Below are 72089 nucleotides of genomic sequence, written 5' to 3' on the forward strand. Positions count from 1 at the left end.
AGTGCTTTTAAAAGTGATGAAAATTAAAAATAATCTCCTAATAGTGACAATTCTGTTTAGCCTGTGCATGCTTGTGTACTCACATGCTAACAGAACAGCAGAGCTTTCAGAACTAATTCAGGTGTACTGTTAAGAACAAACTTTTTTCTGGAATCTGTCAGTTCCTAAGAAGTTAATGAGGACACTTGCACACATGCCGCCACCCACCTTAAAGGCAGTTGTCAGTGTTCCCAAAACCTCATTAAAAGAAAAAGAGAGAATCTTAGTAACATGAGCATGGCAAACACGTTTTCCCTTCCAACAAATGTGCAGCACAGTGAATGTAGCATTTTGAGTCACTACATGACAGAGTGAATTAATAGTTGCAAACAGAGAAATTTAATAATAAGTAAGGATAAAAATAAACATTAAAAAAAATGACCAAGAACTACAAAATACAAAATTAAAATACAAGTTATGGGGAAAAAATTGTTTCTGCAAAAGAACTTCCCCTTTGTGTTACAGGATTATATTTTTGTGGGTTTTTTCCAGGGAAGCTCCTCACAAAATTAAACTGTCTGTACCTGATCCAGTGGCAAAAACATTATTGTGTTCTGAGTTATCCTAAGAGACCACAGGGGAATGCTCAGAAAAACATGATTAACAAAGGCTGCTTTCATTCTGAAGACCTGAAGATTTTCTTATCTGTAAAGTTTGCCTAAGCATACACTCACTAAGACAGAGATGTTCCATGACTGGAAACAAAGTTGAGGGATATCAATCTCCAAATATTAACCTAAAATGAAGAAAAGTTGACAATGTAAAAAGAAATTAAAAGAAAGCAAACAGTTTCCTGTAAAAAGTCATTCCTTTTCAAGCCAGCTCATTTGAGTACATTATTGGAGTCACCACATTTTGATGTATTTGCTTCAGCATAACTTTAAGTATGGCTACAACCCATTCCTCAAAAGAGCAGAAGAGGGAAATAAGCAGACATGCTTATTTTTCATAAAACAATAATCCCTGAACTCCCCTCCAAATCCTTTCAGCTCCAAATAAAGTTTCTGTTTAGGAAACTTGATATTAAGCTTCTTCAAATATTACCAGGTAAAAAGTGAACTACTGTTTAGATATCAAAAAGTCTCTATAGAAAACAGGAAGGTTGGTACAGAAGACAAGAAACATCCAGCCTCCTGGGGTTGTCCTGAAAGTGTAATGCAAGGTTTGGTACACAGGCACCAGCCCACATACGAAATAATTTCAACAGTAACAGAGTAAATAAACCAAAAACTGACACATAGAGGAACCTCTGTTCTAAATGTATCTACAGCTCTTTTAAAACAATTCTTTAAAAAAATTAAATATAATTTCTGTAAGAACAATGACAACATGCAAAGAAACAACCTAATACAGTCAAGTGAAAGCTGTACATTAATTTAAAATTACCCTTTATTTTTCACAAGTTTTTCCAACATGTTGTGCATTTTAGCACGGTAGACTTTGAGATAGTTAGCTTCAAGTTTCTTTAAATTACAAACAGTAGATACAGTAGGAATATTTTAAACTGATATCTTTAAAATAAACGGCAAGTTAAGACCCTTAGTTTTAAAAGAGAGACTGCCACCATTTCATTTTCCTGATAAAAGATTCAAGTAATTTATGTAAGAGTAGAAAATTGTCTCTATAAAACATCCTATTATTAAAATTTACCAGCATTCTGAAAATAAACATCAATTTTCCAGTATCAATTGGGTGCAATTACACATTTAGAAAAATAACTCATTTTAAATGAAGGTCACTTGGTGAAGAAAAGTAAATTTTCAACAGGATGAATTCTCAAAACAAATTATAAACCATTTTAAACTAAATTATTTAATCCTTGCTTCATCTCAGCAATTTATTTTTTTATCTAATGGTGTACACTTCAGTATTGAAAATGAATGAAGAAAACAGGCTACTGAGAAGTTTTCCCTTCAGTATATACCAGCATGTGGGATTATGGCTTATCCCCAACAACTGTATACCAGATTCACTTAATTTTGGTTTTATGCTGTGGTTTTTAATTGGTTAATACCAAATACACACCACAAAAACTTCAGCTGTGTCACTTTACTAAATGAAAACCACAATAAATTTTTCAGACAGTATTGTATCTAGGGTTGTTTGGGGTTTTTTTTCAACAAAGAAATAGATTCATCATAAAATGTTTTTCCATTTTCCCTCCTTACCTACTCTTCAAGACAGCAGAATGGAAAAACAAGCAGGACATGTTTACTTTACGACTCAAGGCTCAGAGCAGATATTGAGAAATCTTCAACAATTTTAGAATATTTTCTCTTTTTTCCATTCTTTTAGCCCAAAGTAACTCTGCTGTCTAGGAACAGTAACTTAAAGTTTCTTTTATCACCATCTTCCAGAAGAAATCTATAAATAAATGTTTACATAAAGAATCAAACACTGCTGTTGGAGACGGCAAAAAAAATAATAAAATAAAATTAAGGATCAATAAATGATACTGCAATGTATCTTGTGCCATTCAAGATAGGAAGTCCTTCATGTAAATGAGTAAGTCTTCCTGGGTGCATGAAACTCCATCCTTTCCTGGGAGACTCAATAGAGCAGTTGTACCTAAGAAATTTACATCCACCTCCCTGTAGTAAAAACACAAACAAAACAAAACCCCAAACATTTACCTTGTGTTTTAATAGAGTAAGTTCCTTTTTATTCATTCATATCTGCAAATATTTTGCTATTATTAATAGACTGTTAACTATTCTTCCCACCCCTATTAACAAGGTTGTTTAAATGACACCATCTTCAGAGCAAAACATAACAGACATGCATTTGCAACCAAAGATTTCTCCTTGCTTTGCTTTAGCATTCCCTGGATAACAACTCATTCAAGCAGCAACTCTGACAAACAGGTCTGTAATAACTTTACTGTAGATGACACCAGAGAGAAGCAAATCATGTTCACAGGCCTTGTTCCAGAACTGCATCCCTGCCCAAGACCCATTTAAACAAATCTTAAATTAATTAATCTGGCTGTTGCTTTCAAACTGAAGGTGTATCTTCTACTGCATCCCTGCCCAAGACCCATTTAAACAAATCTTTAATTAATCTGGCTGTTGCTTTCAAACTGAAGGTGTATCTTCTAAAATACTAACTTTGACAAACACAGTTACAGGTGTTAAGTAGGACTGTGAATAATACAGGTTTATAAAGAAAACAGGTTAAGTTTCTCTGCTAGTCAAAGCTGGCTATTACTGCCACTGCCCTGCCTCTGGGAACTTTTCTTTGAATTGATATTGGAGTAGAAAACAGTTTATCTCAGAAAAAAAAAAATCAGGAACAGCTGAAAATTTTCATTCTGTGGCTGCTCTAAATAAAGAATAACTAAAAAAAACTGTTAAGAAGCCATCTGAGTCAACTTTGGACTACTGAATGTATTTTGAAAAACTGTTTTTCACTGTAGAGAAATGAAGCATTTCAGAAATGTTAAAAATGAAATTGCTAACATCTCCAAAGTTTTCTGCCCCACCATTTGAAACCATTTTGACCAACTCAGCCTGACTGCATCAACAGTTCGAGATCGTGCAATCTAGTAAATGCAATACTTGTCAAAAAACACCACAGAATAATACCTCTCAATTTGTGATGCACATCTTTTTTCCTTTTCAGTATGGTCTTTAAGTATAAACATTTGCGTTCTAGTTTGGAAATTCTACTAGACACTCAAAGGACAACATTTTTTAAGACAGTAAGTTGTCAACTTACTTGAAAGTCCTCTCCTACTTTGTTGAGAGCGATGTTGATTGTGAATGTAGAGGAGTCATGGTGAGGTCTGAGTGACCGTTGTCTGTCAGGGCTATATTTTACAACAAAATTCAATAAAGCATAACCCTGAAACAAAATACACAGTCAGACTTCAACCTGTGAACTACTAAGTCATACATAGGGTTCTTGGTTTGGTGTTTTGGGTTTTTTTTTTTGTTAGGGTTCTTGGTTTGGTGGGTTTTTTTGTTTTGGTCATTTGTTTTTTTTGTTTAAAGCCAAGTTACCAACTCAACAACATTCTATAACTACTGTTACATCATGTATAAACTCCCCAACCAAACCAAAGAAGGTATATTCAATAAAATACTTAGAATCAGTCATGCCATGAAATTACGTGCAAAAAATTTAAACCCATACCTTGGTATAATAGCCAGCAAACACTTTCAGCGTAACTGGTGCAATGAACTCTCTTATGAAATGCAGCCATTCATTATCCAGTCCGATTTGCTTCATATGGATATCATCAGTTGGGACGTTTTCATAACCTCCAGAAATACGGCTGTCCTAATGAAAACACCATAAAGAGCCTTGAAATATGGATATGGAATACTTCTGGCACTTCTACAAATGCTTATTTGAAATCTACAGAATCACAAAACTGAAACAAAGCAATGCTTTAGTGGATATATGTGAGCTTCTTGCTGTACAGTAATTTCACAGCTAACTGCTGAGGGGGGAAAGAAAAAAAAAAAGCTGAGGTATCAATGAGGCTACCAGTAAGCAAAATTTGTACATTTTTTAAAAGGTGAGTCAATATTTGGATATGTTGCCTGTAAATAAGGACTTCCTGAGGTAATGGTTTTATTTATTAGAGATGCAGATGCAACTGAAGTTATATCAGATCAAGAGAGTACACTGTGAATTACTACTGTTATAAATAACATAATAAATTAGTCATTAAGGTCATGCTTATATAGTCTGACACTTACTTGGTGTTTTCCACCAGACCATTGTCCAAAATGTTCCATTTCTTCTACCAATTCATCACAGGCAGTGTCAGAAAATATGGGAAACCAAAACACATCTGGACATGGCTACAAAAGAAGAAAAAAAAAAAAAGGGCAAGAACAAAGGACATCTTCACTTTTCTTGGTCACTAAAGAATATCAGCTCTTCTCATCTGAGACATAATTCAGATACATTTAAATAATTAAATTTTGTCTTGATCCACAAGCATCTTCTCACAGAATGAAGCAAAAACTACAAGCTACCTTGTAAGCCATGACCCAGCATTAACCACTGTGGCAGAGTACCCATGTATTCTGTGCCTTGGTTGCTCTAAATAACTACCCTGATCTTCCACGTCACAAGCTATTAGAAAAACAGTTTAAAAGTTAACATTGTTTTGAACACAAACCCAATTTGTCCCAGCTTCTTAAGGAAGTTCATTAAGTCACTGTCCCTAATCGTCACAGTCCAACACTGGTACAGCAATTACCACCTTAGAAGTGTTCTGTACAGAACAGTTGTCTAAAGCAAGTAGCCAGGCAGAAAACAAACAAACAAATCAAAGCAACAAAAAAGCCCAAAAAGACCTCTGTATCCAACGAAAGGTTTTACCTTGGATTCATGGTTGTCAGACCTTAGGAATCCATACAGAAAGGCACACCCCAAGGAAAGTATCTAGATGGGCTTGCCTTCACTAGACACCAGAAAACACAGCAATCTCCTACAGAAATTTTATTAGGCCTTCTGCTAGTCGTACTATGTAGTTCAAATAAATAAGCTAAATACATCTGTATTTTGGAGAAGGCAGTTATTTGCAGAACCACATAATTCTAAGCACTCCAGCAATCATTTTTGGACTCTTCTGATCTAGTTTTCAAAGTGGCAAAAATCCAGTTCTGATCCAAAACATCAAAAAGTTGTTCAGCCGAAGACCAAAACAGCATTTGCATGGAAATAGTTACCATATGTCAATTTATTATTGGTCAGTTCCACAAATTTTAAGACAACTTCTTATACCCACCTGTTCCACTATATTATCAGTGAATATCTTTGAGTAGTTGGGATTTATATAGGTTTCCTTCCAATCCTAAAAAACACAATTTTAAAACATTAAAACAAAAACTAATTTATAAGTGACAAAAAATAATTTATATTCCACTAATTTGCTCTACTGAAAGCATTGGAAACAATTGAACCATTTCTTACACCCATAAATGAACTGGTTCTTAACATGTTAAAAATCATGAAACCTGTTACATTAGGGCCATATCTCCAAATCCTCACACCGGTCATCAGTTGGCTAGTTGATATGATATAGTGCCATTTGCTTAAATGGGTGTCAGAGGACAACTTTTAGTACACACCCAGTATTTAGCGCATAATGAACAATGTTCTCCATGTAAAGTCTTTAAATCCTGAGACCTTTATAATACATAAACTTTACAACTTTTTCAAATAAAATAACCATTTCATCAATAATTAGATGCATACCACAGGATTTTCAAATATCTGCCAGAGGTCATTGTTGTAGTGGGAGGTATTGTAATTGGCTGTAGAAAGAAGTCTTCCAAATTCATGTCTGTTGGTAATATACATAAAAACACCCTATATCAAGCAGAGAAAATGTCATTAGTGAAACTGTCCACCTTAGCAAAAATTATGTTTTTAAAAAGTCTGTTTGTTTATACATTTTATGAAAGTGTAGTCATAATACTTATATATACATATTATACGCATGCTGTTCATTCAGCTTCTTTAATTTTCAGTGGTTGATTCTAATCGCCAACTAGCATTCGTAATTTGTTTGCAAGCATTTTGCTGAACTTATTTTCTAAACACATTAAACAAAACCATACATTGTTCATAATGTAAACCCACACACAGTTATAGAAAGGAAAATACAGAGAAGCGCTCGGCTGATTTATTTTCCAGAAAACCTAAGCAGACACACTGGAAGCACCTGTTCTCAAACTGAAAATACTCATACATGAAAACCAGCATCTAGGGTTTGGTTTCCAATTAAAAACTGAAAGAATAAGCTAACAATAACAGGGCTAATGGAAGTCAGAAGAAACTTATTTCAGAGTATTCACTACATGATCCTTCTGGTGATCTGGCCTGAAATAAAAAGATATTGGCAAATACAGCATATAAAAATATTCAGATCAGGATACAAAACAGCTCAGCAGTTTGAAGTATGTTCACCTGAGTAAACATTGTAAAATATATGCAAGATATCAAGTGTGGTAAGATACAGCTTTATTATCAAGCTATTAACAGAAATCATCAACAAAACTCTTGATTAAAAATAGTAAAAGAAAATAGCCTTTTTTAAAAGAAACAAGTTCTATGGGTTGTTGGGTTTTTTGTTTACTGTTTTTCAGACTAAAACTTAATTTCTTAAGTGTTTGTGACTTTTGGATTTGCAGTAGATGAAGACATTACCATTTGGATGATTTGGTATTTCTATGTTTTTGTCTGAAAAAGAGTTAAACTGTTAGAAAGGTAATGATTATGTTAAACACATGCCCACTTTTGGGCACTTACCAAATCGTAAAATAGCTGCTGCAGGGAGAATAAGGAGGGTCTGGGTACAAGAAAAACAGCTTCAAGTGACAGTGTGGTGCCTGAGGGGGCCTGACAGACCTGCTAGCGATTTGAGCTTTAGTCCTTCCCAGGACTGCTGAATCAATTTTAACTACAGAAGCACATCTTCAGCACACCTTGACCTCAGAAGCCCTGAGAAACCCCGCTAAGGAAACAACAAGCCTCTCTAAGATGCTTTGAACTGGTCACCTGTCCCTGGCAAAAACTTGAACCTCAGAAGACTGAAGAGAAAGCTAGAGCAGTATTTCATTAGAGTAAGTGGACAGAGGAGAAGTATCTTCTGGTGGTAGAGTAATACTGCAGGTAATAATAACTAATGAATAAAAAAAAATAATAAAGCAACACCTTTGGGGGTCTGAGCATATGGAATGTTTCCGAAGAAGGGGAGTCTTTTTCCCTTTGTAAAGTCTAAAATGAAGGAGAATCATCACATCAGTTTTCTGATACATCAGCTCTTTCTCTTTTTCCGACTACTATTAGGTTTCCACAGTCACATCAGGGAAATAGCAGCCTTTGATCTAAAGCTGATATGCCTTTACAGACAACATGCATCTCCAAGCAAAGCTCATAATACACATGTCAAAGCTGTTTCCACCAGCCCCTTCTTATCTGCTGCAATACAAAAACAAGCACGTACCAGACCATCTTACAGCACAGACTGAGAAAAAGGAAGAGAGAAAGCAATTTTCTGATGAGCCAGTCAGATTAGTTAAACGAGCGCACAGGAAGCACAGGTTTGCAATAACTGATGCTGGGAAGGTTTGAGTACAACAGAATTGGATGGGGATGTTCTGAAGAATCAGTACAAACAAAGGAGATCATGCCTTGTTATGAGGGAATAAAAAAATTAATACTTGCCAACTTTTCTTGTTCAATTCAGCAAAATTATTTTTCAGTGCTATAGTGTCTGGAAATAGGTCTGGTTTAGGTCTTATTTGTTTCTGTGCTGAAACTAGTGTAAATATCAGTAGAAATGTGGATTTACATATTCATAATTTTACAGAACAAAGAAGTTTCCTCTCATTACTTACAGCTTAATGCAAGTAACAAATTTCTGATACAGTTTTAATCTATCTGGAAAAATTAATGAGTAATTCATGCTCCTTAAGAAGATTCCTACCATTTCATAAATCACTTAGGCTTTTTATATCAACACTGCCCATCATTCATTTAAATATGTATCTACTTAAATATAAAATTGCAAAATATTCCAACTTAGTCTGCTAGAAGTTTTACATTTAATAAAAACGTGCATTATAGAGATGCTCTAAATGCATTGATAAGTTTGAAGTCATACACAGCAAAATAGTTGAGCCCCTTTTTCATCTCTTGAGGTTGCACCAATAAGGAAGGTATTTTAACCTCAACAGGAATTTTCAGTGAGTTTAAACAAAAAACATCATGCAGTCAGTGCACCAGTGCACTGGCCTTGCAAAAACCTCTGTTCTCAACAATGTCAAAAAATACACCTAAAGTTTCTATGTCACAAAAATTGGCCAGTACTTTGAATTAGAAAATATAATATCCAAGATCAATCAAGTGAAGCAGTCAAGTGTAGCAGGACACAAAGAAGTCTATGTGTATTTAAAGGCAAGCTGTTACAAATACACCTTACCATTTCCCTGGCATTCCTGCAGAAAGCCATATCAGGATCCAACTTATCACGCATAAAGTAGTTCTTTTCTTTCATCTCTGATCTGAGAGTCTGTCCCTTAATTAAGTATATATTAGCCATATAAGGAATGTTCCATACTCCTCTGTAAAAAAAATAAAAATCAAATGCAAATAATTTAAATCCATGAAAACTAATTTGTTGCGTATTCTATCAAATCAGTGCCTCTGTATTTGCTGACAAGACTGATCAAGTTTCAAGGAAATGAAGCTGAAAGGTTCACAAGACATTTGAAAAACTACAGCTGAACACTATGGACATCTCTGACAGTAATTCAACTTTTATGAAGTACTGTTAAGAAATAGAAAGGTCAAATTCTGTAAAGAGTTTTAACTACAAATGTACTTCATGCTTCCATAGTTAAGGCAATCAGTCAATCTTATAATATTATTCTACACTACCAGATGGAGAAAGTAATTCTAAACTCATTTAACAATCTCTTTTAAACTTCACTGAGGTTTTACACAGCTGGTCTGACCTCCTCACACAGAAACACACGGACCACAGCAGGCCATGTATTTATGTGAGCTGGGCCAATATCAACAAAAACTCATTGCTGTTCACAACGCTCACTCTGCAGATTCCCTCCCTCCCAGTGCCACGAGCACATCTTTCAGTGCTTTTGAAAATGAGCCAATCCTATTCAAACAGTTAATCTGTTTCAGACCTCTTTGTTCTTCCAGGGCAATGAAAAGGCATCACCACATGGGAAAGTCAAGCTTAGAACAACTTACATCACATTCATTTAGGGGAAGGATAAACCCAAAAGGTTATGTGAAAAAATGTATTTCTCAAGAGCTCCTTAGGATATATCTGACCTAATATACAGGAAGAAACACATGAAAAAACTATAGCTGTTCAGTTAATTATGCATTTGGCCAAAGAAATTAAGAAGTCATTTGGTGAATGCAACAGTCACTTCTTTTGACCAAGGTTCCTGGGATACAGAGTTTTGGATTTGCTATTTGTCTTGCCATTTTCTATGTTATGCACTGCTAGAGTAACCAGACACAATCAGACAGGTACCAGTAATGACTATGTCCATTGCTAATACCAGCTCATTGTGTTAAACCCTTTGCTTTTTTTATTCAAGCTGTGAATTGGTAAAAAACAAATGGGAAAACAAATGCACTTCTATGAAACAGGAAAATCTAAGCTATATAACTAACCTCTTCAGGAATAATACCATATTACATGAAAATCTACGAATATTTTCCTGATCATCATACTGGGTGCCTTGACATTAAAAATTAGCTCATATTACTTACACTCTGTTTCCTTGGACAATATCAACATAATCTTCCGATCGAGCATAATAGCCATCTGGGCTCAAAGCACCCCAGAAATTGGACCAAAGCTTCCCATGACGAGTTACAAGTGGAGCAATTATCTTTCTGTAAAGTGACATATTGAACAAGAAAATATGAACTGTAATGCATAGACTACATGTCAAAATATACTGGCTTTACTGTTTGAAGTATAGTGTAGTTAAAACATCAATGAGCTGAACTCAAAGCTGGAAGAAACAGCATCCAAGCACCCACTGCCCAGAAGCAACATCAGTGTAACAGAAACAAAATTTCCTATAAATCAGAGGTGGTTTGATTTTCAGTCACACACAAAAAAAAAAACCCTGCCCATAATATAATGGCAAAAAGCATCACAAAGTCAAAGGCATGGAAAAAAAACCCAAAAAACCAAAAAACAAAACAAAACAAACCAAACCAAAAATAAACACCACAAGAAAACCACAGTGAGACTTGGCTTACCCAGAATTTAACAGTCAAAAGGAGAAATATAAGTTGACCAGAATAAAAAGAATAAAATGACACTTTGTTTCAGAGGCTGCCTACTGCTACTGCTAGATATATTTTGCAAAGTTTCTGTTTCTTCCACCTAGTGTACCTGGCTTTTAGCCTGTTTCTACAATAATAAATAGTACAAGTAATATAGTGCAAAGAACTGTCAGCCACATCCTCGCTTAAGCTCCATGCTTCTCACCAGTAGGTCAAAACAGACATTGATAATTTATCTTTCTGTGATACACTTGAGATTCCCCAATTTGTTAGGAACAGGCAAACACCGCCTACCTACTTAACATGGGACTTTACAAACTGGCAGAAATGAAGTGCACAGCATTCCCAGTGGGCCCAGTTTGCTGAAAGCTACTTGCTGGTGAAGTCACAGCTTTGTATAACTGAAGAGATCGTACTAATACAAGGAGAAATTAGTCATTAAACTGCTTCATCTCCAACAACCTTTCACTATTTTATTGTGTCTGTAATTTAAAAAGAAAGCAATAATACTGCAACACCAGAGTAGTAAACTCTGGGGAGTTTCTGTTTGGTTTGAGGGCTTTTTTGTTGTTGAGTGGGGTTGTTTGTGTTGGGTTTTTAAGTGTTTTGTATATGACCAACTTTGACATCATTAGTCAGTGAAATCTTAATGCATTTCATAAAACTTGCTTACACCATACCATTCTCTTCAGAGGAACCTTGAAGCATTTGAAATTCACATCAAGAATTGCTGTTTGCCAGGAACAAAATGCTTTGTGAATCGTTCACCTCCAAGCTCATTATGAACTATGGCAATCAAATACCACAGGTAAACAAAGATAAACAAATAAACAAAGGTAAACAAATACCACAGGTAGCTCTGCAAGAACAGATGGGATCTTATTTTCTCTGGATGTGCCCCAGAAAATCCTTTAAAGCTAGAGGAAATTCTGTAAAATCAAGAGATATACTACACCTGTTCTGTTCTATTAGTAGCCTTAAAGTTTTCGGGTTTGTGAGCACGACATCTGCATCTATGCTGAAGTAATATTCACATGCTTTATGCTGGCGACAAAGGTCCCTAAAAAGAAAAAAGGGAATGATTAACTCACACATAACCAGAAAAGATGAACAAACAACAACAAAAAAACAACTCAACAACCCCAAACCACAACCAAATGCTCTACTCATACATGGCAGTAAAAGCTCTCTGCAGTATAGTATTGTAAAAGAAAGGTGTCTTTAGGCTACAGTATCATGATCATCTACAAGAAGATTTAAAGACATGGATCAGATGCCTTATATTTTTATATTTTAGGTCTCTTTGTTCAAACTTTCTTCTGCTCAAAGGACTTAAGAATGACTTTGTTTGAATCACAGTAGAAAGCAGAGCTTTTTATACCATAAATTTAAGCAATCCCTGCACTTCAAACCTGATCACTGAAGATGTAGTAGTAATTTGAGCCAAATTTTTAAAATACTGAAATGCAAAAATGGTCTTCCCACTACTGCTGAAGTCACGGGGTTTAGACACACACCTATAGTTTAAATCTTTAGCCAGTTTCTGGTTTTGTCTTCACGGACATCTTCACTGACAGTTTATCTTATGTATACATGTTTTTATGCCAGCAATTCCTTAACCAGCACTTCCTCACATAATTGTCCCAATTGAAACCAGCAGATTTTATTTTGGCCATAACACAGTCCAGCAATTAAGTGTTTATGGCACTGTCCATTACCAGCCTATTCAGTCCGAAGTTTTACAACTACTGAACACAATGTAAGTAGCTTTATTTACAATTATTAATAGTAACCCAACTTTTATATTGCACTTGACATTAGATGTTAGATTTCTTCCAAAAACATTCCATTCCTTTATCCCCATTTTACTAATGAGGAAACTAAATCTGAGAGACCAAAGAACTTGATGTCAGTCTGGGGTTCCTGACAACACTGGCCAGCAATTCCCCAAAAGCAGCTAAACCTTTTGCTGCTAACAAAAATATGAATGGAATTAATGTTTTTAATTATGAAAATGTGAAAAAAACCAAATTGTACAGATTTATATACAGTTGTAAGCAAACTTGACTGAAAAATTGATCACATAATTTAAAAATGTACAATCCTTCAACTTTTGCCTTTTTTTCCCCTCACTCTCACCTCCCAACTTTAAATGCAGAGCCAGTGAATTCTATTAAAACTATTAATATATATATATATAACTATTAAAACAATATGTTTAGTGTTGAAAATCCTTCTGTTCTTTATTCACATAATAATCCAAAACACAAAATGCTAAATTAAACGTTTTGGTCTAAGTCACACTAAGTCATGCAATAATCTACTGAGAACTCTCAATTATTGAGACTATTTAAGGCATTACTGCCTTATTTAGCTGTAGTACAAATCACCTACAATGAAGCCTTCAACTTCAACCTCTGAAACCAAGAATATTAAAGATATGTATTGATATTCTATATATTTATTACATGTGCATATACAGATATAAAAAGACCAAAACTCAAGGCTAGTATGCTGACTGTACTTCAACTCATTTTCCCCCTATTTCTAAATAGCAATGAAGACTGCATAACCAAATGGCAAAGCTTAACATTTAAAGCACAATAATTTTCCTTGCATTCCCAGATTCAAGTCACCAAGTCAAATGTGAAGTATTAATTTTGCCCTTGCACTTTAAGGTCATCTCCACAAAACACTTCAGGCTTCAGATATACAGAAAAAGAGTTGTAAAAGTTTGTGTCAAAACTTACAAAGCAAGCCTACTCTCTCAAGAAATTCATTGGCTTTCAATATTGCCAAGTAGCTTTCTCAAGAAAATAAAAGTAATCCTGCATATTCTCATGCTTTAAAATATTACCTTCTCACAGTGTATGCTAACCTCTCCAGATGCAGGAATCCCAGATTGTATGTGAAACTACTATGTCCAGGTTGTACCAAAGAACAAGTGAAAAGTGCTTTCTAGCAATACTCATAAGTTCAGTAATATACTTCCTAACTTAAATTCAATGGCTAAACCGATTTGGCTAAAATCTACTTGCTTTACACTCCACCTGCTTATAAACCAAGAGCAAATGTTAAAAAGAAAGCTATATTTTTGTACGTAACTTAAAGCCATTTCAGCGTAGCAATTAACAGAAATCTAGTAGAAGGCCAAGATTTTTTTGCTGGAAGCATTAAGTGAAGCTCAGCAAATCAGTTTAAAGTATTTTGCAATCAGAGAAATGTTTAACTTTGCTTACAAACCACAAGCCCATCTGGAAGAGTGACCTCATCCAAAAGGGAAAGTGCCACTGCTCTTCATCAAACTTTCCACTGAGACACTCCAAGGAGCTAGCTGCTTTTAGCAGTAAGGTACATGGTCTACCCAATTTCTTTACCATTGAGTCACTTAAATTTTGGGTGGGGTTTGCTGGTTTGTTTGGGGGGTTTTTTTGAGACAGTTTGAATTTGCAATTAATCTATTTATCATTTTTATACCACTCACAGTTTAGAAATAAAAATCCAAATGTGGACTGTTAGTCCAAAGGGAAAGCACTTACAGCATTTGACAGACCTCTGAAAGAAAACGTGTCCCAGATAAAAGGCTGCAGCGCTCACTGAAACACTGGGTGACACTCGCTGCCATTTAGGGTTACATTTTGCATCACTCCAGATAGCCACAACAGTATAAACAAACTCTTATCAATCATCACTAAAACCAAACAAACACAGCCACAAAACAGATAAAGCACTAATGTTTAGTTTTGCATCTCAAGCTTCAGTATTGTTACCACAGTTACCACACCTGGAAGCTACTGGTATGAGATAGGGGTGGGAAAGCTGGTTTTCTTCTGCAATACTCAAATTTCAAGCTGTTTCCACTTCCATCTGAGCCTGAAACCCAAAACTGCCAAAGTGTTCAGAAGAAGCAACTCCAGAAAACCCAAGTCTCCACCAGATATCACTTGACATCTGGGAGACACAGGTTTAATTCCTGCTCTTTCTTCAACCATATCCAAGATACTTGCCCTGCTTGAAGGACTGAAAGGGAGTCCACCTCACGGCTGATCAATGCCAAATGGGAGCTCAGAGACAAGGACTTAATATCCTTTCTCAAGAAACACACAGGAGACTCCAAATTCAGCTCAAAATTCAACAGTGAGGTCAGTGAACTCTCTAACCAATTCTGATCTCTCTACTATTCTTCCTGAAACTTTTGAAAACTTCCAATGTACAATTTCATTAAAATGTGCATGTTCCTACTCAAAGTTGAGTTAAATCGTATTTTTAAAGTTCACAAAAAAGTCCTAGCTAGTTCTATTACTAACATTTTTGAGGGAGGATAAAAAAAAAAAAAACTCAAAGAAAAAGAAACCCTGAAAAACTGTAAGTATTTGGGGAAAAAAAGATTATGGAAAAGCCGCCTTTTATAAATAAAACCTCAGAGATGTGAATGAGGTAAATTCCTGTGTTTCCTCAGTTTCTGTTATTGCTTGAATAAATTTCATATTGTTATTTTACATTATCTGCTATAACGAGTCGTGTAACAGCTGGGTGAAATCTCATCCCCAAACAAGGCGAAACCACAAATGAGCTTTTTCCTAAAGAAAAAAAGAACCAGCTGTAAGAACTCTAATATATTCCTTGTAGACAAAGGCTATAAAAAAAGACATGGGAATGCTATTTTAGGGTTTCAAGTGATGTACATGCAGAGAACAGACTTTGACAACACGCAGCTAAACTCCTCTTTATTTTCCTCCCTTTTTATTGTTTCAGCCCACAATACAGAAAGCTGTGCACTCCTGTTTGCCCGTCTTGTTGGATTGTAACAGGTTTTTGCTGTTTTTAGGTCCTTTTCAACACCTATCCAACTTTCACAAGCACAGAAGAGAGCTTTCCAAGTCAAGAAGCAGCAAGAAAGTAAATGCTTCAATTATTCTTTATTGCGTAAATGAGAAAATTAGACAGAGGTTTGCTGCATGGCTACAGGTGAATTATTTTTTTAAAAAATGTTATTTTCTCATATCTATTTTGTCATAAGAGAGTCTCATTTACCGAGAACCTCATTGTGATTTAGCATCACTTTTTACTGAGCTAAAAAAGGGAAGAAAAGAAAGAGGTAAGGAGAAAACTGACCCAACTGTGTTATATACTTGAAAGTATTCTGCTGAAAACAAACCAGAACTTCAATGCTTGAAGTTCCCTCTATCTCTGTATAATTTGAAGCCTGTTTTACTGCTTCAGATGAATAGATTTTGTGTGGAATGTGCAAGTGAGGAGACAAAATTAATTCTAAATCTACTGGAAAGTAACAGAGACACTAAAATCGGCTAATTTGGAAAAAGAGAAAGCAAGTGTTTAAGGCAGATGGAACAAAACTATCAGTCAACAATGCAGATAAAGGCAGGAGAAAATTAATAAGACCACCAAATATATCAATCTCTGTAAATCAAATCATCAAAAAGGTTTGAAGGATCACTCTTTTCAAGTTATTCCCATTGCAGTATTAGTTAGGAATAAATGAGGTTATTTATGTTGGAAGCCAGCTGAAGGCTGAAAGCAAATATTTTTTTATGGTAACTACCTGCACTTCCAAGGTACTTTTTTTGAGGAAAAGTAAAATGCAGTTGTGCCAGAGGAGTGGCAATGTTCATTAGGGCAGCCAAGCAGAGCAGAAGTACAAAGGAAGCAGCAAATAAACTGAACTTGCTTCAGTCAAATCGAAAGGGGACGTCAAGTTGTATCTATATTGCTCACATGAAAAATCCTACTAATAACACTCATACTTTCAGGATGATTCAGTATTTTGGCATGGTCTCATTCCATATTTTCTCTATATGGTACATATCTCTAAGAGAATCTTTATTAAGGAGGCTTTTCAAGGGAGGAGCAACATGGGTGAAATTCAATCTGGACAATGGATAACACATCACAGTGTAGTGTATCCAGTGGTACTCACCACAAGTATGTATGATTATCTCTCTGCCTTACATAACAGAATTTTGAGTGATTTTCTGCAAATATACATTTAAATCACTATTTTTTACCCACAGATCAAGCAAAGACCATATACCATATCAAAACCTCTGTCACATACGTCAGTAGGTTCTGTCAAAAGATGACAGGTTTAAAGATCTTCAGGTGAGATTTAGTTACAGTACAGAAATTTATTACATTAAAGATTCTGCCTTATGGTGTCTATATAACAAAGAGGAAAAGGCAACTGCAGAAATTCTACCTCAGTTACATGTAGTGTACGCTACTTCAAAAAGTTTGCAAACATGATACATTTGTTTAAAGTTTACTGGAAATAATGATTTGTAAACACGTGAATGGCTGTTTACACTAACATTGGGCAGCCGTAGTGTTTCATAGAAAGGCTACCGGAGAGGCTTGGACCTCAGCCAAATATCAGTTTTTCAGTGGCTTCAGCACAACAAAGCCCCATTCACACAAATTTCCAAGAACATCACAGAGACTCAGGACTGGACCTTCATTCTTTCAGCTGGTGCCATGAACAGCCTATGCTATGCTCTTGGCCTCTGAATATAAAAGAAAAGGGCCTTTCAAAATTAATTTCTCTGCTCTGACACTCATGGAAGATTTGGGAGAAAAGAGTGGAAGAATTATGTGAGGACAGAGCCTGCTCAAGAGCCACAGCGATGTCTTGGTGGGATGCTGGTGTGTAAAATTCCATAATCTGACTGACAGGACATACTGGGAGAGGCACAAGCAATGCTGTGGTAGTAGCCAGTGCTGCAGCCACTGAAGACACATCTTGACAGGCAGGTCTGACATGGTATGCATACTCCAAAGGTCACATTTAGGTCTAGCAAGTGCCAGGTTTAAAAACTAAAGATCTGGATTCCCTAGTAGGAACAAAAGGAAAAAAAGAAAAAAAAGCAAGCAGGACCAAGTATCAGAAAGTCAGTTGCCTTCGCAAGTCCTTTTTTCTTCCTCCTGAAAGCAGGAACTTCTACTAGAACACTTCTAATGGATATTCCTGTCTTTTGAACCATAGGAAGAAATATAGTTCTGTCACCTGTATGGCCAGGTCAAGCTTTAACCATATTTTCACTTGAATATAATACCATTTAAAAAAGAAAAAGGGAGTTGGGGGCAGGTGTGCCAGGGCTAGATGACTAAGACAACAGAAGTGCAATTGTTAAATGCATATCCAGTGCAAGAGGAAATTCTATTCGAAAAAACACTCTGATGTTAGCTTGAAAAGGTTTTGGATTAAAAAAAGAAACAAACATTTTTAGAAGATACACTGCAATTAGAATTTCAATTTACATTTGCATCTGCTTCCACATTTTTTTAAATTACTACTACATATAATTTTCTGCACAAACTTTAATAAAAAGTTTGTTGTGTTGTATCATCCATTTCAATAGCATTGTTTGCAAAATAAATATTTAAACTATACAGTTCATACTCATCATGTTTTAACATACACCCATGTTTGAGATAACCATAATGTAAAAAAATTTGACACCTCTTATTTCTTTGTAGTCTATTGTCTACGCCTTCATTAGAAGGCATGATGACAGATTATCACAGTAGTCCAAACCAGAGATGTTTTCACAATGACCAACAGCTTTTTATATTACACAGAAACTATAAAAAAAACTCAGTTCATATCTAGATGTTGTTATACCAAAAAACTTCTGCTTTTGTATCTTACAATGTAAAATTGTTAGCGTTTAAGATGCAAAATAGTATACATAAAAGGTGAAAAAATGTTAGTGTATGCATCATTATAACAGATTTATAAATTAGAATTTACATTCCCATGTTCCGGGCTTCTGCTTGACTGAGATTTTCTTCAGGTCCAACAATTTTTATACTTCTGATAATGTTCTTGGCTTTTTCCCAGAATTTCTTGATGTGCTTTTCATGGTAAACCTCCTGTAATCATGTTAATATTGTTTTTAGTGAAAAGTACAAGTTGTTGTGAAATCATACACACAGAGTCCAAGAACATATTGTATTCTATCCTAAACATACAGATGGCAAACAGCATTTTAAGAATATTCCAGTACAACTGTCATTAAAATGAAGCTTGTCTGTTCAAAATTTCAGCAAAAGAATCCAACACATCAGCAATATAAACCAAATCCATACTTCCAGACCAATGATGCAAGGTTCACAGAATGTTTATGCAATATTTTTTTCAGAATATTTTATGATCTTCAAAACCATCCTACAACCTCAGTGGCACACAAGTTTTTTATGCTGTTCCAGAATGGCTTTAGAAAGGGAGCTGCCACCTGTACCCAGGTGGACAGTCACAGCAGTCATTGTTTCTTTAAAACATGGTCACAGTGATTGTGTCTAATTTCTAAGTACCCTACCTGTAAATTAAAGACCTCAGCTGCAAGCAATGCTTCCAACCCAGTGTTCTCATTCACAGCTTTTATATATTATGGCCGATATTAGAGTAAGTATTGGGTAGGCTTTTCCCCCCCTTTATGATAAAAAAAAGCTATTCAGTTTATGTTCATTTCAAATACCATATGACTTCTGGTTGAAGCAAAAGAACCTAGCATAGCCTACGATTCCTATGTGCATATCCCATTTAACATCCCCTTTATAAAACACACTGAAAACTTTAAAGATAAACTCCACTTCTATTCAGACTTTTTGTGCTACAATATCAACAGTATTGCACGCCAAGTGAAAAAGGGCAAGATTATATTTTTCCTCCTATTTCTCTTCCAGCCCAGCTGGGTTTTTCTGGTTTTTGGGTTGTTTGGGTTTTTTTTTGTTTTGGGGGGGTTTTTTGTGTTCCCGCCCCCAAAAAAAGACTTACACACATCTGCCACCTCACTCAAGAAAACAGCAATACTGAAGTCACTGGTGAACTATCAGTGACACCAGATCATTAGGTAATTAGCAAAAAGCATTCAAAAATATTCAAAAAAGCAATTCATCTGTAGTGCCATTCAAAATACACTTTGATATACATGTCTTTCCCATGGCACCGAGCAAGAGAACCAAGAGAAACATAAACGCAGTGGGGTATCAATGGAAAGAAAAGCAAATCCAGTGTCAACTATTGGATAGTAGTTTATTAATAACATGCTCTAACTTTTGGTCAGTCCTGAAGTGGAGAGGCAGTTGGCCTAGATTATTATTGTGGGTCCCTTCAAACTGAAACTATTCTATTCTTACTCTACTTTGTTATCAGTACTTCCCCCAGAAGCCCACACTTTAAAATACAAATTTTTTATTAGTGAAAGAAAGAATCTAAGCAGCTTCTTTCAAGACTTCAGTAAGCACTGACGCTATCTCATTGCATTTGTGTATTTTTTCCACTTCTGCATACTGAATTCTGAAAGATTATCTCTTCCTATGCAGTTAACTATGTACATATAAAGAATCCATATATTCTCTCACACACTTTCATTCATAGCATAATTTCCAAAACTGAAGCTTGGCACTATAGTAACATCATACTTACATTATTATGAATGAAGATACTGAGTGCCTCCTTTGGGTAGTCCAGAGTCAACAGTCTGTCTAAAAATTTAGGTAGGAAAGGAGTGGGTTGTTCAATGAAAACACCAATTTTTACTCTTGGATATTCCTAAAAAAAATGATATTTTGACACAACCAATAAGACTTGCCTCCTTTCTAAGATTAATTATACTAAAAAGCAACTTAAGTCATGTTGTAGTAACTTAAGACTACACAGTCTTCAAACAATCAAAACCAGCTGGCTCAGAACTGCTATGACCCCTTTTTATTTACACTCACTTCATTAAATAAGCAAAGACAATGGATTTAATATTGCTAGAAAACTCTTCAAATTCCAGTAACAGAAACAGGAAGTAGAAAATAACATATGTTTTTTTTAAATTCCTTCTTTAAAAAAAGTATTATTAAAATGTTGAAAAAATATTTAAGAAAATACACCTAGAACTACACTGTAATTTCATTTTTTTGCAAGTAATGTACATACGTTACATTTGCAAGAAAATGTAAGGAAGACTAGGTTTTTTAGAAGTAGTTAAAGAATAAATACCACAAAACATTTTACTTATCTGATTAATTTTTATTTTTATGTGTTTTCACATAAAGCATTTATGTTTTAACGTGAATTCACATCTTTCTGTACAGTGGTATTAATTCCTGGTTTGTATGGGCTTGATAGGGAGATCATGACTACTAAAAAAAACTAGACAGCACTTCTGTGTATTCCTAATATATATTATTACACTATGCAAGACAGAAATTTAATCTTCAAAGGCCTCGACTTCTACACAGACATAAGACTATTAAACAAAAAAAATTTCCACCTCCAAAACAATTAGTATAAACGTCTAACCCACTACAAGGCTTGGAGAGAAACCTTACACAAGTATAAAAGGCTGCAATTTAGCTTTCCTTAAGCAAGCCAACACCCACTTGAAAAGTGTCTGGATAAACCATTAGTGCATGTTGAGATTTTACTGCATCACTGTCTACATCAGAAATCCAGAAACATACTGGCAAATGCACCAGATTGGAAACATTAGGCACCAGTGTTTACCCTGACTACCTCCTATTCACAATTTCATCTGCAAACCTAATACATACTCATGCAGACATCCTAATAACTTGAAAACTGATGAAGACAAGTACACTGACATGTCCTGAAAAATGCAGCTGTGATTCTCTGGCAACCACTCCACTAAGGCTGGTGTCATGGTAATTGGTGCTGCTGATTGCAAGCAATGAGGAAAACTGTGTGTGCCATCAGGCTTACCAAGCTGTACCTGCACATTGCTACCAATACTAGAACTGCTGCATTAACCTATTTTGACTGTTTCTCTAATTCTGAGCCATTTTCCCCTTACTCTCCAGGATAAAGAGAAGCAGGTTCAAGCTGGACCTGCAAGGGTTATAGGGACAAAAAGGAATTACTGACACTCCTGCAGCACACTCAAGTGTGAACTGCTTGGCTCTACGCTAAGATCTGTGTAGGATGACTGAGGTAAAAGTAAGTGTTTAAAGAACCAAGAGTAAAAATTCCGGCTAACTGTATCTCCTCAAAGCAGAACGCTCTGCTGTGTCTCCCATTTCTGATGCATCTCCCACCACATCTCCTCAAAGCAGAGAGCTCATCAATCTAGATCCTGGCTCACCATACTATAAGGAGTTGCCACTGCATAATCTGAATCTAGGTCACAATGGACAATTTTAATAACCAGCATTTTGAGTATATCAAGTCAGAAATTTTGGTTCTTCCCAGTTGTGCCTCAGCAAAAACACTTTGGAAATATCCAGTCAGTACCAGGATGTAATTTTCTCAGTTTCACTAAGGTCATGCATTTGCCTTTTAAAGTTTACTTTCTCACAAGCAGTAGTTGAGCATATGGCAATTTTTGAAAGAAATACAGGATAATGTCCCAGTAAAATCACACTAAGTCCAGGAACTCTTGCACAAGAGTCACCAGTGAAGCCAAAAGATGAGCGAGGTCATTCTTTCCACCTGCACCAGGAAGTCTCCACACCAGTAACAAGCTTCAGGATTTAGGAAGTAGCTCTCATTTAAGAGACTAAATCTGTTTTCCAGTTTAATTTAGGTTTAAGCAAAAAAACCCTTAAGAAGTGGCAAAAATTTACACTTATTGAGTCAGGGTGTGTTCTTCAATTTATTTTTCATTACCCTACTTTGTCTCAGGCAGGTAGCTAATTTGGGGGTGGCACATGCTGCTGACATTAGCAGAAGAATGCAATTACTGAGTGCTTCCACACTTCAGCTCTGATCAGAGCACAGGAGGTCCTGCTTCTGTGAAGATGACAAGGACTAAAAGCAAAACACTCTGCATACATGGCTCTCAGCTCCTTCACAGGTAACCCTGAAGCTCAGCTTTTCACAGGTCATGCTCCCAGCACCTACTCACACTGACCTTGCTAATGCCTTGGGCTCTTCTGCTCATCCATCACAGACCAACCTACATACCCTATGGCAATGCTTCCACCCATCTCTGCCTTGCACGCACCTACCCCTGACCTCCACAGAAGGATAGATATCCCCATGTCCATGATGGAAATCAGTATTATTTCAGCTCCTTGTTCTACAGTGGAGTTTATCCATTTTGTACTGCTAAAAGCAAGATCTGTGGGTAAGCCCAGCCCAAAACATTGAATTTGCAACACCTAAGCTCATCAAGACAAGGACCCATTCATGTCAGAATTCACCTAAAAGAACTCAAAGCCCAAAACATAGCTGGTATCAACAAATCTTATCCTCTACTTGCTTATGAGAACAAGCAAAATCCTCAGAAGATGAGTGTATCAATGCATAAAGTTAAATAAAACAATATGAGAAGAACTATTAGAGGCACAGAGCTGGTATTCTTCTTTTCACTGAAGATTTCTTGTTAAGTAGCAACCAGCCAGGCCTGAACAGAAAGCGCGTTCAGAAAATGAAATATTGCTTGTGCTTAGAAATGCCTGAAGTAAACATTCTACAGAGGCCAAGGAAAAGTCTCGTTATTTCTGCTGGCAGAGTGAATGAGGTATGAAGTCCAAAGAATGAATTACAGTAAGGAAGACACATTCCAAGTAGATGTACATAAGCTATAGGAAGCTATCCAGTAAATCATTGCAAGTTACTCCCTATTACCGGCTTTAAGATTTAACTGCTTCCCAACTACATTATAATTAACACCACCCTTAGGAAAAACTTAGACAACAACTTTTCCTCAGGTAAACTGTATCTTGGGACTGCAAACACTATTTCAGTAGAACAATCATTCAAGTGTTGTAACTTCAAAGCAAAATTAAAATAAATAAAAGATGTAAAATAATCTGAAAGTTATTACAATTCCAGCAATAACTTTTTTAGGTTATATTCCAGTCCATAAGCTACTTATTGTCCAGAAAATTTTTCACTTTATTCTTTCATTGCAAAGATAGTATGAGAGTAGTAGTGGATTGTTATCTTTAACATGACCTTCTAAGACCTGTTCTAATGCCAATCTTCAATACAGAACAGAAATGAAACAGCTGCTGGAAACAGCCTATTAACAATAATCAGAATGTTCTTTAAGTACAAGCCTTACATTTCAGCATGGTAGATCTTAGTATTTACTTTGCCTAAAATTTACTGAGTACAAGCTGAAATATTCATAAAGACACTAAAGACGTCATGCTTGGAGCCCGAATACTGGATACACAGAGTCATGTGTACGTGTATGTTTGTCCTACAAGAATTCTGAAGACTGAACTGATATCCAAATCTCAATTATATGAGATTTATTCTACAGAAACACATTTACATATACAATACAGATATCTGTATCATGCTCTACAAGGTAGTTTTGACTGTTTCTCAGTATCTCTCAGAAAACAGTAACTAATCGTGTTACAGTTAACCTCTACTCGTAACAAATTGTTAAATTGGTGCATATCAAGTTTTTTGTAGGCCTGCAGTTAAAAATCTGAAATATCTAAAGAGCTTTTCTACATCCCCCCAAGTTTTCATTATTCGCTTGAATCTTGCATGATTCAAAAATCATTCATTCACCCTCAGTGAATAGAGGTAAGGATCTGGAGGGCTTTTGGAGATGGAATCATCTTCAGTAATATGGGGGAAACCTATATTAAAATGCGTGACTACAAACATTTCTGAAAGTACTGATATTTCCAGTAAATTAAAATTCCATCTTTGCAGTTTCATATACCAGAAAAAAAATGTCCTGAGGTGTCTACAAAATGTAATATTGCATACAAAAGCCACTGTCTCAGAAATCACTATAAACCTACCAACTGCATTCAAAATAATTTTGTTCTAGTGAAAAGTATTCTTACCGTTACTGTTGACAAGTCTAGTAAGTCTAAATCACAAATACTACAACCAGTTTCCCGTGTCCAAGCATTAGGAATATAGTTTCCCAAATAGTTCAAGTGAATCTGGTAAATAAACAAACAATTCAGATTAATGAAAGGTGCTTGCAAATAGTGTTTTGTAGTTTTTAAATAGAATTCAGGCTTACTCATTGAATCTCTAATACCTACAGGCTATTGACTGTCCTTTTTTTAATGTAAGATTTAAAAAAAAAAGCAAACACCCCAGCATACAAAAATATCTGGGTAAAAGCTTTTTCTTTTTATTTACAAAACAGAGATTATATTCTCCTAGCATCTACATTTATTGCTTCAGCTAAGCCAAAAATTTGTTGCAAATATAACAACTACCAACTAAATGCTTGTATGACTTTCAAGACACAGACAACAGAACATTCAGCTCTCAAAAGCTACTAGGCATGATTTCAAGCCAAAAGAAAAGATTATAGTTTAACTCTTTTTCCAAATCTGAGAATCATCAACAATTTACACAAAACAGAAGGAGTGAATATATGAAACACACACAGAAAATGTAGAAGACAAATGCCCAGATGATGTGTTTTTGACAAGTCATGGCAAGATTCAGAAGCCAGCCAAGGGGATACTTTTTAAAGCAGCATCTAGCTTCTTAACACATTTTTAATTGGTACCGAGCAAAACATGTACTTTTTGATGGGCTGCCTAGGTTGCCCTGTTCACCTGGATTCCACAGGAAGTTTGCACAGAACTTCACTCTTCTCTACTGCCATTTGCAACGGTAAAGGGATCTCTTACCCCAGGGAAAGTCTGCTATTCATTCCTGCTCTACTGCCCTCAAAAAACTGGAAGGCTAGAATATTATTTTGCATAGGAAACACTCCGGTGCAATACTCAGTCTTGATTTTATGATATTCTGGGTGTTTGTTTATGCATATTGAAAATCATTCTAGACAGATTTTAAATAGAATTGCTTGACTTTAATTTCAGAGATGTACCATAAAGTCTACAAAAATTAATATTTCACGAAAAGCCATTGCACTTGAGGGACACAAAAAAATAAATTACATGTCAGTATAATTTGGTATCCATTTCAAAGTGTCTCTGACCAATGCTACTTACTAATCTGCAAATTGAAGAGATTAAATATTAAATACAAACCTGAAGATTCTTATGAACAAAGAACTTTTACTATTTGGAGTTAATTCTGGGATTACTTTCATGCTAGTTTTTTCACTAGTTAGTAAATACTTTTTCCAATCCTGCTATGCTACTGTCCTCTTAATTCTATTCCATGTTTAAAACAGAAGAATCTAATCACATTGACAAAGTGATATTTAGCAAGAGTTTCCTCTATTTTTAAAACTACATCATTACATGCAGAGATTGATTTTTGTTTAATGTAGCGTAACTCGTGGATTAGTACAAGGAGCTCCAACCTCAACTGCTTGCCCAACTGTAAAACACAGTACCTTTCTTTTCATTGGCAAAGTGTCAGCAAAGCCAGTATGATAGACAACTTGAGGATTTAACTGAGGGAAAAATAACTCTAGTAACATGGAAGAAATTGGTCACGTATTTCACCACTGCTGAGTAGTTACACACCAACCAGATAGTGGTATCAGTATATTCACTAATTCTAAAGATGAAATACAGAACAAAAACTAAGCAGCAGCAGTCATTGGGATATTAATGAGTTTCAAACTTTGATTCTCCTGGGAGGCATTTTTCTGAAAATAAGGAGCTACAGTAAGGAAAATGTATTCAGAAGAATTTAGGAAGTGGCCATGCCCCATCCTTCAGCCAACAGAAGCTGCAAGAAGTGGTACACCTTTACAGTTCTTTGCCATATAACATAAAAATGACCAAATGTAGCCATTTCTCCCAGAGAAACTGTGCCAGGCCCGCTGGACCACTGAATCCTTATACATGGACAGAATCTGCCAAAACAGCTATTTCACAGGACAGACAGTGCTCTACCACGAACCCAGAGCTCATGAGCCATTGGTATATTGCAGGCAGTGAGCAGTGACACTGAAGATGCGACAACAGAAGCCAACCACGCATGTTCATATATATACACACACACTTACACACATACTTTTTTTTTTTTTGCTTATTTTCTTATATATGTGTATACAAACACACACCAAGGTCTGTGGTAGAATCACATGTGTTATTGTTTTGTACCCTAGGCTGTCACTCTTTAGACTTCTCTCACCCTGAAAACCTATTCTTCTGATTACCATTTAATAACCAGATAGACATTCTTCACTAACTTCAATAACTGTTTTGCGATAGCGAACAAATTAACATAAGCTTACTTGCTTCTAATAACCCATGCTACAGTGAATTTGGGAGCAGAATGAGTTGTTTCAGCAGCGATATCAAGTTACAGTGACAGCAGAATAACATGAGAGCTATTAGAATGTGGGGGTTATCCCTGTAATTCTTATTAACATTAATTGAAAATGAGCAGTGGTGGTGTGCTATGACTGTTTCAGACTCTTCCACCATTGTTTTTGCCTCTATTAAAATTGCCATCTCTACAAAAAAAATAAAACCGAACTGTCACTCACTTTAGTCGGACCATTTCCATGAATAGTGACTGGTAATGTGTCGTACACTGAATTCCTTGCTCTTACTTTTCCTTCTTCAAATTTCAAAAGCACTTCATCTGCAGTTCAATAAAGATTGCACAGTAATAACAGTTTATAAATAACAGTTAAAATTTCAGAGCTCTTTAAGATCTTGCTGATACAATATACCTTGCTGTTGCTATTGTTGTCCATGTTACTTAATTGGAAGCTTTTGTCCATCTTTTCAACTAGATCTTGGATCCTAAGCCCTTTATGCTAAATAAGGTTACATCAAAATTCAGAGTTTGTCATCAGGTGCCTTCAGTATTTGAACAATATCTGCTTTAAACATAAAACTAATTTGTGCAAATGTTATTTATATAAAAGTCATAGTTATTTCAGATACGATCTGACTATTCTTGCTCCATAATTGGAGGTTAAAGGTAAGAAAGGCAGTTTGCACAGATGCCATTTCTCAATTTAAATTCATGACATTTCAATAAAGGAAATTCTACATTATTCCACATTCCATTTCATTACATATAGCTATTTGCTTAAGAACATCTAAAAAGGCATTTTAATTACAACCTTACTCCTGTAATTAGGTTTGTGAAAGGCAGATAGAAAAGTGGTTCTTAACTTTGTGTTTATTGCTAGCTTCATTTATGGAAGCTTATTTTTGTCTATTTGAAATCAAATATTTTATAAATGGGAAAAATCAATATTAAACCCAAAAGACTTGTAACTAATCTGACAATCAGGTTTACATCCAAATACTTCTTTTAAAAAAGTATACGTTTAGGGAATGCTATTCATGGTTAAGCAAAGAAAGCATTAATAACAGTTAATAGAACACATATTGTGCAAATCATACACTTACCAACAGCTCCATTTAGAGTCTGGAAAATTGTACATTTGTGGTCCAAAGTGATGTTAATGCGTTCCTGAAATAAAAGTACCAAAGATGTTGAGGCATTCTAAAAGCCAATGTTTTTACAGCAACATTGCAGTTATACTGCAGTGGCAGCAAGTATCAAGCAAAGCTACCTATCAGGCTGTTAGGAATATAAAATAATTAGCAATATAAAATTATGAGTTATATCTGAGTTATGCACCTGTATAGCAATCAGTTTTATATGTGTAAAGACTTTATATAAACTTGAAGGATAAAGGTCATAACTCTCCAAAGAGACTACGGTTTGGCAGTATAAGCCAAATAAAATCTGTGTCTTATCTTAAAAAAAAATAAAAACTAAGAAGTCTTGGCCAAGCAACAAAACATACGGTGTTTCACAGTCTCAAAAATGCAAAAGCCAAATTTAAGTATCATGTCAGAATATAAAACACCAGTGGTTTTAAAACATGTTCCTAATACTGTATTTACTAATCCTGCCTAGATCCTTATTTAAAGTACCATGTTATCAAGTTTCAACACGTTGATCAAAGCATATAACCTCTAAACCACGCTTAAAAACCCTTCTGCAGATAATTTTGGATGACCAAACCAGAGTGTTTTGTTACATATTCTACAGCATTAGACAGTACCATACAGAGAATTAGTGCCAATGTATGGTACAGTATTCCAAGTTAAGCACCATGGAGGTATTTTGAATCACAGTGCAGCAGCACACTGTGTAGAGGTACACATTTTTGGCCTAGAAGACAATCTGTTTAGACAGCTAATTATATTACTACTGACTTTGGTGCAGAGTCAGCTTTAATGTCTCTACACTCTGTCTTTTCAATTGCATATGTAGCATCTGACTTACATAAAATCAATTCAAACATTAAGCGCTGGAAGGAATGTCCTGTGAGGAGCAGCTAAGGACTTTGGGTTTATCTAGTTTGGAGAAAAGGAGGCTGAGAGTCAACTTCATTGCTCTCTACAGCTCTCTGAGGGGAAGTAGAGGAGGAGATGCTCATCTCTCTTCCTTGGGATCCAGCGTCAGAACATGTGGGAATGGTTCAAAGCTGTGCCAGGGGAGGTTTAGACTGGGCATTAGGAAGCATTTCTTTGCCAAGAGAACAGTCAAACACTTGAACAGGCTTCCTAAAGAGGTGGCCGATGCCCCATGCCCATCAAATATTTAAGAGGCATTTGGACAATGCCATTAATAACATGCTTTAACTTTTGGTCAGCCCCATATTAGTCAGGCAGTTGACTAGATGATCACTGTAGGTTTTTTCCAACCGAAATATTCTATTCTATATCTGTACCTGTATCTAAACATGCTTGATGTTTCAGGCATAACTTAAGGGAAAGCATACATGTATTTCAGAAACTTAATTTCTTCCTTAAGCATACAAATGCTCAAAATCAACCTCAAAATTCTGCAATATCAAATTCTTTTTGCACCAATACATTGTAAACTTTCCTTAGCTCTTTTCTTCCAGCACCAGGGCCATGCCTCTGACATCTATCACACTCTAATGCTGCTACACAGCAGAGAACTTTGTTAAGCTAGGGCACAGAGAGTCTTCACCTGAAATTTACATTGCAGCTTTATTGAATCATCTGCACAAAAAGCTGAAGAGTCAGAGGCAGCTGCAGGCAGTATCTGAAATGGCAGAGGGCCAAAATATAAAACACTGGATCAGCAAGTAGTTCAGTGACACCCTGGAAAAATGCCACATTCTCCAGCCATCAAACTGCCAAGTACCTGCGACCTTCATTGAGATGAATGCATCCAACCATATACCTCAGAGCTGTTATTTCTAACAACGAAGTACAACCTGCCTGGATCTGCAGACAGCCTGAAACAATATATCAAGTCATGACCCTTTGGAAGCCTGTTCATCACTCCGACAGTAGGAACCTCTGGAGAACAAACGTAACTGTCAACATGGCACTCAGGAATAAAAAGACAGCATTCCTTTTATTTTTATCTCCTGATGTTTTATGAGGAGCAGCATGTTATTTCAAGCAGAAAGAAATGAGAAAGCCAGTCGCTACCTACCCTTGCCAATGGGTCAACATAGATTTTGGTGTAAAACAGCTGGTCATCATCATTATCCTGCAGATTCCATTGCTGCACAATACGATTTATATATGGAGCATAACCAATAAATCCTGCAATATAACACACACATAAGTTATTTCCATAAAAAGCACTACCCTGCCAATGTTGTCCACCAGTCAGGGACTTCATTCTGACTGTTTGGTGCCAAATGAAAAGTATGAAATTCATACAACTTGGCTCAAAATCCAGCTTTCTTCCTGTGATACGTACCAGTTCTGTTTTCAAGAGTTCATAGTTGAAGAGTTATTTTTATAGTAATGCTATATTAAGGGGGAAAAAATACGAAACAGATCTTTTCAGGATGGTCCTGAGACCTCCAATGCATGAGATTAGACTACTACTGTTCCCAAGAAGCCCATCTGTGGAAAAAGTTTCATTTTCATCAATCACTTCTTGCTGGCAGAGAAGCCCGAATCTATTATTGCCAGAACTACAAAGAAAATTCAACTCAAAACCAATATATATGTTTAAGCCAAAACAAAAAAAACCACACACACAGAAAAAAAAGAAAAAAGATAGGGCAGACAGGCAAGGTAAAGAAGTGAGGGAAAGGAATGAGGATACTCCCAGATCTGCATGTCACCCAGACCATGTACCTAGAAGTGACATACTGTGCTCTGTAGCAGTTAAACAGTAGTATCAGTGTCAGAGCACGTATTAACCAACTGCAAAATTACCACCAAAGCTGGCATTTAAAGGAGGATTCCAGAATTAACATGTCACAGATTAACAGAAGTAACTGGCACTTCTCTTGGAATGAACTGCCCAAGCCATGCTCATGGGCCAGGCAGAGCTACCTGTACACCTACACTGTATGCAGAGATCCCCAAGAACAGAGTAGCCAAGTCAGGAAATTCTGTGACCCAGCTAAACTGTGCCTATAAATAGCATGTAACTGCTTTGATTGGGGTCATACCCTAGGTTGAATCTGCTTCAGAAACCATCGGTGGCAACTGGGTCATCCCTGGACAGCATTTCATTGCAAGGCACAGTTGCTTGCTAGGCTGTTACTTTATTTACCTGCTTTTTACAAGTTATTTCAAACTTAAATAATATTGGTTGGCAAGAAAACTATTCCTGAGCACAAAAGAGGAGCTATTCAATTGGGGAGGGAGAGGGGAGGTGGTGAACAGCAAATCCAGTCCTTGATTTTATACTTGGGGAATCCAGGAACAGTTCCACATACCAATACATAAAACAGATAACAGAAGTGAGTCATGGTCAAGTTCAAGAGTTTAAATGTGTTCCAGAATCACACTTACCTCCTGAGTTCAGGAATCGTTTTCCACTCCGGACAACAGGATACTTGTCAGCTAGCCTTTTGTCCGGCCAAATTAGTCCATCTGCTGCAAACACCACTTTATGATTAGTTGCCTGAAATTTCTTTACCAGTTCTTCAGGACCTCCCGCAAAGATAACATCATAGCTAAGAATAAAGAAAAGATACCCACTAGATTAGTTTAATTCTAATGCTTCTGTGTTCAAAACAACAAGTGGTTGGACTATTCAAGTCTTAAAAATCATACAGACAGCCCTTTTATTCTGAAAAATGACTCATTAAATCATGTTTTTCCACCATGTAAAAGTCCTATACCTTTCTCGAAAAAAAATTTCAGTCAATCCTATTTATCTAGTACAGTTTCCCCTTCTACTTACTTTTTTAAAACCTTCCACATTTTAGACATCTTTTCCTCCAGATTTTGTCTACCTGAAATTGATTTTACATTTCATGTATCTTAAGTTAAAAAAAAAGTACTTTCCCCTTTAGAAAACTGTTTATGTGTTTAAGAAAAAAACAAAAAGTCAAAACAGCAGATGAAATAGACTAGGACTGAAAGGTGATTTAGGCAACTCACTGGGAAACTCTAGATGTTCTTGCTCTAAAACACAACAGCATTGACTTCCTTCTGAATAGTCTTATCAAGAACGTACTTGGATATTTCTCAATAAAGTCTAATTACCCATAAACTTAAACTGTGTTGCAACCTGACAACGTATAGATCTCTCCTTCAACCTCTTTAGTGTGGTGAAGACTTCAGAGGGCTTCAAACTTCACAATATATATTTATGAAAAACTTCACCTGCCTTTACACGTTCATGAGATTTGACTCCCAAGTCCTACTGAGGACAAGACCTAAAGGCGGAATGCTCATCTTTAAAAACAGCAGTTACCCACAGCCAAAGGTCAACACTGCCCCAAAACAGGAAGAAACACGTGCGGGTTTGGCAAAGGTCCTGTAAGAATGTAGTATCACAAGCCTAGTGGCTTCTTGTTGTTAAACTGCATCTAAATTAATGCCTCAAAAATAACAAAAGAACAACACAAAACCTAAAAAAAATTTATATATTATTAAATTATGCAAAGTATAAGGTTTGTTTCTTTGTGCTTGAGATCTCTACATATAGCATTAATGTGCAAACTACTTCAAGGTTCATTTTACACAGCATGAAACCCTGACACAGGAACACTGGAATGTCATAGATTAGTTTCTGGCTGAAGAAGCAGAATATTTGTATTTAATGGCAGCATCTCAGCCGCACAACTTCCTCATCTGAATGCAGGTATATTCTTATTCCACACATCTACCTTGGTAACTGAAAATCATCAGTTCTGACACATAAAGGAATGTTACAGCTACCAAAAAAAAAAAATCAAAAACTCTAATCTTGACAAAGATTTTCTTCTTGCAAAGTCTTTTAGCTGTGCTAAGAAGGACAGCAAAACCCCCATCTGCAGTACACAGAACTTTTTGCATTGCAATGTATTACACGGCAACATGGCCAACAGATCAGCCATTACTGACTTCTGGTACTTCTTTATTACAGTTCTGAAATTATTCAAAAAGTCTTCTTCAAAGGGGATTTCATGCAATTGGCCTAGAAGAACTGAGTAACAGCTGGCTTACAAATGCAAAAGAGAATATTTCCACTGCAGAGCAAAGTACGAACCCTGGAGAGGAAGTGTGTTATGTAGTCTATATAAAGTAAGTGGTTTTCTGAAAACTCTCACTGTTTTGTTTTTCTGTAACTTTGGCAGAAGAATGTATGAAAAAAACACTGTACATTTTGGAGCTTTCCCAGCTTTGCAGAAACTGCCTGTTTCTGCCCAAATATACAGGAATACAATTCCCTCCCTTTTCCATTCAATTGGTGTAGCCCAATTCAAAGCCAGAATGAGTATGAAGAACAAGCAAGAAACAGGAGACAAGCTGAAGACAGACAAAAACAGAGATTTGTCTGAGGCTTTAACTTAATAGCTTATGGCAGGCTGTGCTTCTCCACTTTGATCAGGTTAGTGCTGCCGCTGCAATGACTTACAGCTGTGGGAAGGAACCAAACACCCCTGAACATTGCTTCCAAGGACTGTCATTCTGTAAAAGAAAGCTGAAGTTGAGGAACAGGCTGGGCTAGCCACAGGCTCTGCTTATGAAAGGGATATGCTAACTTAATACAGAACAATTTATAATACAACGCACAGTACAGAGCTGCTAAACTGCATCACCAGTTACTGTAAACTTCACACACTAATGGATATTATGCAGGAGTATGAATCCAGCATGGACTTACATTTCCACTAATTTTCATGGACCTGTGTTTTGTCAAGAGATGACTTACTGCCATCACACCTCCTCCTGGGAAGGACCTCTACCAGCCTTCAGCCCCTTGCTGCCAGTCTCCCCATCAGCTGCTTTATGAGGCACCTGCTTTTCTCTCCAGGCAGCAGGAAAACTCCTAGAGTCAAACTGAAACCTATAAATCCATCATTTGCCTTGCTTACCTGCTATGTCAGATTGTGTTCAGTCTATCCAGCACTCAGTGCTTACTGTAAAGGGGATTCACCTCAGGTCTACACCACCAATCACAAACTGGGTCCCAGGACTATCCTTGCCAGTTTATATTGCTGTTATGGGTGATGCACATGACTTAAATAGGACTTCAAAATTTAACAGGGCATAAAAAGCGTGGCTATATCCAGGAAAAAGCAGGCTGCCTTGGCAAGCTGGAAAAGCTCAGATAGTCTTCTATTTATTCTTCATAAATTCTTCCAATTAAGTAGAAAGCAAGAAGGAAGAAAAAAAAAAATCGGAAAAAAAAAAACCAGAAAGTTTCCACAACTCCAATCCTATTTCCTGAAGCTCCCAGATGGCAGATGCTTGGGGCTGGAATCCACCCATCCCTCCTCCTCTTTTGCAGCAGCAAAGCATACCAGCTACGCACCCAACGCTCCCAGAAACACAAGGAAATGGCAACAGTGGCTCAGGTCCTCTAGAATCAAACAAGCAATTTTTACATCCATAGCTTTTGTAACAAGGACTTGTTACTATTGGAACTGCAGGTTAAGAGCTCAAAATACAAACAGGAGAGGGCTTTCTAGTAACCTGCAATTCGGGTCCGGTATCTCATCTTATTTAACTAGGCTGTCCAGCCACACTGCCATTTTTTCATTTACACTGTATCCCCACCAGGATCGCACCTCAACCATTTCAACATATGCAGAAAATGTAATTACCCCTTACCTCTCAACAGATGTTTTAAAAACACACACACACACACACCCCCCCCAAAAACCTGAAAGGTTTCAAAAGTGTTTCACAATACAAATAGATGGCTGTGGGAGTTCTGGATGAACAGTCACAGCATCCACCATTTTATCCAGTCTACACTGGCCATTAGCCAGTTCAATCTGAAGTGGTCCAAAGTAAACCAGTAGTTGGCTCTTGCAAAAAACAAGGCTAATTTGAAGAGCAAAATGCTTTGCCTGCAAATGGAACACTATCTGCACCTAGACATAAGCTGTTCACAGATGTTTAAAATACACTATCTGCACCTAGACACAAGCTGTCCACAGTTCAAACTATTTCCAGAATTGAGAGCCATATAAAAAAACTGCTAAGAAAAAAAAAAGAGCCCAAGAAGCTAAGTTTAAGTAAACAGTTCACTAGAAATGCTTTGCCTAGTTACAGTAAGTAAACCAGACATTTCCTTTCCCCACCCCCAAGATTAATATTCCAAAAGCTTCACAATGAACATAATGAAAAACATTTGAAAAAGAAAGGAAGTTCACTATATTTGTCTTTTCCAAACTTATCGCTACATTGATCAACATTTAAACTGCAAACCAGGACTCCTGGAAATGAAAAAGCCCCTTAGAATTAAAACATGATGTTGGAATCTGCAAACTATTTTTTTTTTCCCCCTATCAGGCATCAGTTCCACCAGCTTTAAATCAACATGTACTTGGGATTATGGACCTCAAGAACTCGGGAGGCCTTAAATTCTGTGATTTTCATGACAAGAAAGATTAAGGTATCCACACTTTGACACACATGGTCCTCTGTATTCTCTCATTCATGCCAGCAGACAGTCTACCCCTTGAGAAAGTAAATTATATGGGAGAGGAATCTGAGCTATACCCAGATCTGATAATAAATCAGCATATTTTACCATACAGGGAGAAAAATGTGGTAAAGCAGGATAATACGTTTGAAAACAAAGAAATTCAATGTAAGTAGCAACCATTTGGGAAACATTTGATTCACCTGAGCATTTAGTAAAGAACAAAATCTCCCAAATTAATCTTTCAAAGTTTGTTACTGCATGACCATAGGACAACACTATGAACAAATGTAACATATTTACATTTAGAAAGATACTTTTTTACTTAAACTGATCAATAAGAAAAAAATTACAAATTGAATGTGTATCCCCAAACCCAATGTTACTTTTACTATCAATTAAGTGTACAAACAAAATATTCAGCATAGTAAGTTTCCCTTAAAATGCTTCTTTGTAAATTGGTTAAGATTATTTAGACATTGGCTTTCTAGCTCCATCTTCTACTCATCACAGCCAGTAAAATTGAAACAGAAAACTGAGTAGCATCTTTAAATTTGCTACCAGTTTAATACACTATTCCAACTGTCCTGAACTCTTACGTTATGCAAAACCACAAATTAACTTCTCAGTAAATAACACTGTCAGACCACTTTCCCTCTTGTGAGGATGTCTGCTGTACAAATCCTGCTGAACCTCTACCTTGCAAAAGGCTCCCTAAAATTCTTCAGCTGTCAAATTTTAATAAGCAAATGACAGATTAGAAGCTGAAAAAAATTCTGGAGCATGCATTCAAACATGACTTGGTAACAACGTCATGAATCCATACACAAACTTTTCCAAGCTTGCACTCCGCTACCTCCCCCAAGGCTCCCTGTCGGCAATCAGGGCTTCACGTCCCTGACTCAAGACTTGGCCCCGTACCTTCCTTGCAGCCATTCTTTTAGAGCTGTTATCCCATTCTGGTCGATGCCAGCATGGAAGAGCTTAGGCGGCTGCTGTGAGCTGGATTCTTAGCTGCTCTGATCATGCTCTTGTCACAGGAGCAAAAGAGGGGTGGGGGGAGGAAGAGGAAAGCAACAGAAAAAGTGGGATTTGAACATGTTTGAGCTCCCTGTTCTCTGTGACAGGGAGAAACCTATCTGGCCTCCAGTGAGATATTCAAGCATAGCTGTGCTATGAGCTATATAATCTGGCACCTGCAGCAGCACCATCCCTCCAGCCTTCCATCACACAGCGCAGGCACCAGGGGTATATCTGGCATCAAGCCTCTTGTTTCACTTCTCTAAGATGTAGAAGAAGTTCTCCTGTTAAGTGCTTTCCTCAGGGACCCATTTACCAGCTTCCTCTATGTCACCGTTACTTCATGGAACAAGATCACGCCCTGGTCCCTACTGGCCACTTTGTTACCAGAGCTCTTTTGCTCTCCCCATCCCATTCCAAACTCCCAGCCCACAGCCACGTCCTGCTCTGACCACAGCTGAACAGGGAGAGGATGAATGCTTGCCTAAAAGCCTATCAGCTCCCAACATTTTTTCACCCCCTTGAGGCACAACTATGAACACCTCCTACATCTGTAAATCTATTTAAAAAGTAATGATTGTTCAAAGAGCAATCTACTATTTTTATGAATGGAGAAAAATGGACGTAAAGTCTCTCAAATAAACAGTGAGGGGGGAAAAGCGGCATGCACATCAGAGCAGCCACGTTTGCATGCCTACCCAGACTAAAACATAAAGGCAACAAGCCAGGTTTGCTCACCATTCAACAAACATTACAACTAAGTCCTCTTGATCAGCATAGCTTTCTATGGCTTCTTTCAGCAAACGAACTTTCTGCCCTCCACCAATAGAGTTAGGCAGCTCACCACCTTTCCACTCTTCACCTTTTCCAAGTACCTGGGAAAAAAAAAAAAAAAAAACCACAAACAAACCACTTTTTGCTAGTACCCAACAACAAGAGGCTTTTTAAAGCAGACTCTTATTGAAAACAGATGTTAAATCAGAAGCAACACATTAAAGCATAGCAAGCCAGCATTTCCAGCATTGTACATCTTCCATGTCAGAAGCAGCATTCAGCACAATGACATCACTGCAAAAACATGAGACAGACATTTCTTAACCAAATAAGAAACCAGCAATTGCCTGCTAGCACCATTTATTCAAATGTAACTACTTCAGAGAAAAAAAAAGTTAGTAATTGTATTGGGAAAACATTCTGCATGAGACCTTTAAAAGTCAATACAATCACTTTAGGAACAGAAAGTATAAAAGACCGTGGTGGATCAGGGTATCAGTAATACAAATTGCAAGCTCCAGTCTTTCTGAAATCCTTTCAGAACACTTTGGTACAAGGAAAGCATAGGTTGCCCAAAATACAGCTGGCTGCTAAAAAGAGCTAAACAAAACCCCTCCATAGCCAAGCACTATAGAAAATTACATTTCCAAAAAAGAAAAAAAGACTTAAAACTTTTTGTGGGTTTTGAATATAATGTTTTTGGAACCTAGAAAACGCTACATTGTATGATGTTTTGGACATCAATTTGCAAAACCAATAGATGTATCCAGAGCTCAGGCTTTTTGAGTGCTTTAGTACAACATTATCATACTATAGGTTCTCTCAGTCTTCCAGTTCAGTGGTAAGTGTCAGACTTCACAGACCCAAATAATTTCCCATTTATAGTATAGACCAGGGGTCCTCAAACCTTTTAACCAGGGGGCCAACGTGCGGATGAAGTGGCAGGCAGTCATCTGCGACTGCTTGGTTTCCCCCCCCAAGCCCTGGCGGGGGGGATGGGGGGGGGGGGGGTCTGTAAATACCGGGGGCCGGATTGAGGACCCTGGGGGGCCGCATCCAGCCCGCCCCTGGTATAGACACTGTAGTAGAGTAAGGCAGAAAAATTTCATAACACCATCTGAATTCCTGGATTTTCCCTTGCAGAACATATTTGTGGGTAACATTTAGAAGAAGGTTAGTACCCTCCCTTTTTCCCAAGGTCACACAGAGGCCAACCTCAGTATGTGACATACAGAGACATGGAGCAAGGCAGAAAAGTCTGGCAGGAATGATAGAAACATTTTGTACTCTTGGAGAATTACAGGTTCCGGGTAAAGACTGAAAGTTTCAGTTGTGACCCTCTCCTCTTCCCCACAGGAGGGATCCAGCCTTGTTTAAGGAAGGAGAAGATATGCAGAGCCCTGCATAGTGCAGTGCAGCTTCCAGAAGTATTCACACAAACAACATCAGCAACACTGAAAAGCAAGGCTATATGATAAAGCATGACAGAACCTTTAAGTGACTGAGGATGCTTTTCACAGTAGCTACTAATCTATAAACCAGTTCCTAAGGCAGTGGAAGAAGCACCCTCCTGTGGTTGTTCAGAGGGGGACCAGCAGTCAAGCAACAGGGGCAGCAGCAGGGCCACATGCAAGTGCCTCAGCTGCCCCTGAGCTCTGTAACTGTTTTACTTTGCCCCATCATGCAAGGAAGCTAATGCAACTTCAGTTACTACTGCACTATTTCAGTCTTAAAAAGCTGTGTAGTATAAATATTTGGTATGGAAACACACAATACCTTTACTGTGTAGTTGAAGTGCTTTGCAGTTTGTATAAAACGGTGAAAGCCATCGGTTTCTTTAGTTGCTACAGTAAAAACTAGTAGTTTATCTGAGGGAGGAAAAGAAGAAATGTGTATTAATATGTTTTCAGGACACAGTCTGTAACAGAAAAATGCACTGAACAGCACTGGATCAAGCAAGGCACTTTATAACTTGCCTGCATCTCACTCAAAGGCAAATATACTGTCATATTATAGGTGTGAGACAGAATCCTTGTCCATAGCAATGGTTGTTTGATAATGTTTTAAAATTATCCTCAGGAAGGGGAAGTAAAGAAATCTATCTACTCTGTAAACAACTAGCTCAAGATGTGAAAACAAAGCTCGTATGACTACTAGACAGGAAGGAGTCTTCAAAACAAAAATAACTTACTACTTTTTGGTCCGAAATAATCCTGTGACCTCTTATCACAGGAATGAATGGTACCATAGAACTTCATCCAACCTCACTAACTCCCCTGAAAGCAAGTGGTTCACTTTCTTCATGAAAACAGGGCAAAAAAAGCAACCATGGAAACCAGTCCCCCAACAGGCAGCATTTAGTGCTTTTAAATGTTTGAGCAGAGACAAAAGAGCCAGGGTTTGGAGTTTTTATTCAGAGCCTCTGTAAATTATAGCAGTGCTAATTTTGCCCTCTTACTGCATGCAGGCAAATGACTGTGCAACCACGTTGGGTTGTTTTTTTTCATATCCCTGAGCTTTTAATATAGTTCAAATGAGGCCATGATTTCCCACTGAACAGCTTCCAGATTAAACTATTGAATAACATTCAGCACCCTATGCAATACACTGCAAAATCAAGGTCCATAATTCAAAGCTATGAGAAAGACAGTACCCCTATCCAACATCAAGTATTTAATCAGACCAGCCTGGATCCCAGAGCACACTGCAGTTCCCCATTTGGTCTGAGTTCAAACAACAGCTGTCCTCTAAACAGAGCTCATGAGATCAATCCTTACAAGAAAGTAAAATTTATCACGTCTTTCACAGTGCCTGTTGTTGTTTCACTTGCCCAAAGAACATCATCTGGGTTTATCTTCACCAGCACAGTAACATGTGCTAGAAGTGGCTGCTGTGAAAAACATTATTAACCCTTCAGCTCTGTCCACCACCACAGACTTAGCAGCCATCAGACACCAGAGATGTTATCCCTGAGTGTATTCAAATTTATCACCACTTACCATTTTTTTTTATTTGACAAAATTAAAAAAGATGATGGTCTGCTTCCCACTTTGGAGAAGTGCACCTTGCAAGTTACTCATGTGATGCTCTACAGCCTAATACCAGGGCACTTCAAGCGTAGCTCTGCTTAATAGTACCTGTAAGAGCACAGACATAGTTTGCAGAGCAACATAAACCACACTTTTTCTAAGGAAATTCAATTCTGTCTCAAGTAGTCACAGCAGGCCAACTATGGAGACTAGTCTCGGGAGCCAGTGATACCGTTTCCACTTAGATTCAGCCCTAGTCAACAGGTCACTTCCAAGAGCACTCCCACCAGGGTCAGAGTGGTCTGGCTAGTCCATCCTCAACAGCAGCTGTAACAGTGTACATGAGGAAGAGCAAGGATAAGACAAGTATGTATGATGCCTTCTCTGCTTTTTCTACTAGTCTCAGTTTACAGGTTTTCCTGACCTGGATGGGGTTTCCATATATTCTGAAACACTTGGTCTACCCCCATGACCTTGCTCTTACCTAGTCACTCCTTGAACTCACATAACCTTTAAGCAGTGACAGTACCATGTGCCCAGCACCTACTCCACAAAAAAATCTTCTGTACCATCAGCAGGGCTCCTACAGTTTTTATCTGACACTGCCCAAGTTCTTCAACTACAGCCACCGTCTCTACCTGCCCTCCCCACCAGGCATAATTATTTATTTTTTTTTGGCGGGGTGGGGAGGGAGGCTCTGTTCCCTCAGCAGTCCTGGTGAAGATTTTAACTCCCAGCTCTACTGAACAAGACTGACACTCCTACAATACAATACACAGCAAAGCAGAAACTTGAAAAACCTGAAATGTTTCAATCAACTGAACACCCAAAAGTTTTGGGAAGACAGTTTTGTAAGATTAGTTGCTCCATCTTTCTCCTAGTTAAGTGCTAGCAGTCTTTTGTAGGCAAGAATCAGAAGAAAATCCCATGAGTACAAATGGCCAGAGGACCTCCACAGAGGACTGCAGTACAACCCGTTCACAGACACACTGACTCACAGACAGACATAAACACAGCAATAACAGCTCAATACCTTCAAACTTGTTCATTCTAAAGGTCATGCAATCTAAAGTAATTCTACAGGAGTCACCACAGAATAAAGAAAGAATGTGGTATCTTACACTGTGACTAAAACAGAACTGAAGGCAGAGGATAGGATTTTTCTCTATGGAACAGACTAAGTTATGATTAATTTTTTGTTCATGCACTGCATTTTCAAATTAGAGGGAAGCGGAAAAATCTGATCATACCAGACTGCATCACCAAGCCAAGTGAACCCATTATTGAAAGTTTCCTAGTTGACCAGTCAAGCACTGACTATAACCACGGAATTTGGTTTGAGGTAGACATATTTCACACCTACACCTTCCTGAGGAATGCTAACAGCAGGGATTTAAAAAAAAAAGTATCTGTACTTAACAACTTAATGTGAATGACAAGATGTGGGCTGCATCAGATTCCTCCAGTCACCAAGTGAAAGAAAATACTGTCAACATACAAGTACAGTTTGGCAAGCAAAAAATAATCTACTGCTCTTCGTGGGATATTGTTACTCTCTTTCTAATGGAACCCACAGTAATTCCACCTGTATGTTGTTCATGTATTTCAAGATTCACTATGCAGCCTGGTATCTTACTTGAGTTTTGTGGAATAGGAGGAAATAAAATGATGTGCCAAATCATAAGCGATTTCAACCTGAGCTATATAAAAAGGAGAAATTTTGAGCAGACAAATAATGTGGTTTATATTGGCGTGAGGCTGCAACAGAACTTGTACAATGCACACAGCCAACGAAGCAACTTAAGCAGGCTGACTGATTCAGGTTTGCAAACAGTCACAGAACAACGAAAAGCTATTTTTACAAAGGTATTCTTCACATTGGGAATGTTTGGGGGTTTTTAGCATGCTTGCCAATAGCTATTTTTTTCAAATTACAAACGAAGAGGTTTAAAAGGCTTTATTTCCATGTTGTTGCTGCACCACAGAATTTTAGGTGCACACAGTACTTAAGTAATTTTTAAGTGCAGCAGAACTGTAATCATAGCATTTAGAGTTCCTTTAGAATTAGTTTCTTTATAGACTACTTGGTCTTTGTGGGAGTTTTTTTAGCAGGGGGGTGCAGTACATGTTGGTTGTTTGGGTTTGTTTTATAGGTTGTTTGTTTCAGGTTTTTTTTTTTTCCTCTCCAAGTAATCTGTGTCTGATCAAAGAGCAGAGAAACATGCTTTTATTCTGTCTACAGTATGTATGGACAGGCAACACAAACTGCATTAAATGACCGTTATCTTGGCACGTTATAAAGGGTATTATTAGCCACATGAGAAAAGTAGCAGCCTCTCTTCCAGCCAGCAAGACATTACAAAAAATATTAATGCAATTCCTGTAGGCTCCTGTGACTTTATATGTAGGTGACAACTTGCACCAGTTTCACTGGCAGAGTTCTACTGAGTGTAGCATGGGATGTATTTGTTTCTTCCAGCAGAAGAAAGTGAAGAAAATGCTTCTGGACCACCAAATACTTCAGGTCATTTCTTTTTAACCTCTTAACTTCATTCACTTTGAAAAATCTATTCCTTGTTTGCTACGTTTAGGTACAACCGCCTCTTAGAACATCTGTCCCATTTGCATCTAGTAACACAAATCTAAAGTGACTTCCATGAAGTCACAGGATTGTCAACGTGCAAGCAACACAGATCCCAGGGGAGTAAGTTTATCCAAGTTCCATTTTCATTTCAGGGTGGGCTCAGCTACATCTGTTTTAGCTGCAGCCACCCAGTGTCCCTGCTGTGCAGCGCAGGTCTGCTCCCAGGAAGAGCCCTGCCAGTGCAGAGGTTCAGTGCAGCACCAGAGCCCTTACCGCAGGCTGATTCACACACAAAAGTCGCACAAGAGGTTGAGTGACTGGCCCAGAGTCCCCAGCAGCATCACTGTGCTGGCTCCAGGGCTCCAGCTGTGCAATGAAGACCTAGGCGTAGCAGTGGAAAGCTGCCTGCAATTACGGAGACCCCAAGTTACCACTGTGGCCTGGTATTCCCCAGCCAGAAAGCCACAAAATTCTGTCTTTGCAAAAATCCCACCATGAATTCTAGCTCAGCTAGACACTGTTCCTGCTTCACCATCCACTTTGGCACAAACCCCTGCCCTGCCCTCCACCCAAGGGTCTACCCTAAGGAGCTCTGCCCTATGGTCTTACATACAGACTTGAGCTACCCAGTTTAAGTCTACCCCACTCACAAGGGAACACACACACTCTGTAATATTTTCCAACAAACAGTAACAGCATCCTCAAAATGCCAACATATATGAAACCAAGAACACAGCAGGCAGTCACAGCCCTCCACACTTGTGGGATACCGAGATGCTGCTGCTGAGGGTATGGGCTGCTGGGTCAGGCTGGGCTCCCCCAGTGTGCCAGAGGCATCTTAGCAGTCACTGGAGGGGATTACCAAGCTTGGCATTTATTTCCACAATTAAAGTCAGTTTGTGTAAAAAGGAAATGCAAACCCTATACTGAAGTTCAACAGGAAGACATGGGGGAAAAAAAAAATTCTGAAGAGTTTCATGCCAGGTATGAGGGTGCTGAAGTTACTACAGTGCAATTACACCAAACAGCTTTCAGATAGTTACATTCACAAAACAGCTGTTCTGTTTTGAGAACAAGCCTCAGAGAGCATGCATTTGTCCAAGAAAAGTATATCCAGTGACAAATAGAATTAATTTTTGCATGCAAAATAGGAAATCCTTTAGCACTCAAGTTGTGAAAGACAGCACTGCATATAGAGCACATGCAACATATTAAGAAAGCCAATGAAGGTTTACCAAAACATCTCACTCTTCTACTCAATCTTTTGTGTTACTACCATCAGGGATCTGACTACACCATAAATATTTATTTCCAGAAATAAGAACTGTAAACCAGAGTCTTTGTCTTCAGTGAATTGCCTGGCAAAGGCTCAGTTAGGGACTGTCACGGCAGGACTGCTTTAAGTGACCTCTCTCTTTGTACCTTGGCAAAGTATGCAAAGCAGCGCAGTCATTCCTCACACACCCACATGGTTCTTATTTATCTTGAATGAACACTGACAGAGATCACTACATAATTTCTACCAGGGGCTGTGGGCACTAATACAGTAGCTTCAGGGCAGCCAAAAATGAGGATATTGCTCACAGTCACACAGGAGCTGACATTTAGTCCTTGGATTCAAGGCCATGGATTTTGCTGGAGTAGGAATGAGCTGTAAGATCAAAGGACATCTGTGCAAGGTACCACATTATACCATTAAAATCTATCTCTCTAGAAGTAGTATCTTGCAGTGGTAAACAAAGGATATTTGATACTGGGAATATGGTTTTATCCGTATTCTAGTGTCTACATAAAACACAGCCTCCTTTCTTGTTTGCAGATTACATCCCACTCAGAACTGCTCAGAGTAACAACTGTGTATTAATCTGTCCAGTCAATGAGCAAAGAGATGTACAATTGCAAAATAATTCACCAAAGGTTTCCAGAAAGCAAACTGTTGCTAGAGATCATGGAAAAAGCTTATACTTCCAGCTCCCAAGAATAGCTCTGTGGATTTAAAAAAAAAAAAAAAAAAAAAAAACAACAAAAAACCACAGAATTAAAAAAATGCAGACTGTTAAGGTAATAACCTTGGCAGTGATCTGCATGACCTTAATCTAAGGCACAGGCTGGACAGATACCTGGAAAAGAATATGGATGAGATGGATACCTGGAGGAGGCACATGGATGCATGCCCATCAATTAAGCTATGTAATTGTGCCTATTATTATGTCTCCTGCACCTCTGGACACATGGGAGACCAACAGGATACAGTTTCCCACAAGCACAACAAAAACAAAACAAACAAAAAAATACAACAAACCCACAAAGAGGATTTACCTTGCCTTTACACCACATGGAAGCACGCTTCTTTATCATTGAGAGACACACTAAAGCACAATACAACTGAAAAAGTGTACAGTAATGAGGAATGTTCAAAAGGAAGCTGAACTGAGAAGTAGCTGTCAGAATGACAGTAAACAGCCCCAACTAACTGCAAGACTTCTGATTGCATTTCCACTATTATTTCTTGTTTCCACAGGTTAAATGTTTAAAACAAAAATAAATAGCAGGGGGAAAGTTTGTTTGGGTTTGGAATAAAGTTTTCAGTATTGAAATTCAGTATTAGCCTTGGAAACAAACAGGCAATCTACACCATGCATAATCATCATTTATGAGTCCCGACTTGACCACGCCACTTTCCCTTCCAGCTTCTGTACTCAGCCAGTAATGAGAAGTTGAACTAGGGGAATTGTCCTCAACAAGTTCTATTTTTCCTTCCTTATACGCCTCACCTAAAGCACATACCCCATCAACAAAATCCATGTTCTGAGACTTTTACAGTAGTCTGAGTTAGAAACAAAAAGTAATTAGCAGTTTCCTTGACCTTCCCATCCACTCTGCTCCCCTAAAAGGGGAATACTTTTGCACCTGGAGGAGAAATCAGTCCTCAGCTTTGCCCTTCAGCTTCTGGCACACCAGAAGCTCCTGGTGGGTGCTTTCCAGCATGTCACCAGCCCTGTTTGGAGAACATGCCATCTTAATATCATTGCCCTGATAAGCATATCGAGTACAACATGTTTGTGTTCTCAAATGAAAGGATAATAGTGCAGGTTGAGCTGTGTGCAAGTCAGCTTACAGTATGTGAAGGCATGATCCATAACTGGGATTCAAGATCTAGATTCTCATAACTTCATAATAGAACTGGTAAATTTTGGAAGAATAAAACTTTAAACACTATTTAGGAATACAGTGTCGCTATACAACTAACATCCTGGGATTTCTCTAACAGATGAGTTAGATTTCTGGAAAATAACCTAGAAAACGTACAATACTCTACAATATCTTCTGAACAAGACAAAACTTACTGAGATTTAATAAAAAAAAAAAGCCAACCTGCCGATATAAAGCTTGTTGGAAAATATTTATAGGCTCAATTGCTGTTTCCGCCATAAAACTGAACAACATAACAGTGAGTTCCCAAATAATTGCAAGACTGTGAAAGACCTTTTAAAGAGAAGGCAGCATGAGGTTTAAGCCCACAACAGTAAAAAAAGCATTCAAAAACCTGAAATGGATCACTGGACTACACAATATTGTATGGAGTCAATACAGTCATGATAACCAATTCTCCTCCCACACATTTGATGACTTTACTAAATCCAATTCTCTCATATGCTTCTGAGCCTTGCTGAAGGTTGCAGATAGCTGAAGAGTAACAGATGGTGCCAGCAGTAACTGCCCTTCCCTGTTTATGTGGGCTCATACTGTATGTTCAAAACCCAAAGAATTGTTATGCCAGCTAAAAAGTTGAAATATCAAAGAGCACTTTCAACAATCCAGATTTTTAGCACAACATAGTCTTCCACTCAAGAAGGCAACATTAGATTCCTCCAAATGCAAGACTGACTTTCCCCCCCCCTATAAATAGGAGCTATAGCTTAAATTTAAGATTCTATGTCAAATAAAGCTTTTGAAAACCCGCATACTCTGAAAAGATGTCAAACAGCTGGAGGCAGGAGAAACCCATCATATGCAATGGGACCATGACTGTAAGTTATACCTACGCACATATACTTGGTTAATACAATCCAGCAGCAAACAAAGATCTTAAGTACACAACTGAAGAACACAAAGTTTAAACACATGTATCTACCCAGTGCCAGTTTATATGACATACATATGGTCAAAGAATGTAATAAGCCAACAGAAGAATTTCTGGTCAAATAAAATTTTTGGCATAAAGACGGAGAAGATCGAACCATCTGACAGCTGTTTATTTTCCCCTGAAATTCTTTAGAAACACAACAATATGCTGGAATAGCAAACATGACAATCTTCTCAGGAAATAAATATGCATTGCACTCCAAGAGGGGGAAAGATGACTGGTGCATAAACAACATTACTTCATATTTGAAAGTTCTAAGGGTTTTTTAATCTGATCTTTATACTCTACAGCCAACTTCTATTCCACACCGAACAATTTGCTGTGTGCCTGCACTCATACCAGTTTACCGCTTCCCAAAGAGACAGGCTAGGATTGCTGTTAAAAAATATCCTTGGAAGGGAGACAAAACATTGTTCAAAAACTCATGAAAGATTGGAAAGTATTAAGATTTAAAATAAAAGATGAAATCAGAATTAACAGCAAGTTAAGAACAGTCATTGGTTGCCAAACACATAGTACATACTGATGTCCTATACCAATATATGTTCTTGCATGGAAAAGATGGATTTCTAAGAACCAGTGCTTCAAACAAATCTTAGAGACAAGATTTTGAAGAAGCGAACCTTCCTGTGCAGACCTCTTCTGGAAGTTTGGTCAGTTTTCCTCTGTATCACAAACCTCCTGTTAATCACTGCACCTCAATACATACATGTCTTTGCAAAATACAAAGAGCAGCACAAACTTTATTTATGTAATTTCCAAAAAAGTACGATCCTTCTTCACTAGCTATTAGCACACTTGTACTTTCTCAACTTTAAACCAGACAAATTAAACCAAAGTAAATAGAAGTCTGTCTTTTGATGGTATAAGCAGAGTTATTGCAGAACTAATGCAGGTACGCAGGTATCACCTCTGCTACCACCTGATCCGAAAATAGCTCAACCTGCAGAATAAGAAATACTACCGCCTTTAAACTGTTGGAAACAGTCTGCATTTATAGTTATCAGGGATCACTCAATGCACGGCCTGTCTGTGTACAATCATTCCTATGCTCCTCCAGGTTATTTGTAGACCTTGCTAAAGTTACAGAGCAATACCTATTGGTATCAAAACTCCCAACCGTCCCAAGCCAGGGAGTAGAACTGGTTATGGCAGGAAGCTTTCAGAAGCTGTCTAGGGAAAGAAATATACAATGTATAAATTCCCAGTTTCAGTTACTTGTGAATAGCTGGTACTGTTGCAACTTCCTTAGTCACAGAAAATGTTGCCTGTTACAGGGTTCTCCCTCCTCTCATGTGTTTTAACGAGAACAAAGAAGCTGACTTAGCAGAAATGCGTGCTTGTATTAAGCAATAGCTGCTCTGAATTTTTCCTCATAAAATAGCATTTATGCTAGATTAGCATATGCCAACTGACAGCCCCTAGACAGGACACTAAAAAATTTTGGTTTTGCTTTCTACCAACTGAGTCTAAACTGAAGTTCTCCAAGACTTAGAAACTGACTCATTGTTCAAGAGTCCCATTATCATTAAATGCCACCTGCAATCTAAATCCATTTAGAAAGAGGTGAACAGTGCTGTAGCAACTGTGCATTTCAGAATCTAAAGGGTTTTTTTATGAAAATACTGAAGATTTCTCATGCAAAGAAATTCTCTCATGCTTTAACTCACAGGCCATAGGAATGTGAACAGGCATTCCTCTCTTCCATGCATACTGCCTCAAATGGCAAGCCTGCTGAGCTGCTGCTTACTGCCTGTCTTATCACATCATTTCTGATGTCATGTAGATACAGAGTCTAAAATGTTTATAATGAAAATGATCAACTGTTGAATACAGCCAGTTTAAAAAAAAATCCACCATTCACAGACTACATCTATTTTTCTGTATATGCATATATACATATACACACTTTCAGAAAAAGATTAGCCATTACTCTCAATATTAATACACAACTGATTTCAGAAAACATTTAAAAGCTGATTCTGTCTCAGCTTTTCATTTACTTTCTTTTCATTTATAAGTATCAAATACAGTCAACAAGAGCTCATTAAGGCCTATATGTGCACTCATCAATCACCCATGTCAGTCCTGGGTGCACCACTGGCTGGTGCTCAGGTCCACAGTCACTCTAATGCAAGATTTCCTTGTTTTGATAGCTGAACAAAACCAGACACAAGCAGCAGTAGTCAAGAGTTTTTCTATCAGTTTCAGCAGACTTGGAGGAGACCCTGTTTAATGAATCAGTTATTCAGTAGTAAAGTAACAATGAGACACATTCCTTAGTTTCCAGATAAGAAAACAACTAAAATCAACTGTTTGTAAATGACATCATTGCCATGCATGAAGCAACTCAGTCAACAAAAGCTGCCTAACAAGTGGGGAACAGATCAGGTTACAGCTGTTTATTAGTGCCCAGATAGCAATCAAACCACAAAAATCTTCTGGAGAGTGGGAGCAGATGGAGTCATGGCACAGGCTGGGTCTTGCTTGAACACGCTGATTGGATGGCCCTGCTATAAACTGTCATTGGGGCTGTGCAGCTGAGAGCAGGACACAATTAACATCAGCTGTCTAAGTGAGAAAGTTTACTCAGCTTCTGCCTTGCCCTCTCTGTCTCTCTCATAAATATGTATTCAGAGAAGAGCACGCTTCTTCTTAAGCTGTTGTCTAGCAAATCCAGCTGTTTAAACAGAAGCGGTCACACACAGCACCAGGCATTGTTAAAGTCCATTTTCTGACTGCCAGTCAATCCATCAGTGAAATTCAGCAGTTAAGATCTGCAATAACAGTTTCTCCTTAGACTAGTCTTTGCTTAAAAAAGGAAAAATTGAAGCTGGAACAGGAGCCATCCTGAAAACACATTAATTGCCCATGCCTGCACCATGGCTCATGTTGTCAGCAAATGCTACCCACCCCCATTAGTCAGTTCCATTTGAAAGTGCTGCCCTGCAGCTTCACATCTGGCCCCTATGTCCAGGCACTGGACGTGTAAAATTCCCCAAACAGGAACACAGGCCATGCAACCCTGGAAACAGAAAAATAACATACTTTGTAAAGATCCATCCTCTGTATGAACAAGCAACTTAAACACCACACTTGTAAGATACAGGTAGTGCACTGCCTTGAACAACAGAGTCCTTCAAATCATGAAACAAGCACCAAAAACTTCTGAACTACTTATGACACAAGACACCATGACATGTCATGTATGACATTTAATTAAAGATGCTTTTAACGTCCAATGCTTGACCCACCAACTTCAGTTACTAAGTTTATTGGCCTGGTACTGACTGAACACATGTACAATTGCTTTACAGTGATGTAAAACAGAATTAATAAACTGCTTACAAGGACAGCCTAAGGAAACACTTTGCTGTATTGAAGTGTCACGTGAAATTACAAAACTAAAGGTAAACAACCCATTTTTACTTTTTTGCAACCAAAAAAAAAATTAAGAAGATTACAAAAATAATTCTATCAGATGCAGATTATTTTCTGCACAGGTGATTTTGGTGAGAAACCCTAATGGCCTCACTCAGTACATCAACACTTAGACCCACAGGTACAGAATTAATTCTCAGGAATGGCACTTAAATGCCAAAACTATTTTTGTTCCAACATTTTTTCTTTTTTCCTTACAGTTTGTTTGCATTAAGTACAAATGCTGCATATGTCAGCTTTAAAAACACTTGCAGTTTTACTGCAATAATTAGTACTACCATCAAAAAGAACTCCCCATGCCCTATCCACCATTTTTTTTCCTCGTATTTATTTCCTAAGAAAATCCACAGTAGACCAATAGATTGCAGTTTGTCTAAGAAGGAACCCTGGAACACTTTCAAAGGGCAGACCATAAGACCTGGTGAGCCAACCACTAAAATAAAGTAGGTTTCTTCAGAACTGTCCTATAAATTTGCATGTAACGTTTTAAGCCAAGACAGAGTTCTACTGTTTAGCCTTAAACTATTAAGGAAATTGGTCTGTAATTACTTTATACTCCATTACAAAAACAGTCATGTGTTTCAAAAGAAATTATACAGTAATCAACAGTACCTTTAATTTTGGTTCAAGTAGAACAAGAATTAAATGATCAAATATGTCAACTATATAATTTGTCAATAATCTAAACATTTCAACAATTAGTAGGTATCTAAGTTTCTGAAGTCTCAGTGCTCAACTGAAAATATATCATTACAATATTACATCAAAAACAGGCACACAGGCATGCACACATGCTGACAACACAAAGCCAAATTACTCTGATCACCAAAGAAAAGATTTACTCTGTTTCTTTAGTGAACTTCTGATTTGTTAGATTTTAATTTGTTTGGGTTTCCTTCTACTACAAATTGTAAAAGGAATGCCGGCTCCTGGAAAAAATACAATATCTGAGATGAAACAGTGCCCTTACATATTTACTCTCCTCATAACTGGTATAATCCATATTTTGAAAACTGAATTCACCTTAAGGAAATACTTCAGAAGCAGTTCTATTAAACCACCTAAAGTTAGTTGTGGTGTCGGGCTGTGCTTGCAAGCACGTATTCCTTGATGATTAAGTGTCATTTATTCTCTAGAGCTACAACATTCCCACACATACAGACACATTCCTGCTACCGATCTGTTTGGTCAAGTTCTGTTTTGTGCTGGAGAGAACCATGCTTTATGTCCCTCAACTATAAAAAACTGACATTATAAATGAAAACAAAAATGCCCTTACTGTGACCATACTTACTCTTCGTGACAAGGGACTTAACTTGAGTGAATATAGTCATGTAGCATGTCAAGTAATTTATACTTCAGAATAGCAGCTCTACACAAATGGAAAGATACTGCTTTTGATTACACAATGTAATACTGCTAATTCAACAGACAAACTAAACGCTTCCCCATGAAGAGACTGAGTCACTTTTGCTTAAGTATGCAGCAGTGAGGGAAACAGCCAAGAACTCTGACATAAATCATGATTCTCTAGAATATGCTACCAACATAAAGAAAGCTTTGTTAAATAATCTGCTAGTTTAGATCCTTGACAGGAACACATTTCACATAAAGCCTCCCTGGTGGTCATTCCACTGTATATTTACTCTACAAATTACATCAAATGCTGATGATAGAGGTCACAACTATTTTACTTTTTCTTGTTTTAATTAGAAATTAATTTTACCATCAAAGTTGCAGTTATCTTATCCAATGCCACTGTATATTGCAAAGAGAAGCAATGTCACATCCACCACTGTGGTCTCCCTCCACAGTCTAATCATTCCCTCCACCTTAGGAAAGAATGAGAAGCCTGGCCAAAAAACTTCTAAATTTTTACTTTTTTTTCCAACAGAGACTGGCTTTATATAGTCTCTAAACCAGATGCTACAAAGAACTCAGACTGCCAACTTTGGGTGTCTTCAAGGAAGAGTATTTTCAAGGCAAAAACACAAGATAGAAGAATGACTTTGTTGCTTTGCACCTCCACAGCCACATTCACTTACTTTTCACTAATTTACACACACACGCTACACACCGTTTCATTTCTTATTCACCATTTATTTCAAAGCTAGAGCCTAAATGTATCTACACGAGCAATCATCACCCATCTGAAGTGGAGGACACAGATGCTACACGCATTTCTCAATACTCCCCGGGCAGCTGGGATGATGGTGCCCCAGACACAGGCAACCCAAGTGCTGTTTCCTGCTGGATCGGGTCCGGGGTGCGTCTCTTTCTGCCTCTCTCCTTACCTGTAAGAGGTGAGGGGCAGTGTTTCCATACAGGCCCCACAGCAAGGGCACAGAACTCCCATGAGACCTAGAGGAAGTTTTTCCCAACACAGGCTCACATAGCACTTTTAGATACTGTGCTGACAATATGGGGCGAAAGTAGCATCACTAGAGAAGCAACAAACAGAAAAACCAGGCAGAGACACGGAGGCAGGCATAAAGTGCCGTACTTAGTGCCTCTATTCCACCCAGCAGGCCAAGTACTTTCAATACTTGTAGCAAGTTAAGATGGTTGAATGACCAAATTCCCTCACTTGCACACCACAGGTGCCTCAGAAGGAGAAGCCTTTCAACCACTCACTGCGATCACTTTGGCTGAGCCCAAGAAAAGTCAACAGAAATGGCAGGAGCACATGCTGTATCTCTGAGGAAGTCCTCCCGCAGTCAGGCCAGGCAGCCATTACTGCCTGAAGCATTTCTGACCGGCATTCGAGGGCACCAGGGCGGAGTGAGGCCTGCTGGCTCAGAGCGCTGCCGAAGCCTGCCCAGCTGCCTACACCACCTGCCCGGAAAGCCGGCCGCTGCCGGGGCCCTCCCGGTTCAGGAGCACACGCAGGCAGCAGAGAGCACGGGGCCCACCTCCGAACCTGCTCGCTTGCCGCCATTACAACCTGCGGCCCCAACACCTCAGCACAGCCATGCTCCAGCCAGCCAGGTGCCCACAGCCGCACTGGGGAACAGCCTCAAAGGCAGCAAAGGTATTTCCCATGCAGACGGCTCACTAATAAAACATTTTAGGTGGGAACATCACGTACGTCTGCTGCCAAGAGCAGCATCTGCTTCTAGAGCAACAACAAATGTCTTTTCCACTCGTGCTCTGCACATCCTGGATGCATTAAGAGATAAGCAACATGCGTGCAGCAAGCACAACACAACAGAAGCATTTTAACACTATCATTTTAACACAGAAACTTTTGTATCTTCACTATGCAGAAGCCTGTTTCAGAGCTCAATGGTGCTCTCGGCAATTTCTGGAAACACAAACCTCCAGTGAAGGAGCACAGGGGGACCCCTGCAAACGCAGCTCACTGCTCCAGTAACCGCTGGTGTGCAACAGGCAGCTCTCTCACTATAACTTCTCCAAGTCTGAGTGAAGCAATAAAGTCTCATTAAGAAATAAAGACGCAGCTTGGCAAGTCAGTTTCAGACACTCTTGTTACAGCTTACTTCCGAACCAAGAGACAGTTATTAACTGACTGCTTTAAAAGCCAATGCGCAAACTGCAACTTTGCCTGCTGCTTTACACCACGTTGTACAAAGTACCAGGAGACTAGAAATTAAAAAACAGATTTCTAGAACTGGAGGCACAGTAAGGGTCTGCCCCTCTTCAAGCAATACAGCACAGACTCAGGGCAAACATTTAAGGGTTAAAACTGGAACTGAAAACAAGTAATGCAGCAGGCAGTGTCTGGGGTCACAAAACTACTCAAGCAGCGGTTCCGAGCAGAGCCTTCTACAATTCAGGCTACACAAGTTTAAGTCAAAAAGAAAAACCTCCTGTGTGAACACCTACATACAAATGTATCAGTACTTTCTAGCACTATAATTTGTGTAGCATCATTGTTATTATTTATATATACCAGTAGTCTCTTTTTTGTTTGCTGAATCACACAGCGTTGTCTGGACTATGTACTCGTTGCTTTTCACGCCTTTGAACACCAGCAGGATTAAAGAAAAATCCTTACCATGCCAGCTATTAGTTTATATCAGCTTAAGATCCCACATCTCAAGTACACAGTTAAAATAAATGCATTATTTAAATAGACATGTTTGAGAAAATAAAACTATGATTGCAGTAATGGATTTCCAAAGGAGTTCGACTTGCAATCTCACTGCCCTGATGACAGGCATAGGAGCTCAACTTTTTACTCCAAGCATGGCCCCGTAGGCTGCACCTCCCACCTCCGAGGGCCAGCAAAGGCTGAACGGCAGTGCTCACACGCCCCTGACAGACTGCAAACTACAGTGCACACACAGAGAAACCCTCTGAAGGACCAAAAGCAGTAAAGCATTAAGAAAACTGCAAATGAGAGACTGATTGAGTGGAGCCTGGTATTCATCAACACTTTTTTTTTTTTTACACTAGTTATCAAGCAAGTCAGTAGTTTTCCTACCAAAACTAGAAATCGTTGACAAAACTTGCTTTAAAAAAAAAAAAAAAAGGAGTTTCCTTCTGCCCACCAGAAGAAAATTAAGCTAGATATTAAAAATAACCTGATTACACTCTTGAGTAAACAAGCCAAGAAATGAAACTATTTTGGACTTCATGTGGTAATAATCTAGCAGGATGAAATACCTTCATATGCGTAGAATAGAAATCAGAAGTACAGATTCTAAAACAGCGTTAGAGCAAGAAACACATTTTGGCATCCAGTTGGACATACATGTGTTTGGACACCTCTGTGGGCATTTCCTGTATACATTCTTTTCTTTTACATGCTGAAGATAAAGTTTCTTTCCATCTTCTGGCTCCTTAAAGCTAAAGCGACTGCAAAACAAGAGGAGCAGAAAGCCAGCGCAGGCTCTGCGGGGCGGCCAAGGGGCTCCGAGGTCTGCAGCTGACTTTGCATGAAACAGAAAACTTCACCAGCGGCTGCTACAGTTTAAAAAGAGGCGAGTGACGCTATGCTTTTCCCAGCCTTGGAAAAACACGTTCACCAACACCTTGTCACAGGGAACGGGAAGAAAGGGGGGGGTGGGGGGCTGTGCGTGAAAGTCAGGGAGACTCACTTCCCAGTAAGGAAATACTTTCTTTTAATGTGGGATTATGCATCTACGACCCACCCCGGCGGGTTAAAGCACTTTCAGCCAAGCGGTTCCTCCCGGGAGCAACCTGGGGAGCCCTGCCCGGCCCCGGCCGGCGCCGCACCCCCCTCCCGCAGCCCACAGCGGCATTTTAAACTGCGGGGCGGAGGAGGGGGATGGGGAAAAACCGAATCCATCAGGACAGCGGCGGTTCCTAGGCTGCGCACCGAGGCGGGAGGGCTTTCCCTTCCCGGCGGATGTCACCGAGCCGGGAGGCACAAAGCACATCCCCGCCGCCACCCCCGGGCCGAACACACCCCCTGCCGCCCGACGGCGCCGCGGGGCTCCGCCGCCACACCCGCACCCCCCCGCCACGCCGCGCCGCGCCTCGCCTCACCTGCGGGGCCGGGGCCGGGCCCGGGGCGCCGCTCCGCCGCCGCCGGCAGCGCCAGGGCCAGCAGCAGCGGCAGGATGAGGCGCGGCGACCGGGCGCCCCTCCACGCCATCTTCCCCCTCCGCACCCGCCGGCCTGCCGCCGCTCCCCGCGCCGCCAGCCCCCACGAGCGGGGGGAAAGGGGCCGGGCGTGGAAAACGAGGGGGAAAGCCCGGTGCCTGGGAGGGGGGCAGACGCCGCGCCCGGGGTGCCGCTCCTCCTCTGCAACGGGCAGCAGCGAAGGGCGCTGCCGCCCGCCCCAGGCTTTATACGGCGGTGGGAGGACCCGGGCAGCGAGGGCACCCGGCGGCGCAACAGGAGCCGCTCGCAGCCGCCGCCCGGGTGCACGCTGCTGCCGCCACCGCTGCCGGGGGAGGAGCGAGCGGAGCGCGGCCAAGCCCCGCCCCGGCCCCGCCGCCCCGGCCGCCGCGGTAGGTGCGCGGGGCCGCCGCGGACACGGAGCGGGCCTGGCTGCGGCGCCCAGCTGGCCCTGGGGGCGCGCTCGGCGGGGCCGGCCCTGCGGGAGCTGCACCCGCCTCCCCCTCCAACCGTTTCCTCAGCGGCGGACTCCCGATGAACGCACTCCCGAAACCTTAACGTTGTTCGGGAGGTCGCGGGCAGCTGCAGGCGCTCGTCTGCGCGCCCCACAAACCAACCCGATCCTTTCGGGGCTGGTGGCATGGGGACCGCGCTGCACGGCCGCTCTGCTGGTGACCCACGTACCTGTCAAACACCGTCATCTTACCATTCAGATTTCCATTGAGAAACAGTTCCAGGAACACCCCAAGAAATCACCACATCACTGAAGGCAAGCGTGGTGACAATGGAGGTGGTGTACTGGCCCACCTCTGTTCTTTTTCCTACTGTGAGATGAGGTACATTAACAAAAAATACTGTAAACGTCTAAAAGTCATGTAAAATTATAAAAGCAGATGGCAGACTATTGGAATCATCGTGGATTTACACCTTGGAAATACTATTTGAGGACCAAGGGCATAATCCAAACTAAAAATTAGTGCTGAAAGCAGGATTCATTTATTTGAGATCCACCTATATAGTCGTCAAATAGACACCTCATTTTTTATCCTAAATGTCACTATGGGCCTAACAGATGTGGGTTTTTTGAGGCATGGAGGAAAGGAAAAAGGGGGAAAGAAGGGAAAACTTGACCTTGGCTACTGCAACCAGAAGAACTGCATGCTTTTGTTTGGAACCCAGAGCCGAAATCAGAGCCTGCGTTATGTGCCCAGATGAATTTACGATTAATTGGGGGAGCTCATTCTTCCCGAACCAGGCAGCACACACAGCAGGGAGGGAGGTACAGCAAACCAAAGTAAAAGACTGAGTCCTCGGTCGGAAGGAGCTCCTGCAACAGAAGGCCCATGAAAGCAGCACCTGGGAAATACTGAGAACCTAATCCTCCAGTGGTGAAGCTGCAGTTGCTAACTACAGGAGAAACAGACAAGACCTTCCAGTTCCTGGTCAATTACTCCTGACCTACTTTTTCCTGCCACCTCTGTCAGGCAGGCAGAGATTCACCAGAGAACAAAAACTTTTGAACACAGACTATGACCACACTTATGCACGCATCCATGAACAGCCTCTGCTCGCTCTTCCAGCACCACTGCTCCCATCAGCGTTTGTAGGCACAATAAACTGCATTAGCTGAAATCAAGCAATGCCATGAGTGGGATGATACTGCAAGTGCTTCTAGCTTCTTTTTTTAAAAAAAAAACAAAACAACAAGTTCAAGAAATTAAGCCTATGAAAAATGAAGATGGAAAAAATAGTTACTATATCACAGCTATCGTTTTAAGGTAGAAAACAGGTTAACAAGCATTCCAAAAGAGATCCTCAACAGATCAAACCTCACCTCAGATCCAGAACAGCTTAACAGTAACACTTGGAGACAAAAAGGAAGTGTGATTACAAAGCTGAAAAAATAAGAACTCATCAGGAAGGAATTAAATCACAAGAGACACGTAGAACATACTTACCACCACCAACCATGAAAAAAAATGACAGATTTCTTCAATAAAGTCTGAGGGGAAAAAGACAGGACCATTGGGCATCATTTCAGAATACCATGGAGATGATGTCATGGCTCTCACGGATGGGACAGGAAGCAGACAAAGCTTCAGCCCTGAGAACTGAGAGTAAAATCAGCAGCTGAGTATCACGTACATACACAGGGCTCTGAGAAATCACAACCTGGCACCTCACCTCTGTCACAAGCAGCTGGTTTCATCAGAGACTAATACACAGGTGCTGGAACAGCACTGTTAGGTGGAAACCAACATGCACAAAGAAGAGGGAGCACCTGAGAGAAATGCCAAGAGACATCCTGTTATGTACGTGCAAACAGTAGCAGAGAAGAATGAAAAGAATTAGTGAAAGACTATAAATATGCAATAACAAAAGAAAAGGAAATATCTGACAAAGACAGATTTTTAATTTATGAGAAAAATGGGTTGCGAAAACTGTGATATAAACACTGCTCTTACCTGTAAGTGCAAGCCCAGACTTTGATGAAATACTTCTACATTTTCATGTTATTTTCTTTGGTCTCTTGAAGGCTAATTTCATTTTTAACTGTTCTTATAAAACGCAAGCTTTGCCCTCAGAGAGAAAACAGAGCTGAAAGCTACTCAAAACACTGCTTTCAAACTGACAGATGTGGCCAAGACATCTCCTATCCCCAGAGGCTTCGCTCGGACATTGGCTGATGGAAGGGAAAATGCTTGTGAAACTTCAGAACTGAGCTCTGCCAGCTGTGCAGTGCCCAGGGGCTCTGTCTCACCCTGCCTCCACAGACACTTGAGTCATAAATGCTGCTTTTGTCCAGAAATACCAACTTCAAGGCCTGAACTGGCAGCTGGTGGTTAGCAGAGTCTTCAGCTCACCTGATGGTGTTGCAGGCCGCTTCAGTGCTGTATTACTGTTGTAGCCTACTCAACACTTAAACCTCTGAACTTCTAAGTAGGAACTTACCCTCAGATCAAAATAATCTTAAAGAATAACATAGACAGTGTGTAATGTAATGTGCAAGTATGCCTGTTATGCTACAGAGGTTAACTCCAGAAACAATTCCTACAAATGTCCCAAGAAACAATCTCACATTCTTGCTACTGCCACCATTTCCTCCTTTGACTTTTGATTTTATCAAGGCTTTTTCCCTTTCCTCTGCAATAACGCAACTTCTTAATGAGAAATTAATCAGTTTGGTTAAGCAGGCACGGAGGAGGGGAGAGCATGCATTGATTGTTAGTTGTGGAGCTCTGAACATGGGAGGCCAAGGGGTTTTCTTGTCCTAAAGCTCCAGCAATAGGGAGCAAAACCAGAAAGGAAGAACTGCAAGCAGCCCTCACTTCAGAAAGTCACTGTGAAAAGTGATTTTCTAACCTCTCAATCAGTTGCCAAATTAATTTATTTTTTCTTCAGACCCAGTGCATTTTCAACAGATCAGCAATAGTATCTAGGATTCAGCTGACACATATTTGGGCAAAATTCTACAGGACCTCTGCAGGAGACAACAGCTTCCTGAATCGTTAGTAATCTCCGTTCCTTCAGTGCTTTTTTCCCTCAGGTGTCCAGACAGTTCTTTTACCATCTCAGTAACTCCCTGTCTGTATCTGCCTATCCCTGTGTCCTCTTCCCCATCTCTTTCCTAGCTGTCTGTAAGAAATCAGAAGGTTGGCAACTTCCATCTTCCCCAAACCACCAACAGTTTTATATTTCAGAATGTGTATAGCTGGTGCCATATGGAATGGAAACAGACAGGATTCTTTGCATCGCCAGCCCATCACTGAAGCCAGAGGGAGGGGGGTCCTGTCGTAGGAAGCTGCCTTCTAAACTACAGAAGCTTCATATGAGAGACATTTTTCACATCCTCTAACTACTCTACATTTCACTCTTTACAAAAAAATATACAGTCTGTGCTCCTGTTGTGCTTTGCCTGTCCTTGAACTCATCTCACCTTGAATCTAGGCCTCAAAATATCTTCTGTTATTCTGGAGCTGCACTAGGGTACCTTTTCCACAGATGCTAAAATGTGGCAGTGTTGGTCGCATGAACTTCCTTCCCTAATCTTACGACATTGATATTGTTCATTATACAGTAATAAAAACAAAAGATAAGAATAACAAGATCGGTCTGTGAAAAGCCATGGGACAGAAGGAATTCTCAACAATTCACCAGCAGCAGTATTTCAAGAATAAATAAAAAAATATTCAAGGATCCTAAATCTTCAATAAAGATCATAAAGAGTTTTCTAACAGATTATATATTTAACATATAGCAGCCAAAAGTCTATTTTGTCTGGGCAAAAGTCAGTCATTTCCCATGTATTTTCAACAGCAGCAGATCATTAGTCATTTGTTATGGAGAACAAATTCATTCCTCTCCCATTCTATTCTAGCTTTTCCTCTCAAATATCTTTCTAGTTGCATAAAGTTTGTCCTCCCATTGTGTTACAGAGGTAATTCCATAGCCCTGTGATTTTTTTGCCAGGGTCAAGTGCATACAAACTGTAGAATTAAACAGAAGGTTTTGGCTTTTCTTTGTTGTATCGGTGATCTAATTTGTTATCTAAAAGTAGTTACCTGAGTTCATCTTTGAACTTAGATTAGTGAAATGCCTTTAAGTTAGTAAGTCATATCTATTTTTCCACTTAAATTATTTGTGTGACCTCTAAAAAGAAAACACTAGTTTTGAATTCAACACATATCGCTATTGTACCTGAGTTGGGGTAGCTGAAAATAGGTGTTAGTTATAGAATAATACTAATAGAAATTAGCATTCCAAAGTAATAGAAAGTTTAAAAATCCCTTTTCAGTCATGGGAAAAAACGTTCTTCACATATATTTCACTTATATGCTCGTGGCTATTTTAATTTGACCACAAGCCAATGAGACACTAAAATTAAACTAGAATTAAAAAAAAATTTCTGTGCAAATTACATCAATATGAAGGTGAACACCCATCTGGCATTAATATGGCATTAAAACGTGCATCGCATTGCCTGACTTAGTATGTGTATGTGAGCTTTTAATAAGGGCCTCTTAAGTACTTCAACCCTAATAACAAATCTTCCATAGCCAATTTATTTCCAAGAAATCAAGTTAAATGTTATTGAAATCCTACTCTCGCTGTCTGAAAATAGTTTCTCTTTGGTTGCCTCCCTTTAATTTACCCTCAACTTCACTAAGAAGATTTCTTTGAGTTGCTATCCCAGTCTTGTTATTACGGGCACAATCGAGCCCATCGCTGAGATGTGCTGAGCACTCCGCAAGGGTTCTGAGACCCTGCTGATTTCAGTGGATGCTCAGCACCTTTTGCTGTTGAGTACTGAGTGAATCCTTTGGGCTATAGTCATAGTTTCTTTCCCAAGCCACCCAATCAGAAATTACTTTGTTTCATTCACTCATTTATAATTATAGCTATAAACAGCCCATATGAGAAAAAGATTAATAGTGTTAGCAAGCATTTCCAGGGTATAATCGGTTGTCATCCCATAGTTACTCAAAAGATTGAATGAGTGGCTTTGAAATTACAAGGAGAGTTACATTCTTTTACTGAGATGGAGCAGCGAGACGTGAGTGCCCATGAAAAAGCCATGCTACGTTTTTGTCTGTGGTCCATCCCTTGGCATTTATGACATGATTGCTCCAGCCTCAAGGTCCTATCCTGCACTACAGAAGTCAGTGAGCATTGCAAAAGAATAAATCCTGCTGACCTGGCCTTAAACCAGATGCTTTAGATCTCCACCACTGCTTCTGGTGGACCCAAAGGTCTGAACCCCATTTTTTGCTTTCATTGTATTCATTTTAATGTGATTTATATAGGCACAAGCAACTGAGAATTAAATCCTGCAGAGTGTGTCTTGTAAACCCTGCTGATCAGGGTTGATCTTGTAAAGAATTCAATCCCATCACCCAATAAACTATAAAATGCTTCCCAGAACCTCAAATGAGAGGTGCTGAAATGGATAATTAATCATAATGACCAATTTAAAGTCTTGCTTTTGTTATAGTTTAGGGATACAGAAAAGAATATAATGGAAAAGGAACTGACATTCAAGAAAACTGGCTGAAAAAAATGGTTGTAAACATTTACTGTGGGATTAATAGGAACTAGTGGAAAAATGTGTTTATGAAATTGTCTGAAGCTGGGAGTCTATGTGAGTGCTCGTGTCTATGTCAACAAACCATCATAATGTAAAAAATGTTCCTCTGAAGTAAGCCTGTGGCACTAAACAGACTGAAGTGTCACATGCGCATGACCAATAGAGGGGGGAAGGTCAGTCTGTGTTTTACAATAGTTACCCTAAAGCCTACTTTTTTTATCATTTCAGAAGCTTAATGGAGACTCCTAGAGTGGCAATTTGGGAAAACCGCTGGAGCAGAGAAGCATGTCCCACAAGTATTCCCCTACGGGAAGACATCAGATTTCATACTCTCTATTACTGGAATGGTTTCGGGCAAAGTTTTTTTTCCTGCCACTGCTCTGGGAGTTTTATGACTGTTCTGCCTGTCCACAATGATCTCATTCTCTCCAGCTGACTTGTATAAGGTAAATAGAAACTGCTGTCTGACAAAACCCAATTTTGACAGGTAGGTCCTTTTAGTAATATAGTTTGATTTATAACAAAATTGCCATTAAGTTCGTCTTATTTCCTACTTCCGTTATGATCTAAATGAGGAATCCCAGACGGCCCCAGAACAACTTCTGGCAGCATTTCTGGAGTGCTGGATTTGAGAGAGAAAGAAAGGAGATGGGCTGGCCATTATTTTGCTGCTGCTAGAGTCCCCTTGCACAAAGCCTTCCAACTCCCACTTTTCAGCAGGCATTGTGTGAAAGAGCAACCACGGGAAAGGTGAGGAAAAGCTAAGAGCCACAGATCCTAATTTAGTGCCTCTCTAAGCTGGTCAAAATACCATATGGCTTTGCAATACCCAACTATTTTGCCTCTTGACAAGAAAACCTTTCACAGGGAAAAAAAAAAGAGGTAGCAGCCAATAAAAACAAGGCATGGAAAGTAAAAATACTATCTTTAAATGAACAGTTAAATACAGTCACCAGGAAAGTTGAGGCTGTGAGCAGTGTCCCTGACACGAGCAAGAAAACAAGAAAATCTCATGACTGAATCAGTAGGAGATTGTACTTTAAATTTAGAAACATTTAGGAGCTAAATACTGCCTTTGAGAGTTTTTTTTCTCATCCTCTTCATCTTGCATTGCATGTGCCCATAGTTTTATTTGCTAAAAAGGGATAGGAAGGGAGGCTACATTCAGATCACTACTAGGGAACTTTCTCTGCAGAGCAAGGGTCACAGCTGTTAACCCACACTAGTGCACTTAATCACTTAACTCAGTGACTGATAGGGCAAAGTGTGAGAGCAGGACGGATTCAGACCTTCAATACTAAAATAGGCAGGAGTTAATCAAGCAATGAAAAAGTTTTAGCTTCCATGATGTGTATTGTGAAAGTGAAATGCATTCAGTCTGGCTGCTTCTTGTCGATTGTACTTCTTAGGTCAGTGAGCAAAAGTACGCATGCTTTTTTTTAAGGCTGGGAACTTTACTGTTCTCAGCTTACATGGGAAGGGGCACAGAGGAGGCAAGCTTTGAATAGCAGCATAGTTTTTTATAAATGTGATCCACTCTGCATTCAAGACAACTCACCTATCTGCTGTTCAGAGAATGACTGGAATAAATTGAGATTCTCAAGAGGGCTCTTTTCGAAGGATTTGGAAATTTAATTATTTTTTAGCACATCATTCAACAGAAGCCAGAAGAATGGCTACTTTGAATCTTTGAAATAATTTCTCAGAGACTGCAGTTTGTGCTTCTGTAGTTGGGATGCTCAGATAGATGAAGTCTCTAGCTAAGGTAATTCTGATGACTTGTCCAGGTTGGCAAAGCCTGACATTGGACATCTTGTTCCTGTAGTCTGGGCTTTAGGAGGGTAGTTTCAGGGTGATCTGGCTACTTCACTTCCAGATAATCTGAAGACTGTACAGTTCAAGGCAACATACAGATTGATTCTATATTAGGGAATGTGATGGAATGAAATTCCTTCCTATTTAAAGGAAACTACACAAACTTACTTTATGTATTGGAAGAAGGCAGCAACTTCCTCCAGAATGGAGAGGAACGTCATGATGAATAAATAGCAGGAGACACAGGTAGCCCAGAAGTGCTCCAGCACTATGAATAGCTGTTCATAAAATCCCAAGAAGAATTAAGAAACTGGCCAAAATCACACAGAGTCTGAGCATCACATGCGGACGAGCCTAGGTCACTGCTGTCTTCTACTCTTCCCTCTTCCTCAGCCTTCCTTCACTCCATCAAAAAGATATGTGTAGTATGTAAAGCTGTAGCCAAAATCACTTTTGTAGGGTTTAGAAGAATAAAAATTACAATACCCAACCTAATACTGTCTTCTGATAAACTGTGCAGGCAGCCTCTATTCCAGGGTACCTAAAAGAGGAGGGAAACTTGGTAAGCACAGAGCACACATCCCCAGGATGCTCCTAGTAAATAGCCACAAAATAGCCATCCTGTTGTCATAGCAAAGAAAAGGAGTAGACAAGTCTCCTTTCCTTGCATCCCTGTACCAATGTAAGGATATTCGTGCCTTTGAGATATTTATGCATTAACAATATCCTTTGATGTAGCCAGAGAGAAATAAGGAAAATCTTATAATCTCTGTATCTGACTCTGGCAGGCAGCTACCTAGCAAATTATCACATCTGTAAAACCCTTACTTACAGGAGAGTCTTATTAATGCGTCTGTCTCATTGTGCTTACATTCTGCCTGCTAGAATTCAGAATTCTGCTGAAATAAGGCTAGTAGAACTCACTGTAGCTCAGCTGTAATGCTTCCCACATGTAGTGGGGAATATTGGTATTACTTGTTCTTGCATTTGGGTTCCTAGGGTGGGATTTGTACACCTGACTCAGGAAAAGAAAAATCAGTAATTGCTACTCTTCTTACTCTGCTTGGAAAGGCTGTGTAAACAGTTGTGTTAAGCCTAAATTGTTTCTAACCGAAGAGATCTGAAACAAATTATAAATAAAAATATCTTTTACACCAGTCATTTTCATATTATTTGCCTTGTGTGCATCCTCATTTTCAAGAAGCTGCTTCTTCACCTTTTCTACTAAAATATGCTTATGCAATGTAGCCAGAGCTGTGTTAGTACTGTATTAGCCTAGTCTCAGTGTAAAAGTTCTGCAGGTCCATACGTACTTCATTCTCTGTGTTTCATGACAGGGACATGTGACTACCTTTTAGCTCAGTCCCCTTTTATCGTGTATCATCTTTTGTTCTGCCAGCTCTGCATGGAGATGGCTCAACCACACCACCTCTAAGTCTGCCAGGCTGCTCCAACCTGGAACAGCACTCAGAAACATCAACACGCCTTTCCAGCCTTCAGTAAACACAGTCAGCCATGAGTACACTATTTCCAGTCACATGGCCTTCACCTTTTTTTCATGATCTTTTTGAAGCTGTTGGTTCATGAGATGTGAAAGTCAGATCCCAAGACTGTGGATCACTTAATCTTCTCACTGTGCATGTTTTTTTACTCCAGTCATTTGGAGTGTTTGTACCTCAACTGAATGCAGAGCAAGGGAGATGTTGGATCAGGCCCCAGGAGGTTAGTGCTATCTGAAAGATTTCAAGCTGCCAGGTGAATAAAAGCCATGTATCCATACAGTGTCCATGAAAGTCATTTTGAAATTACATTGTGTGCAAGAAACTAGGAACTACTACAAATGTTACTAGTGCTTATTATAAGGCAAGGCATTTTTTTTTCAACCTTGCTTTCCTAAATAGCGCTTCCATATTATAAACAACTTTTGAAGTTTTTCCAAGATAAAAACTGTTCAGTGAACATCTTTCCTCAGACAGGAGCATTAAGTAATCCTAATAGATTACTATTGTTAATAATAATTTAATTTTATTATTGCTATCAGTTTCATAAAGCTGGTATTGTTTGACTCCAGAGGAGCATCAGACACATTGTGCACAGCTTTGTAGTGACAGTCTGCAAAGGCCTACCAAGCACCATCTGGGCTAGCAGGGCACTAACAATCTGAATGATGGTGTTGAGACTAATATTAAATATTTACTGAGCCATCAGGACTCCTCAAGTCACTATATAAAGCTGTTGTGAGGTATTAGTATTGCCACAGGCTATTCATGGTACTCAGTTTTAAAGTTCACCCCCCTAAAGACAATAGTGCTAACTTTCCCAGCTTTCCCATCCAAAGAATCACTTGCTCCCAAAACAAAATATAATCTTTAAATTGGACCATGCCTGAAGTAGCTACCAAAGCCAGAGAGCGCACTATGTTGCAATTTCCAAAGGAAACCACAGACAAGATAAAGGCAATAAAAATTCCCCTTTAAATCACAGCAATTCAAGAAAACCCATACACTGCTTAAAGCCAGACTTCAAAACCTCAGTTGCAGCCTGCTTCACTTCTTGGTACCTTGTGTGTCTTTTTCCAAATCAGTGTCAGAGAGGATGAAGATTCTTGTTGTAGTAAGAGTAGGCCATTTAATCCTGCTCTTCGTATCTTCCAGCTGCTGTTCATGAGCAACCCAGCTTGCTGTATATCAATATGCATTTGTTCTTTTGAATTATTATAAATAATTCTCTAGTTCTCAAACATTATTTTAACATTTAATTACCCCTGTGCTCTAGGACTATAATTGAGACAGCTAATGGTGCAGCTGAATATAAGCTTCCATAAACAAAAGCTGTGCATTTGAACTCAACTGCACGTACACCATCCACACACTTTTTCCACTCTGGCTGTTTCTCCCTGCAGCCAATTGGGGAAGATGTTTTCGCCATGACCCCACCATAGATTACTCCACATCAGACCGACAACTAATTGGAGTAGGGAAAAAACTACTGGTGAGATGTCCACGGTTTTCAGCCAGTGTGCCAAGAGCCTCAGACGAGATGCACTCCCTCTCTCTCTTGAAAAGGATCAGCGCTCCCAGGCTGACCTTCAAAGCCGAGCTCTGTTTGTGGGAGTGTGTACTCTTCACCTCTAACAGAAGGAACTCAGTGCAGCACTGACTGTATTTGCCTTTCATATAGTGCAGACAGGGGATATTAGGCAGGGATTTCCTTTACAATCACCGTTTATATCATTTACTCTTTCTTTTCATCCCGGAGCAAGCCTAACCTTTTTCCCATGGAATTTCTCTTAAGTGAGTCACAGAAGTCAACTGTTGCCCAGGCACTTACAGGAAAGATGGATTTACATTTTATGTCTGTTTTTAGGAACGCTCTTCTGTCACGCCATACATTTCAATGACTAAATTAGGTCATTCCTTTGTTTTTTCGCCCCTTTGCATTGTAGAGGAAAACAGACGTGATTTATCAGTCTGTCATTACGGAGGAGGCTTGATTCTGAGTTTGTCCACCCACTTCGAAGTCGTCCCAAACCTCAGTCTGTGATTCCCATCATTTTGGGGCTCCACAACTGGAGAGCATGACTGGGCAGAGAAAGGCTTTGATACTTCAGTGATTAAACATTTAAAAAACACCTACTTTAAATGATGGATGGATGACAGCAAGTAAGCAGCATCTCTCTGTGACGTGGTCTCCCCATGACCCACCAAAAAATATTTGGCAGTAAGAAAAGATTCAGAAAACAGGTCCTAGCAAATATGCTTTGTTTCTCCACGTATGCTGTGCCTCAGATGGCTGTTCATGACAAGTCACTGGGAGACGGCGTGTGCTACTGGCAGCAGGACATACAGCCACTACGCACAACACCTTGGTCCTCCCAGCTGCTCTGAGATTGCACCCTATAGCAGGGCTACAGGGAACCCTGTGCCTTTTCAGTGGTGATAGAGGAAGAGAATACTGCTTTTAAGATGATTCCTGTGAATGCTTTTCAGCCTTCTACACATTTTAAACTTAAGGAATAAAAAAGTCTTAATTTTGCACTAAAATTCATTCAGGAGTTGCATATGTAAACTTTTAAATGAAAGTAACCTTTTGCACTAGTCATCATTATTAGCAAGGAACTGATGGGACTTAGAAGAAACTTAGTTACTACTCCACAGACACAGAAATCTCCACTAAACAGGGCATTGTAATTAAATTTAATACAGTCATTAATTCAAGTATCATTATTTAGGTAATTCCATCATATATGAAAATATAAAAACCTTATGCACAAATAACAAGAGCATCTTCATAATTCTAGCTGATTGCTTTTTTCCCCCTTTCTTTTGGGAGAAAACAAATTGTAGTTCTTATATTTTATCGTGAGAAGAGACATTTGATCAACTGTTCTGACCAGAATGTCACACTAACATTGCATTCCTCTTGCATATTACAGACAAGAACATGAGTTAAATTGAAACATTTTGGTCCCCAGCAGAGTAAACTGTTGATGCCATGCTGACAGCCTGTTAACAACAACCATCAGTGGAATTGCTGTGGGAGTCTGTAGGAAGGCATATGCAAATGCTTTATCAATACAGATTTACCTCAGCAGCAAAAAGGGCAGACAGCATCAGTTGTTGTGGCCTGGGTGGACATGCCATATTCTTCCTTGTAGCCAAAGAAAAAGCTCTTAAATCAATGTGAACTGCAGGTAGATAGCTTAGGTGGAGTGGAAGGTGACAATCTCAGGGAAGGCATGACCTTTCAGGAATTGCAGTGGTTTTCCATGCACCTGTAATCAGGCAGCAGCAAAGCATGTCTCCAAGGAAAGCGCTCATCATGCTGTCTTATCCAGTCACTCTAGCCTGCAGCTTGATTATGCTGGGATTTGAAGCCCTAATATTTTTAGCCCCTTCTCTTGCTTTTTTCCATTGTCAGCAAGTATACTTGTATTTTTAAATGGTCACATTCTAACCTTAAATGTACGTTAACCAAAAATCCCTGGATAGAAATACTGGTGTGGCTGGATCTGAGCTGAGATGCAGAGGTTTATCAGTGATGCGAGGTGCCCTCTGGACCAGGCAGCTAATTGCCTTTGACTTCGCCAAGCTTTGGCTCAATAGGATTCTGAAGTCAAACATATTTCATAGATGTTTACACTTCACTACATCTTTCTGAAAAGATAAAAACTTGACTAGTGCATATTTCTGTTTGCAAATTTGGCTTGAGTTTATCTGATAGTGAAAGCTTTTGGTAAATTTCACCACATAATTACTGAAGTGCAAATCCCCAGGAAAAACAATTTGCTGTAAAGATTTCGTATTTGCAGCTTCAGAGGCATTGATTACTTGATGTTTTACTCTGGCACCACATTGTAGTAGCTCCCTGAAAGCATACCTAACCACTGACATTTTTATAATTTATTTTTCATTACTTTTCTTTAATATGCATGTTTGCACAAATATTTCCTTCAACTGAATTTATTGCTTAGGAAGTTGAACACTGTAAATGGAACAAAAACATATATAAATTTAGTTGATTTATTCAACAGAGATTTTACCTTCCTCTCTTGCTTCTTCTTTACCACTGAAATATTAACTATTTACTCTTTCCTCTTCTTTTTTCCTTTTTTTTCCCCCATGCAAAATGTGTGCTGCAACGCACAGGTAAGTTCTTGTTCATTTCAGTGGCTGGCTTTAATTCTTGGTGCATTTCAATATTAGCTTACTACCTCTCATGGCCTTTCCAAAGTTTGTTCAGTGGAAAAAGAGGACAGGGCACAGTGAGCCCTTGTCTGTGTTGAACAACTTCGCTTGTATTTCTTTTCTGTCCTAAGCTGGCAACAAGCAGAATACGGACATAAACACAGTGCCGGCAAGCTCAGCCTCAGTCCACTGAAAGACCTGTATGTTCCAGGAGCCACAAATTCTGCTTCCTGAAAAATGAGAATTTTTTTGACACAATAAAGCCTTGGTTCTACTGTGCAGCCATACTCACTGGGGTAAAAAATAGTTTTAGACCAGTTAAAAAGTTAAAAAGAAGGACTGGAGGACTGCAGGAGTAAAAGATGACAGGATTTAGCTGCTAACATGCAGGTCTTTGTCAAATATACAAAACCCTTACAGTATTAGGATTCATTTTGTTCAAATTCCCCAGGGCAAGTGTTGCTGTGTGTCATACTGTGTGGAAAGAACCACAGTAAAACCAGGAGATAGAGCTTGAGCTGAAATATCAACTGGGGGGACTGGGAAAGATCATAAAGAACTGAAGGAACAACCTATAGAATGTAAAGACAGTTGGAGTGAGCTCATCAGTGGTATACATGCCAACTCGGTTGTCTAGTAGGGTATAACTACATAGAAAGTGGATCAGCACAAAGCAATGCTTGTGCAAGTTCAGATACTTCAGGAGGTTGTGCTAATCAAATTGTGGCAAAAAATCCCAACATTCAGGAGGAACTGTACACTTACACAAGAAGGACTATACTTCAGAGCAGGAACATGCAGCCAGGACCTCAATTACAAAACATTATTGCACTGACATTCTGGTTATACACACCAGTAAAATGCTGCTGTAAGCCACCAAGTCAAGGCAGCCCCAAGGTCTCTAGCATCTTCAGGATTAAAATCTATGTGACTGGGTCATTTCAATTAGCAAGTTGCCTTTTGTTTATACTTTTCTTCTTATGAATAGCTTTAATTATAGCCTTCACCACAAACCCTAGCTTCCTCAGTTTGTGTAGGAGTTTTCACCAGCATTTGCCACCCACCACTCGCTCTCGCGGCTCTGCGCTGGCTCACTGCATCAGCATGGTTCCAGCACTGCAGCGCCAGCACCGTCTCCCAGCTCTGTATGCAGTGCTATGGCATCGTTGCAGTATTTGACCACTTACCTCTGAAATACACCTCTGTCCATGCTCCTTGCAGTTGTGATGTAGGTGGCACAGGAGTTTTCCTGCTGCTGAGCTTTGTGTCACTCCCTCTCCATAGCACAGTCAACAGGAGGCTTCTGGCCAGGAGGCGGCCAGACCAGCAGTCCCTGCATTGCACTAGCCCACTCCCCAGTTTTTTTTTGACATGCCTTTGTAATCAGGGACTGAAGCTGGTTGCACAGCAGGACCAGCAACACTGGGAGATGCTGAGGTCCTGGCCCATACAGCACCACCACAGGCTCCCCTCTGCGTGTGCTGCCCAGCCTCATACCAGTTTCTGTTTGTTCCTCAGCAAATGGCAATCAACAAAGGAGAATTATTGACTTCCTGAGATGCTACTAGCTACCCCGGTTCAATAACTAGGTCAGCTGAAGTTAAACCAGCTGAGGCTTGAGCAGCAAGTTTAAATCTAAAAAAGAAGAAAGAAGTAAAAATACAACAAAAGCCCGGGGGGAAGCCTGGAGCAGGTTTCCAGCCCCTGGCCCTAGGTCTCTGTCCCATCCCTCACCCTCTCCTCCACTGCCCTGCTGTGCTCACCATCCGTGTTGCAGCTCTGCACACTGAAGCCATCTCATGTCTAGGGGGCTAAATGCACCTCAGATGTAAATCAGTGACACTAAACCAGCCATGAACTTATGTTTGCTTTGATGTATCCTACTGCGATAAGATTAATAACTTTTTACGTTGTGTAGTAAATTATGACAGAAATCAAAGTCCAGTTCCAAATTCTACCATTTACCAAGCCTAGTACAACTTTAAGAACATTACACAGTACTTCTCTGGGGTTTTTAAATCAATTGTTGTTTAACATACTTTCACACACATTTTTTTAATTTTCCTAGTGACAGATAATTGCATTTGAAGCTTAAGATTTTGCAGTTTTGGTGGGAAAGACACATCTAGCTTTCCACACTCACGGAGAGAATACATACTTTGGAGATAGTGTAATACGAAATTCTTCCACTTGAGAAAATCAGAATGACAACTAACGAAACTGCCCGTGAATCTCAGAGCAGGTTTTAAGCAGTGAAAAAACAATTCCTGTGCTAACACTGCCACCTATTGCCGCCCATTGAAAACCGGGAGAGAGCCCTTGTAAATCCCTGTTCACACCTCTTCCCCCTCTTTGGTATTTGTTGCAATGCTTTGATGTGTATTT

General features: G+C 39.2%; 1 protein-coding gene across 2 annotated transcripts; it reads right to left on the reverse strand.

Annotated features, from left to right (window-relative positions):
* Window positions 1–1410: 1410 nt before the first annotated feature.
* Window positions 1411–56303, reverse strand: PLOD2 (procollagen-lysine,2-oxoglutarate 5-dioxygenase 2). 2 transcript variants are annotated; one of them, XM_055723783.1, is made up of 20 exons: window positions 56043–56303; window positions 39143–39234; window positions 37331–37467; window positions 31498–31661; window positions 30173–30285; window positions 28096–28159; window positions 27216–27313; window positions 24625–24726; window positions 20285–20410; window positions 18608–18729; window positions 11795–11899; window positions 10312–10437; window positions 8987–9128; window positions 7717–7779; window positions 6256–6369; window positions 5786–5851; window positions 4746–4850; window positions 4174–4320; window positions 3757–3882; window positions 1411–2630 (listed from the first exon to the last, which is right to left on the reverse strand). In XM_055723783.1, exons 1-20 carry the CDS (start codon window positions 56149–56151, stop codon window positions 2475–2477), a joined length of 2277 nt encoding a protein of 758 aa, XP_055579758.1. In that variant the 5' UTR covers window positions 56152–56303; the 3' UTR covers window positions 1411–2474. The 2 variants fall into 2 exon arrangements, with proteins under 2 accessions (XP_055579758.1, XP_055579759.1); XM_055723784.1 differs by lacking the exon at window positions 7717–7779.
* Window positions 56304–72089: the final 15786 nt, after the last annotated feature.

Source organism: Falco cherrug, chromosome 11, assembly GCF_023634085.1.
Source record: "Falco cherrug isolate bFalChe1 chromosome 11, bFalChe1.pri, whole genome shotgun sequence".
Lineage (NCBI taxonomy): Eukaryota > Metazoa > Chordata > Aves > Falconiformes > Falconidae > Falco > Falco cherrug.

What these genes read in the sequence shown, in the direction of transcription:
- PLOD2 (XM_055723783.1), bottom strand. Translation starts at nt 56,151, where the DNA reads ATGGCGTGGAGGGGCGCCCGGTCGCCGCGCCTCATCCTGCCGCTGCTG. An exon ending in ATGTTGACCCATTGGCAAGG is followed by an intron (nt 28,160 to 30,172) that starts GTAGGTAGCGAC and finishes CTTTTATTTCAG; the next exon opens with GAACGCATTAACATCACTTT. An exon ending in ATTGTCCAAGGAAACAGAGT is followed by an intron (nt 9,129 to 10,311) that starts GTAAGTAATATG and finishes TTTTTTTTACAG; the next exon opens with AGGAGTATGGAACATTCCTT.